The sequence below is a fragment of the Phyllostomus hastatus genome, unplaced genomic scaffold (genome assembly GCF_019186645.2).
Source record: "Phyllostomus hastatus isolate PE091 unplaced genomic scaffold, TTU_PhHast_1.1 phas_contig_86, whole genome shotgun sequence".
NCBI classification, from domain to species: Eukaryota; Metazoa; Chordata; class Mammalia; order Chiroptera; family Phyllostomidae; genus Phyllostomus; species Phyllostomus hastatus.
The window spans coordinates 10,432,078-10,504,166 of NW_025333977.1; positions in this window are offsets into that span (position 1 = coordinate 10,432,078).

A 72,089-nucleotide genomic window follows, 5' to 3' on the forward strand; every position below is an offset into this window, starting at 1 on the left:
AGAGGCAACCACACATTGATGTTTCTCTCCCTCTCTTTCTCTCTCCCTTCTCCTCTCTCTAAAAATAAATAAATAAAATCTTTTTTAAAAAGCATAGAGTACTAGGAGTACAGAATTGTGCATAGAACAGCATAATGGAAGCGACAGGCTTCCAGATGCAAATTCAATGTCCCGTGGAATGTGTTTTGGCCATGAGGGATGACAACTGGCTATGTTTGGGTTGCATCAACACAGCACGTCCTCAAGACCTTGGGTCTTTCCAGCTTGCATACTTTGCCAGTTTCCTAGAACAAGAGGGATGTGGACTTAGTTCTCATTTGTTAGTTTAGCTGTAGTCCCTGGTTTACCAGGCTATCTAATAAACAATTCTGATAATGAAGTGCAGTGTGCTCAAGGATGTTTATTTCCCAACATTCCTGCACTTGATACTGAAAAGAGTTTGACTAAGGACCAAGCTTTACTGGAGCTTCCCTGTGGCTAGGGGGGAGGGTTTACATCCCAGTGGTTAAAGCATTCCTTTCTGGGTATTATCCCCATGATATGGGCTTGCACCTTTTTGTCTCTCACAAAATTTCTTTCCCATTCTGTAATTCTAGTCACTTTACTTTGATTTTGGTCCATGCATTTACAAGGTTAAAGGCATCTCAAGTCCTAGAAGGTTGGAACTGTTTCTGTTTTCACCAGTTCTTCCAAGACTTGTATTCTGAGCTTCAGACTTACGTTTGGGGCTCCATGTCTACTGACCTTGCCGTTGTTTCTAGCTTACTACATGCTCACACTACATCTATGCACAGATCTTTGGCCAAAGTCTCCTTTCTGTGTATAAGTTCCCAGCATACCATATACCTGCTTGATGGGAGTAATTGCTGCTGTGGTCATTTTTTCTTCTTTGCTGGTAAAGTCCAGTTTTATGTGTGTTTCTACCTTTTCTCCCATGTCTGAAAGCTAAAGTTTAATAATTCTATATAATTTGATGGTGGTAGGGTTAGTTGTGAGCATGTGACCCCTTTCTGGGCAATGATAGAGAAACTGGGAAATGTTTTTTCCACTGACATCTAAATTAAGAATAAGCTAAAAGGTATGATTTAATTTAACCTCCACAATGCCACTAGTTAGATACTGTTAGCAGCATCTATTATAAATGAGGAGATTGATATTCAAGCAGGTAAATGATTCTATCACTCAAAACATATTTGTCCAAATGAATTGCACACATAATCTCTGTAAATATGAGGAAAATATAGTAAAAAGTCTGATATTGTTACATTAGAAAGCTTAGAGATATTTTATAAGTTTTTTTCTCAAGTTAGATGAAGCTACACATTAAGATATATCATAACTCTTGAATAATATCAGATAATGTCTCCACTTGTTCAATTATTGAACCTATGCATGACAAGTTCTATTTTGGGCAGGGACCATATTGTATCTCCAACTCCTAGCTTGCATAACTGAGTTCAATGCCCTCAATAAGGTTAACTTTTAAAATAATAAAAGAATGAATTTTAAAAATTTTGCTTTGCTTCTTCCTGAATGCATCAGACTGCTGTGAGGCTGAGTTCTTGAGCAATATGAAAGAGATATAGTGAAACAAAATATGGTCTGCATTAAGGAAATAAGACAAATCTTATTTAAGAGCAATTTCATGTAAAATTTTCGCACTATACTTGAAAAAGACCTATCAAATTTGCTAATGTCTTGTGATTCTTGTAAAGATTTTAGAATTGAGGTTATTCTATAAAATCCTTTTTAATAATTCTCTTCTTTCAACATTTTCAAAAATTAAATCTTAGTATAAATATCTGTTTTTATACATGACCAGTCAGACAACAAAACATTTTCTCTAACTTAAAATTCATTTTTTATAAAATTGGCTTCTCCCTTACAGCTTTGGGAATGCCAACTGGTGAACTTCAACTGAATGTACTTCCTTGCATTTTAAAAACGACAGACATGAATACTCTGTGAAATTACATGTGATCATCAAATTGAAGTTTGTTTTTTTTAAATAGCCATATTGTCCGGGGGAGGACTCTACAAATCAGATTTGAAAAGAAATTGCATTCTGGGAGATTTCCAGTGAATTTGTCAGTTGAAAAACTGCTTGCTATGTTACAGAATTGTTGTTTGTACTCATTACGAAAATTTTGAATTATATTAAAACATATTTAAAACAAACCAAAGAAAAACTCTAAACCCAATGCAAATAGGGAAGGTATTGTGCTTTCTGTTCCAGGCAATGGCCATCTGCCTGTGTGAACACAGCCAAGAATTAGATCCTGCTTTGCAGTTTCTATGTGACAGAGAGATAGCCACTGGTCATGCAGAAGGAGAAGCAGCCTTGAGAATATCAAGGGCCTAACTCTGATTTCTGCCTCGACCTATATTTCTCTCATCACATATCCTTCTGCAAACCATTATCTGTGTAATGGTAACCGAAATTTGTCATGTGTTTGGTCACCCTACCCTTCCAGGGAACTGAGACTTGTGTTCATGCAATTATATGCAGCACTCCCTATGCAAGGCTCTTGCATTAATTTAATAATACAACAACACTCAAGTTAATTGCTTTCTATTGAGCTGGCCTTGAATTATACAGAAGCATATAAAAGGTTGCCAGCAGATGTGATTTCAATAGCCTGGAGAAAACCACATTCTCAGGAGAACAGCACTACAATTCCAAATATGCAGCTACCTCTTCTTTGATACTTGTAATGGTTGGAAAGCATGTGCAGGTACAGATTCAACAGTAAGATAATTAGATATACCTGAGAGTAATAAAGTACTTTGCTTTACACTAAATACCAGAGGTAGGTAGATATTAAATTGCTTTAGGAGAGTTGGTATAGAGAAGGAGACAGCACTGAGCACCTGTCAGGAAAATAGGATCATATAGGAGGAAAAGAATCTCGACACCATCAAAATCCTAGAGAAGAATGTAGGCAGGAAAATCTCAGATATTCCATGAAGCAATATTTTCATCAGTATGTTTCCTAGAGCAAGGAACATAAAGGAAAGAATAAACAAGTGGGATCTCATAAAAATAAAATGCTTCTGTACAGCTAAAGAAAACATTAGCAAAATGAAAAGGGAATCAACCATCTGGGAACATATATTTGCCATGATACCTCGGACAAGGATTTGATATCCAACATATATAAAGAACTCATACAACTCCAATCCAAGAAGATAAACAATCCAATAAAAAATGGGCAAAGCACCTAAACAGACACTTCTCCAAGGAGGACATACAGAGGGCCCAGAGACATATGAAAGGATGTTCAGCACCACTAGTCATCAGAGAGATGCAAATTATAAGCACAAAGTGATACTATTTCACACTGGCCAGAATGGCCATTATTCCCTAATCAACAAACAACAAATGCTGGTGAGGTTGTGGAGTAAAGGGAACCCTAGTGCACTGTTGATGGGAATGCAGACTGGTGCAGCCACTGTGGAAAACAGTGTGGAATTTCCTCAGAAAACTCAAAATGGAACTGCCTTTTGACTCGGCAATGCCACTGCTGGAATTATACCCTAAGAATCCTGAAACACCAATTCGAAAGAACCTATGCACCCCAATGTTCATAGCAGCACAATTTACAATAGCCACATGTTGGAAACCACCTAAGTGCCCACCAGTAAATGAATGGATCAGAAAAACCTTGGTACATTTACACAATGAAATACTGTGCAGCAGAGAGAAAGAAGGAACTCCTACCCTTAATGACAGCATGGATGGAACTGGAGAGCATTAAGCTAAGTGAAATAAGCCAGGTAGCAAAAGACAAATACCATATGATCTCACCTACAAGTGGAACCTAATCAACAAAACAAACAAGAAGCAAAATATAACCACAGACATTGAAATAAAGAGCAAACTGACAGTAACCAGAAGGGAAGAGAGAGGGGATAAGGGGGGAAAGAAGGGGAAGGTGGTCAAGGAACATGTATAAAGGACCCATGGACAAAGCCAAAGGGGGATAGGATTGAGGGTAGGAGGTGGGGGTGGGTACAGCGAGGGACAGTGGTGGGGGAAAATGGAGACAACTGTATTTGAACAATAACTAAAAAGAAGAGGAAAGGGATTTGGGGGAGGTTATATAAATGGGAAAGTTTAAGAATCAGACAAAACTTTCCACATTTTCAAAATTCTAAACATGTTGACATTTTGCCATGTTGTTTCAGATTTTTTTTTAAATGATGAAAATTGAAGTCCCCTCCTGTCCGCTTCCAGTGTGCCTCATTCTTCCTCTCTCTGGGAGAAGTTCTGATGATGTTACTGAGTATCCAGTCCATGTTTTTATGCCTTTATTGTATACAGATGTGTGTGAAACCAATGTGCAGTTGTATTTTTTAATTTACAGAATTGGCTTCCTATAATGATGTATTTTTCTGCACATTTTTGAGCTGTATCCACTTTAATTGTTGCATGTGTTTGAATGTATCACAATTATTTATCTCTTCCCCACTCTTGGACATTATTTTCAAATGTTCATTATTATAGGTATTGCTGGGACAAAATTCATAACCATGGCTCCTTCTGCTCTGTAAGAAAGCCTCTCTGGGAAGCTAAGTAATCAGTTATGTTCACTGGACACTAGATACTTAGTGAGTTGTCCTTCCTGACGGTCGTAACTATTTTTTGAGGAATGCCAACTTAATACAAACATTAATGCTTTCTTCTAATTAATGCTTACAACTATGTTTGAATTCCCTCATGGAATTCCTTCTTTAATAATGCAAATTTCATCAGCTTTCCAATCCTTTGGTGTGATAAGTTTATTTCAATTTTCAACTTCTTTTTAGGTCAGATATAATAGTTTTCTCTTTTGCTAGTAAGTGATCTTTCTCTAGAGGTTTGCAATCTTTAAGTTATATCCACAAACAATGTCTTCTGATAATTATTTTCACTTTCTTTTGTGGTTCTGTCTCCATTTCTATTTCTAAACTCATATGTGTTTATCTCTTTTGTTTTTCTTGCTCTGATTAATCAATAATTTTCATATTTTCAAAGAGCCAGGTTTGGATTTATTTTTCCATTTAAAAATAATTTTTGGATTCTTCTTATTGATTTCATCTTCTTATTTTTTGAATTAATTGTTTTTATGGTGTACCTAACATTTTTAATGTTTTATGTATTTAATCTCTGAAAGAATAATTGTATCTTTTCAAGGTTTTTTTTTACATAAACTCTTGGATTGTTAACTTTTCAATACACTTAACTTGCATATTCTCACTCATCATCAATCGTCTTTCTGTAATGTTTTTACTATATTATTGTGAGCTCATTTTTAGTGGACTTAATTTTTTTTCCTGTGGTTGTCCTTTATAACCTGCATTGTGAAGATCTATTCCATAATTGGTTGTGCATTATTTCTATTTTCTATTCCAGTTAAAAAAACTGCTCTTGGACAAATTTTATGTTAATCTTTGGACTTAACGCTCCTTGAATCATTAGGGTAATGAGTGCCTGTCTCATAACGCAAAACGGGGGGTTTGACTTCTAGGAGTCACTTCTTTTTCCCTACTTACAGCTCCATCATAGGTGAGTTTTATTGTATTTTCTCTGCTCCAGTGAGTGGATTTTTATATACTTTGGTCTTTATTGAGCAGCCCAGGCTTTGTGGGGAATTCTCGGTTTCAAATCCATGCTTTTTAAGAGTCATGGTCCTTGCTGACCGCCTGGTGGGTGGTGGTGGGGGGGGGGGGCACGAAAAGGCAGTCCCTGGTGTGTGAGGCTGATTGAAAGGGCTGCAATAACAGCTCATGTTTTCGTGTCTCTGCTGTTCAGTTCTGGCTTTATTTTGTCATCTGTGGGTTTTAATTTCTTAAGTGTGGGCTGAAAAATGCGTTAAAAATCTTTTAACACCTTCTAAATTTTATCCTTGATTCTTGATGCTTTTAGCAGGACACTTTTCCAGTGATCTCAGCTTGTCATCCTGTTAGGACCAATGTCATTTTTGTTTGTTGATTCAAGTTTTTTTTCTTTTTAAGAGGTGAGTTTAGACTTTTTGCATTTTGATTATATTGGGATTTACTTCTAACCTCTTTGTGATTTTTTTTGTTTCATGTAATTTTTCTTTGCTTTTCTTTTTCTCCTTTTCAGCTTTTCATTGGTGTAGCATTTTTTTTACATACAATGTCAAAAATGTGCACTATTTTTATATCTGTTAACAGAAAGAACAATTTTAGCTACCCATGGAAAATTGCCCCTAAATATCTATCTTGTTCTCTTATCATTATCTAAAACAATAATCCAGTCTCTTTTTAAAGTGAAAACACCATTCTTTGGCTTTTTTTTTTTTTTGCTTTTACAGACAATATTTATTTACAGTAGTTTTATTCTTTCCCCAACCAGAGAATGTCCTGTTATGGACCAGATTTCTCACCAAAAACAATGAAAAAAGAGGAACTCATATATAAAATATTAGAAAGCTACCAAGACACGATGATTTAAGGACCAAGATTTTAGGGAGGTCAAAAACACAGAGAGGTGCACTCAATATTAAATGCCACATTTTCTCTCCAAGCATTCTCAACTCTAATGTGGCAGCTGAGTAGTTGAGCAAGGTGGGGAGTAGGTAGGACAGGAGAGAGTAATAGGGGGGCAAATGGAAACAACTGTAATTGAACAACAATAAAGAATTTAAATTAAAAAAAAAGAAATCAGCAGTTAAGAGTTTGAAAAACTAAAGAGCTCCTGGCATTCTCAGATAGTGTGATAAAAACAAAACAAAACAAAAGTGAACTGTAAGACTTACCACAAAGGTGAGGTCCTAATGATGCACAAGGCTTTTGTTTCTAAAGGACTAAGACTGAACAAAAGAAGACCAGCCCTTACAGCAACAGAAACCCAGCTTTGAAATAGCTCAATACCTTAGTGAATTAAGGTGATCTGCTCCTACTGCAACTGCATCCCAGAAGCAAAATAAGTCTCTCTAGCAGAAGACAGCATCATGCAGGACTTCAAATTGTCTCCTTTTTTAAAAGGCAATGTCAAGTAGTCAGTAAAAAAAATAACCAAGAATGTGGCAATGTCAAGAAGAAAAAAAATATATATATATATGTAAATTTTTATCTTGTATATCTTATATGTAACATATATATACACACACATAATACATATTTAAGTTCTTCTCTTAAAACACAAATCTAGAAATAGATTCATGGGAGAAGAAGATATTTGAATTAACAGAAACTGACTTTAAAATAAATGTTGCTAATGGGTCCACTGGGTTGTATTTTGCTGTCCCCTTATTAACATAGTCCTTCTCTTACTTTAGCAAAGTGATTAAAGTAAGGCCCCATACTTTCTGAAATCTGCCTCCTTTGTTGCCCTAGTGTTACATGACTCTTCTGTTTGTTTACATTTCCCCATCTTAATCAATTTATATCTTACTAGAAGCAATTTTTTTAAATGTAGGGCTTTGTCTTAAAAGGAAATTCAACTTCCAACCATTTATAAGACTCAAATCATATAGTGTCATCCATTATAATCTTCACTCACTTTGACTCTTAGATTGCCCATTTCACTTTTCAGATGATTCTTGTTCGTGATTTTAGGGCTCTCCTATTACAGGGCTGCCTCGTCTCTGTTTCTCATACAAATGCTGATGCCACATGAATTCCAGTGGCTTTCATCGATTCCTTTGTACCTTACAATCTGTGCAGATACCTGGTCACCTAGTTTTGTTAAAGATGTTATCTGTGGGGCTTTGTTTTTGCTCTCCAAGTTGCCTGCGCTGTTTTTATGAGGGGTCTTGGAAGATCCATAAACCAGTCTTCTGCTGGCAAAATATTCCACAACACCTCCTCTCTGCCTTGCTTTTTCAATAGAAAAATCTGGCTTCTGTGTGAAGACGAGAGAATAAGGAGAACAATAGGAAGTACTGCGATAAGACTGACCAGAGGAAAGGGTGGTGTGGAATATGGTAGCTGTGATGGAGGCAGAGAGAAGTGGTCAAATTTGGGAATCTCTTTTGGTGTCCTTATCACTTACTATATTTTTTAAATTCAGAATTCCATTCTGTTCTCCAGAAATCCTATTTCATTTGGAAATTTGTTCTGTGATTCTTTTGGCTAAAGACCTCTTTAGATGTGATTTTTCCTTGTTGGCTCGTTATATCTCACACCTGGCTATGGGGCAATGCAAACTGTGGGAGTTGCAGAGGTGCTGGGATGTGGATGAATGAGGGGGTTCCGTCTCTGTGTTCTTCAGTTCAGAGGCAGGCAGGCAGTCAGGCAGGCAGGCAGGCAGGCAGGCAGTTGCCTACTGAGGCCCCTGGCAAAACCTCTTAGGTTATTGTCTTTCTGTGACTTTCAAACCTCAACTGCAGGAAAAATTCAGTTCTGCCATTCACCTTTTATTGGTTTTCCTGGGGTCAGGAACACCCACCACATTTATAACAGGCTGATGACAACTTTACTCTGGAAACTCTAAGTAGCAAGATCTTCCCAGTTCCTATTGCTTTCCATTCTTTTTTCCTTGGACTGTCACTTGGCTCAAGTTCCATACTAGTGCCTCATGCTAGATTGAGCTCCAAGGCTCACTTTGACCTGTGGGTCCCAAGAGGCATGTGACCAGGTAAGACAACTTCTTAAAGTTGAGAGTTGAGGTGGAAGGAAATCTACTTAGGTCACCATGCTCCAAGAGTTTTCTTTTGATAATGTCCTTTCTTTCCACAATATCTTTAAACTCATCGGAATCTGATTAATCTTAATACGCATATGGATTCAGTAGATTTAGCTAATAGGCAGCCATTATTGTAAGTTTTCAAATTCAATGATAACACTATAAATGTTATAAAAGAATAAGTATATTTGGGGGAGAAAGTAGAACATTATGTTCCCATCTGGATTTATTTCTTGAATTTTGTGCTTTTTAAAGTTGTTTGGAAATACAAAGAAACATACAGCAGGGTGCTTGTTCTCCAGGTGTTTATGACCTGTTTAAAGAGATGCCATATATCTGAATTAAAAAGAAAGAAAAGAGTAGAAGAGAAATAAAAACATTTCAAAATAAGCAGTACAAAGTTCCATATGTGCCTTTTAGACAAGTGGTATCAAAATTCAGAGAAAGGACAGTTAGCAATAACTTTAACTTTAGATCTTGGGATATTCTTTGTATTTCATGTTGATATGGCTAACTAATGGTTAAGTTTTATTCCAGCAACATCTGCTTATAAAAAAAATATGCTAGGCACTGGAGATTGAACAATAAGGGCAACACTGTTTTTCCTTACAAGGAATTCATGGTTTTAGACAACCCTAGTCAGGAAAGCATCTATATTGAGGTGATTTTTTTTCAGGCTTTGCCATAGGTTTAGGTCATGACCAACAGTGTACACGAGGATATGATTGATCATGTTTAAGAATGAGAGTGGAAGTGAGGGAACAGAGCAAAAAAATTTTTAATGAAAACAAAGCTGATCACTATATAATAATAATGAAAGAAATGCAGAATAAAACCCCTGTTGTTGTAAGCAGATGCTTCAACCAATCTATGGAAAACAGTGTCCCTAATGGCAGATGGTTCCCAGGAAATCAGCAAAAGCAAAAACTCAGATTTGATAGTGTTTCTTCATTAAGATTTTGAAATTGCCTATGAACATGATGACACTGAAACATACACTTTTCAGTGTTTGGCAGTGTTAGGTATAGAGATGGGATGCCTACTCATTCATTTCCGGAGCGATCTTGTTGGAAACTGTGTGGGAAATGCAAAACCATACATTTTGACTTAAAAGTAATGATTGATGCTTCACTGCCACTTAGACATTTTGTTTAAATGCAGGCTCAATCATCTTTCAAATGAGTCATTTTCTAAAATTTTAAACAATTGAATACATTAACCTTTGTAAAGTCAAAATCATTACTAATAACGACATCTTTGTACATAGTGTTCCGAGCAATATCTCATTTCATTGTGGACCTAAATGACACATTTTGGCAGTTGATGATAAGAAAGCACAAAGACAGATAAGTGGTTTTCTTTGCTGTATTTAAAGATAAATGAATTCTGTCTTTTTTATTCTGTTTAATAATTCATTCTTATTCTCTTTCAGATGTGAATAGATATGACCAGAAAGGCCACTGAACCAATATTAAACAGTATGGTATCAATTCCTAGAGAAAAGTTGTACAAAAAGGAAATTTATTTCATTTTTTACTTTCAATCATGAAAGCATATGACTGATATTTCAAAGTAGATTAGTGAATCTTCAAAAATCATTTTTCAGTGACTCATGGAACTGTGTTCAGGCCATTCAAATAAAGGACTGAAAGATCCAGAAATTATTTCCAGTAACGTAAGTCTATTCATTAATGTAATGATTTGTCTTATTTATCTTATTCATACCTCGTATGAAATAAAAGCTGGAAAACCCATGACATTTCACAATATGAGTGGCTAATGCTTTTGTCTGTGTGTGTGTGTGTGTGTGTGTGTGTGAAGTATTATAAATACTTTCAATACGGCAAGGCATGTAAAAAAGATTCTATTCAACTTGCAATTGTTCAGTGAATTCCTGACAAAGGAGCCTTTGGCCACTTCAGATTCATAATACCTTAAGTATAATATTAATCATAATGTTGCCTTTTAGCATAATAACTCCTAAGAGTTCTTTGCAAATCCAGTACATTAGAAAATTTAAAAAATTACATCAAGAATTTAAACCTTGTATTCCTACAACTGTTTCATGGTTGCCATAGCTTTAAAAGAAATATTAATGTTTTCAATACCTCTTCTTCTCAGTGAACTGTGGCTTTTCTGAGAAGCCAGACTTGCTACTGTAATGGAACCTGGGGCTCCCAGTGGCCACAGGAGCTTCATTACCCCTGCCAGAGCACGGAGCAAATGAGGGACATGTCTGAATTTATTTACAGAATTCTATCTGCAACAGACCAACTGTTGAATATTTATACACAGGAAGTGTTGGGAACTCGGAAAAGATTTCTCCGGGACTTACTTTACAATTCATGTTTTCTCTTGTTTGCTCGATTTTAACATTCCAAAGCATAATGCGTAGATATTTGCATCGAGAAAACGTTTCAAACGCCCCTCTTTCTGGGGCCTTCCTGTATCACATAACCCCCGTGCCACTGCCACTTCGGTGCACGCCCCTGACGGACTCGCCAGAAGGCTCCTGCAGACGTGCAGCCACGTCCCGCTGATCTCCGTGCTTGCACGGTCTGGTCCGTGCCTGCATCAGAGTGAGGGGAAAGATATCGGTGGAATAAATCAGCGACTCTCACCCCTTTCTCCTCACGGCCCAAACAAACTAATTACTAAGATTCTGCGGCACACCAAAAAATACGCTTTTTGCCGATCCGACAGAAAAATAGGTATAATTTTTTTTTATTCACACTGGACGACTATTGCGTTGGCTGTTGTCATTTCTGACCATCTAAGAGAAGAGAGGTCAGTGCCCCTGACTAAATAGTCAGGTATTGCATGTTTTAGAAATTCTTGCAGCACACGGATTGAAAATCACTGGAATAATCAATCCCAGGTTTAAATTGTAGAGGGACGACAAACGGATGAAAAAAGGGAGTAAGGTAATCTTTTGTGGAATCGTATAATATATCAGCTTACTTACATGTTTCAGTTCCTTGTCATCCATTTGCTCGCACAACTGATTATTCTCATTTCCCTTATAGAGTGCAGCTTTTACACAATGTTCTCCAAAAAAATACAGAAGGATGAGCAGAGGTGCCTGGGGGCTGCAAACTTCATCTGAAGAAACAGTCATATTTGCAATATTTTCACGTTTTATATTTTAAAAGTGCAAGATTTTATTATAAATATTATATATAAAGATGTAATCTCTCCATATTTATTTGATTACAAACATGATTTTCTTTTCTAAATCTTTAATTAATTTAGATACCCTAGGTGTATTGATTATATGCATGCTGTGGATTGTTATCACCTCTGACTGGTCGGTGCGGCATGAAGAAGATCCAGCTTTTCAACACCAGGCCATTTCCATAAACAAATGCCACTTTTCCGCTTTGGCATTTGGATGTCTTGAGCCTGAATGTCCACATATAACACGTTTATAAATTTAGGCTTTTTCTGAGCTTGAATTTGTCCTGAAATCATATATTACATTAAAAGTAAAATGACAATAGGTGAATTTAGATTTCTTGATAGATCAGTCAAGATCAGGAATATTATCCTATTTGGAGCACACTAAAAGGATTAAATATATAACACATCAGAGAGAAAAACAGATGTATTCTTCCTGTTGCCATTTATTAAATGATCCCTTTGTTCTGTCCCTTATTCATCACATTATCAAGTGTGCAAGGAGCTAATGACTTACTAGGAAAGACAGGCAAGAAAACGGTTTATCGCAGATGTCCATGCTGTAACACAGGTAAAAATCTGGGTGTGGGAGTGCAGGGGGGCGGAAACAGAGAGAGGGAGCACGGGGAAGGCTCTGCGGAGGGAGGTGTGTACACATTCAACCACTTGGAGTGCCAGGATTGGAAGGGTGGGATAAGAAAATCGCCACCAACCCACTAGGGAAGGTCTACCAAACTGGTTTATTGCAGCAAATAAAGGATGTGCAATTAGAAAGAAGTGTCTACCATGTACAGGTCCTGACGTTATGAAAGGGAATATTGTGGAGCTTCAGCAGTCTTCGACAGACGCAGTCCAAGGTTTAGCTGTGTGAGCGCTTTTAAAGCAGCAGTTTTATTATACCGTAACTCAAATTTATGTGTTTAATCTTCAGAGGCCTTGACCGGAAGAGGTCATCCTGATTTTTTCCAAGAGATAGTTACTGGCACCATTTGTAATGTCCCATCAGGATTTTGAAATACGTTAACAGCTGGTTATCATCCAGATGACATTATTCCTTGCCGATGCTCTCTGGCTATGCCTGATCTTAACGACATGGCCATCCATCCATCTCTTTCTCATTCAGGGACAGTAATACCAGTGGACTGTCCTGTGTTGTTCAAGGTGGAGCTTGAGAGAAACACTTTTGGTCCTTTCTAAGGGAGGGAGGGAGACTTACAGTAACCAGAGATAAACAGAAGTAGAATACTGGTGAAATAACAAAGAATGAATTAGATTGTAATAGCACATTTTGCAGAATTTTTAAAGGTTATAAAGAGTCTTCTCATACAGTTCTATGTAAATAGGCAATGTTTTTAATTTTTTTTTGACAGATGAAGTGTGTGATTATTTCATAGTCATCCAGTGAGCAGGCAACATAGGCTGTACGTGAAGTAGATTTCATCTCCTCACTCCTCTTGTTGCTACTGTTTCTGCTTAGATGAGGTGCCTGTCAGTCAGGCATGCTCTTGTCTGGGTTCGTTTTGATGCCATTTCATGTCCTTGAAATTCTAAGAATCCTTGAGTCAGTGATAAAAGTTTTACTTAGCACAAGTGTGTGAGTTGTGCAGAAAAAACTGTTGGTTTTTGAAAAATGTTCTGTCTCCAGAAGCTGCTGAGCTTGGACAGGGGATGGCCATACAAAATAAAGGAGGAAAATAAGTAGAACACAACTCAGGAATTTATTCCTTGGTACATTAGGTTAGCAGTGGATTAAACATAAGTCACATTTTAAATCTCAGTTAATGAATAAAATGGGTCCCAGCCTCTTTTAGCAAGACATTAAATAATATAAATATTTTAATCTTTCAGCAGTATCCCACTGTAACTCATCTCTTAATTCTGAACTTCTGGAATAATATTTTTTTAATTTTCATATATATGTTCATTTGCATACATACTTTTATAACACTGTGCAAAATTCATATTCTATCTTTAACTTGTGATTCTTTTATTCACATAAAAAATGTTGTAGTATTATACTATAATCACTGAGATATTGTCTACTTCTATTAATTTTTCAGGGCTTGTTTTTGCAGGCTTCTCTAAAGCAGGCTTCTCTAAAGCAATCCCTAAGCAGGGCTTGCTTTTGCAGTAACTTCAAGGATAGTTGCCTTCCTCTATTTGAATGAGTTCAGCGTTATCTTTAATTGTATGACTAAATGCACAGTCACAGCCAATAAACATAGCAGAGCTCAAGGACTTCGGCCTTCTGAATCTCACAGTTTACATGGTAACCATTTGAAGGAGAGAGCATGGAAGAGAAAAAAATATATCTATCTAGATATTTGTACAGTAATTTAAACACCATAAATTGCAAACTGTTTTTTTCTTCTTTGTTTCTCATTCCTTCCTCTGTGTGCCTCTCGTGCCCTTTCTAATTTACTGTCATGGAACAACCAGTGTTATGGTCTGAATGTTTGTGTCCCTCCACCCCAAATTCATATATTGAAATTCTAACACCTGGAGGTCATACTGTCAGTAGATGGGGCCTTAGTGAGAGGGAAGTAGGTTGTGAAGAACCCTAATAAATGAGATTAGTACCCCTTTAAAAGCGATCCCCTAATCCCTCCTACCACATGAGGTTACGAAGAAAGGCAGGCAGTCTATAACGCAGAAGCAGGCCCTTGCCCCACCATGCTGGCACCTGATCTTGGACTACCCGCTGCAGATGAGAAACACATTTCTGTTGTTTATAAACCATCCAGTCTGTGATATTTTGTTTTAACAGCCTGAAAGAACTAAGCCTTAATTCTGGAAACAATTGGGATGGGAGAGTTGATGAAAAACACTACTTCTTCATAGTTTCTTTTTTATTAAAAATACAGATTTAAAACATCTATGAAGGTACTTTGTGAGAAAAATTAAATCTACACATGTAGTTACCCATTTCTGGAGTTCCAGGAGAAAAACTTTTATTGGTAAAACCAATTGTTTTTTTTTTTCTTTTATTTCTAAGTCTCTCTGGCAGTTCTCTTAACCCATGGCCAGAACACTAGCAGCCTCATCACTACCAAGAAAATTCTCATGCCTGGCTTGCTTTCAGCTGCCACCTCGCTACCGCTCTCCTGAATATCCCCTGAGGACTAAGCACAAGTTGGATCGTGGAGCATTATGCCTGAAAGCTTCTTCAGAAATTACTTGGAAAGACATTGTGCTGGCAAATGCATCTGTCTCCATCTATTTCTGAAGTGCTAAATTCAATTCTGAGGCCTTCAAATGAAAATGCTCTATTTCTGGCACTGACTGAGAATGTCTCTGGTGAAAGCTTACTCCACAGGGACATCGTATTGAATGTTAGATTACTGCATCCAGATAGGTACCAGACAGCATTAATTTTCCAAACCATTCATCCAAAGTTTCTTTTAAAAACTAGGTTTCTTAGGCCTTGGGCACAAAACTGTGCTATGACTTTAATGGGTTTTTCACATAAGGATATATTTTTGGGGAAAAAATTATTGTTGTTCAATGGAATTTCTTTTTTGTTGAGGTGGGAAAAGGGTAACATAGGTTGTCCTGAAAGAGGAACTAGATATGACATGTTTACTGGAGAAGGACTTTCACCTGTTTTAGGGTTTTCCAGTGTAGATTTTTCCCTAAAAATTTTGATTAAACTTTACAGGTTAATACAAAATATATAACATGCAAAAGAAAATATGCTCTCTCTATTCCCCTGACAAAAGTAAATATTATTTTATCTACAAAACATAGTTTTCCACTGAAAAGTGCTTTTCTTTACATTTCCCAAAGGAGATATCCAAAAGATATCTTCTTTTTATTAATTTACTAAGTTAAGGAAAAATTTATTTCTCCAAAACATTTTTTTTCTGAGATGAGTGGCTATTGAAGGAGAATTCAAATCAGTCAAGAAAAGTTTCTTAGAAGTTGTCTTGATGTAAAACCTCCATGTCAAGAAGCAAATACCTGACATTACATGTCTGGCAATATATTGTATTATCACCTTAGAGACTTGAAGAATTTTTATTTTTTAGGGTGTTATTTAAATATAACACACTACTTGGTTGGGTATCTCAGTTGGTTAGAACATCATCCAGAACACTAAGGTTGCATGTTGTATCCCCAGTCAGGGCATGTACATGACACATACAAGAAACACCCAATAAATGTATACATAAGTAGAACAAAAAAGCAATCTCTCTCTCTCTCTCTCTCTCTCTCTCTCTCTGTCTCTCTCTCTCAAGTTAATTTAAAAAATCAGCACCCTAAATATAACACACCACAATATCTCTAATATTTTAAATGAAGGAAATCTGTTATCCCAGAGAAAGATGTGTTGAGCATGTTGGAGATTGCATACTGAAAGTCTGGTTTTTGTGTCAAAATAAGATTGACTTGGAGAAAATAGAAATAGCCTACTCTTGAAGATAGAGTAAAATTCCCATGGCTAGGAAGGTCACCTGGTCTTCTCCCTCTTTGCTTTTCCCACTGTTCCTGAGTGCCCTGTCTTATTCCAGAAAAGATTGAGATATTTGATAATGATTATAGAGCATCTGCTCTCTAAGAAAACATAGCCCACATTAAACACACCATGTTGAGAGTTATAGCAGTCGTGGTCACTGCAGGAAAGAGATAGCACACTCCAAGTACAATTTTTAAAAAACTTTTATGCAGGGACCGCTTACAAAGTGTAGGTTGGGCTGAGAGAGGTGATCAAAATTAGTGGAATACACAGGAACTGGCTAGCAACAGTGGGAAACCATTATCATCCTTAGGCTTGAAAGGACAAGGAAAAGTAACTGTTTCTGGAATCCAGTGGGCAGCCATGAATACAATGTCTCAGCAGGAGCTGAGGCCTTAGATAAAGGAGAAAGTTTCTGCCAAACCTTGGACCAGAAGGTAGAACACAGATATAAATACCTTGGCCTCTCTGCTTCCTTCTACCCTCTCTTCTACTGTCATCTTCTGTCGACTAAACCCAACCAGAAACGGGAATCGAATAGAGCTAGGCTGAAGCCAGCACACAGTACAAGGCAGAGAAGGCTGCAGAACTGATATCAGAGGGCAAAGAATATTCAGTGCAACAACGTACCAGGAAATACATTAAATTTAGCATCCTTTTAAAAATTTATAATGCAACTAATTCATGTGCTAGATTAGGATGTCATAGAGATAATAGGTTTTAGTTTCAGGAAAGAATTTACATATTTTCCCAAATAGAAGTGTTTGCATTGTCTCTGCCTCCTCATCTCCATTGGTTGTTCCACCTGCCTTAAATGGATGTGAGCCTGCCTCCCTCCCTGACTCTATCCCAGTCCATTAGGACTCCTATCTTACCAGACCCAATGGCCACTTCTCTATTTTTTTATTGCTGTTAAACACAACTGATCGTGTTCACCTTCTTAAAACACTTCTCTTTTGTCTTTAGTGACACTTTGCATTTCTGGTTTTCTTCATACCTAAGTATCTATTTCTTCTCATGCCCTGTGGTTAATGCCTCCCCTCTAAATGATTTCTAGGGACTAAAGGAAACAGATCTTAGTCTTTGGTTTTCATCCCTTGCCTAGGTAATATTTTCTGGTTTGATGTTTTAAATACTCTAATTCATTTAAACATTTCCTTATTTAGGAATGTTTCCTGAGTTCTTTGATGGCTGGCATCCACACTCAGTGTCTTATAAGGCATCATAAAACAAAAGGCACATGCAATACCAAACTCTTGATTTTATCTCAACCCGCACTTCCTTCATTTCTTTTGCTCAGTAAAAGACACTATCAGTGCTCAAGTCAAATTCCTAAGAATCTTGATTTTTCACTTTCTTTTTCCCATCTATTGGCAAGTCCTGTCAATACTACCTCTAATACGGTTTTTGAATTTAGCTCTTTTTCTCAGACTCCATTCACCACCGTGCTAATCCAAGCTGTCATACTTATTTTAGCCAGATGGCTACATTATCCTGTAATTGATCTCCTTGCTTCCAGTCAGAAATGTTCATCAGACAACAGCCTTTTCCTACTCATACTCCTAATAGAATAAGATTCAAATTCCTTGTTCCATCCTGAAGACCCAATGATCTGGCTTTTTTCCACCTATCATTTCAACCTCGGCTTTAAATTTGGATTAGAAGAATAAACACTGGAGATATAGACGACATTGTGATCAATGTTTTGGTAGTGGTTGAAACCATAGTGAGGATGGAATGGCCGAGGAAATGATGACAGAGTAAGAAGAAAAGAATGTTGAGAAGGAATCCTGGATGAAGGTAGTATTTAGGAGTTGGATGAAAGAATGTAAGTTTGTAAAGCAGGCTCCTAAAGAAATGAGAGGGATATTCTGAGAAAGTGATTTCACAGAATTAAAAGCTCAGAACTGAAATGTATCCATTGAATTGGGTATACTGGAGGTCATGGCCAGCTCGGTGAGAATAATTTCAGTTGAGTAGTGGGGGCCTGTCAGACTTCAGAGGTGACAGAGAAGAAACACAGTGTTGAAGGTTCCATGGGGGCTGAAGATCATGAATTTGTAATGCTACCAAACTACAGATTTAAACAGATTTTATAAAAATAATCACTTGCCAAGGTTAGGAATAGAGATATGTGATTGGCTGGATTAATTCATTGCAGGGGATTTTTGACATACCATAACAATCAAAAAGATGACTTTGAGGAACTTGGAGACATTAATGTTTTACATACAAACAAAAGAAAACAGATGAAAATAACCTAACATTGGAATGAATGCCCCTTCCCTCAAGGGAGACTAGGCAGGATGAAATCACACCATTGTAGTTCAGACCTTTGTTTTAGACTGAAAAGCTGCTCCTTAATTCTATGTACATCCTTCAGTAAATGCACAAATTCCCTGAACAGAATGAGGACGTGCTCTTGGTATGTCAAGGGCACCAACACGATTGACAGCGTAAAAGATCCACTGTGTGCTTGCTGAATAATTAAAGCACGTTCCTCTCCTTCGCTCTTGTGTTTTAGCCAGAGAAGCAGACCGCTCAGTGTGACTTGGGGACTTTCTTCCCTATTATTAGATGGGAAGCCCCATCTGTGAAAACATAAATGTCGAGGAGAGCGTGTCAAATAGCTGTGGTACGTGGAAGAGGTGTCAGGTCACTATCTATGAATTATAATGCTCTGGGGCTTTTGTCAAAACCTAAGAGACTGAACAGCAGGCACAGCTTTCAACTTATTAGCATTTTATTGGGAAAGGAAGAACAAAACCTACGTGAGACACACCAGTAGTCAAACTGTGCATACAGATTGATGGAAATCACTTAAAAGAAGCTAGGCAAGCAGCCAATGAATAACTTAAGAATGGGGAGACGTCTGAGTGCCTGAAGGTAGCTAGCAAGTGAATGCAGAAACGCCATTTAAGCAGCACCAGGCTGACAAGATAGCAGAGATCTCTCTGCTACATAAAACTAATATGGCCAAACCTGGATTTCAGATAGATATCTTTTTCATTTTCTTTTCTATATTCTTTTTCAGCATGAATAAAAACTCTGATAGCTTCATTTACCTAGAATTCTGTTGTGGCCAGTTTTATTATAGCTTGTTAAGCAATTCCAGGACAAAGGAAAAAAGGAATATTCATTAGTGGTAAACAAAATTATATACATAATAAAACTAAGAGGAAATATACAGTAAATTAAGAGCCAAGTGAAAACTTATTATAAAACTTACTGTAACATAATATATGATATTCTCTTTTGGTTCATTGTAGAGGTAATCTGATTCCTATAATTTTGTTTTTTCAAAGTTCATTAATTATGGACAATTTCTCTGTTCATCCCTGTTGGCTAAAACTAGAGCAGAAGTAAATTTCCCAAAGTAACAACAGTAGTTGTTATCAGGAAGTCTTGAATGGCTCAGGAGAAGAGACATTTTATAGTACAGACTAAATTAGCAAGGAGTTATATGACCATAAAAAATACATAGAAATGGAGACTAACAAAACAGAATAAACTGTTTAGGTTGCTATAATTATGTATAGGATATGCATTTGACATATTTAGCCATCTAGAAAATAGCTAGAGATGAATAAGAAACTAAAAGAAAACCTCTTAAGGAGCCTAAGTAGAAAACTTAACAGTCAATATATTAAAGCTCAAATACTGATTCCAGTTAAGAGCAGTACTCTTATTTATACACAATTGTGTACCTTTTTTCCAAGAGAGCAGAAAAATTAGAAGTAGTGAATATGAAGTAAAAATGTATATTGAAAAAGCCTTAAGTTTTAGTAGAAAAGTAGAGCGGCAGGCATGGTTACGAGTCGGAGTTGAGATGGTGAGGAAGAATTCACACAAACCTGGTCAATAAGAGTTCTGACATTCAAAGCAGTTAAGCCCAGTGTTACATCTATGAGTTTACCAGGTGTGGGATCTGAAAAAAAAATATTTTTATGACACCTAGCTTTGAGCTCTGGCTTCATCACATACTGGCAATACGGTTTTATGGGCAATAAAAGATTTATTTATGCATCCAAATTTCCTAACCATAAAATGATTCTACTAATGCCACATTTCATTGATTCCAAGGAGCACATTTATTTGCATTTTATCACCTCTGAAATAGAGACGTGTGTTACAGTTGATGGCACCTTGCCATTGCAGCACTCAGAAGCCAGGAAGCTTCTGAGACACAATCGTTACTGCCTGCCTATGGCAGGGACCTGGTTCCTGTCGTCGTGATGAGGCAATGATTCAGTCAATAAATCACCTAAGGACCAGATCAGGAAGGACTGTGTCCTGGTTGTTGTCGGAAGCCTTTTGTTGGCATCTTCTTGTAAGATTGAAAAAAAAAAAGCACTAGCGTCAAAATTTGTAAACAGTGTGTCAGTGGCTGGGAAGAATGTTCCTCAGCCAGAATGCTGCACTGCCCATGCTCACGGTGACACCGAGGACGGATGCAGGAGGTGGAGAAACGGGGACATCCACGGTGCTGAGCAGAAAAGTGGCTCGGAAGGGCCAAGCCAATCATAAAAATAATTTTAAAAAAATACATTAGCCAATTTACCTCACTTCCATTGTCCTTCTTATTATATTTTTTTTAAATCACAAGGGTAATATATAGGATTGAAACTTTTGCCAAATAAGTATAAAGAAACACTTTGAATAAATATTATAAGTGATGAATCATTGCTAGTTTACTTGGAGGCTTGCTGTTTCTTAGTGGTACGAGGAACGGCGCTGTCCTACAGTCGGCCGCGTCTTACATTTAATGAAATACGGCATTTCAGAGAGTTGAGGAGATTACAAGAAAAGCAAAAGTGGTTTGTTTATAGGACTGGAGAACAATGAAAACATTTTGGGTAATTACAGTGAAAAGAGATAGTTATAAACTGGGTGAGGGAAAAGCATAAAGATGGGCTTTAAACGTAGGTACTAAAAGTCGCAAAATTGTTTTCTGGCCTTTATTTACATTGCCATGTGCCATGCCAGTTTCTGCTGATGTTAAAAAGAGTTAAATGTACGTGCATCTGCATATTCAATATTTATTTTCAGGATTTCCACAGGAAAGGCCATGCAATTCACTGTTTATGTTTTACCTTGTCTTTAAATACACATTTGAATATTAGTATTTACTTACTTTACAAGTATAATTGGTTTCAACATAAATATAGAAAGGTGAATTAAATTTTGTTAAAAGTAAATATCACTCATACTATAACATGTAATACATCATTTAGTGTTTACATTCTGGAAATAACATACAAAGACCTTTAATTTCTAGTATACTTTTCTTGGTGAAGCTTAGGCTACATTTATAATTATTACTATATATACTTACTATATATAGTGATAATAATGTATACATATATGATATTTTTTCCATTTGATTTTTGAACATAATGATGTATCTTGACTATTGTGCCATGTCAGTATGTACAGAACAACCTACTCCTTTAAATGACTACTCTGTATTCCACTGCATGGATGTGCCATAAGTGATTTAATGAAGGCTTTGTTATTGGATATAAAGGTGTCCACCTGCTTGCTCTTATAAACAATGTTACAATAAACAATCCTTACAGTTTCATTTTGCATGCACACAGTTCTTTAATTTTTACTTAGGGCACATTTATATGTATGAAATTAATACATCAAAAGGCATGTTGGCTCACTTTATATTGGGAATACAGATTTTTTTTTCTCCAGAAAGGTCATATAAATTTTGGCTTGCTCAACAGTATGTTGGAGAAGTAGACATGATTTCACAGACTGACCTTAGTTAAAAAAGTATAAGCTACAGCAGAATTAGTATTGAAGCCTTTTGGACTTAATATAGGAGATGGTTGGATGCTTCTCATGAGGATGCTGTTGGCATTTTGGGCAGAACACTTTCGTGTTGTGGGACTGCTCCATGCCCTTCAGAAATATATCCTTTTGGCCGTTGACTCACTCATTAAGTGCTCTGCATTGTCATTGTGACAAAGAAAAGCACTCAGTGATTTCCAAACATCTCCTAAGGCACAGGAACTGAGTGAAATGATAACACTGTCTCAGGACAAAACAGGTAGGGGAAAGACATTATCAAATTTAAGTAAATACAGGACCTGGTTTTCTTGCTGTGCTTAAGAAACAGATTCATTCTGGGTATCTCCTCCCAGGACAGTCAATGCTTAACTATAATTTTTTTAATTATCCAGAAATGCAGCTTTCCAACCACAAAGGATAAGAATCCCCAAAGCTTATGAAATATTATAATGCTCTCTATAAATATTTAGAATGTAAATTTGTTGTCGATAATGAATTTGTTTACTTTAAGAACATGGGGAACTATTGGGGATGTTTTCAGCTCATAGCCTGGTGGGGAGCATGGGATGTGCTGAATCTCATGGGAAAAAAAGGGCTCTGAGCTGAGGTGCTCTGAGCGCTCCCAAGGTTGGAATGAATTGTTGGGTAAACACCAAGGCACCACGTGAACAGGCATCACTCTGCTCAGTAGCAGGAGGTTTGGAAGCAATGAGACCTATAGGGAGCCACAGGTCTCTGCTTGTCCTCACAGATTCTAGCTTTTCCTCACCATCACCACCCTCTTCCTTTGGAATGCAGACCCAGGAACAGATTCAGGTAACTCACCTACGTCAAGTCCAATTCCTTCTAATAAATTCTGTTTGTAGAGGTTCTTCTTCTTTGACCAAATCTGATAACATTGTTTATGTAATTTTACTATCATGATGGGTAAAAACCCCAAACACAAGACTCCTTTTTGTCTGAGTTCATTTTTCTTTGTTATGTAAAACTCTGAAAATCTTTTGGACTCTTCATTGATCATTTGCATGCTCTATAACTTGCCTTTTTGCATTTACCCAATTTACTATTAGATTATTCCTTTTATATTGCTTTGTAGGAGTGGACTATAAATTAAGGATATAAAAATTTTGTTGTATGTATTGCATGTTTTGTTTTTCTTTTAACTTTATATATGTACAAGGGTAGGCATAAGTAGGTTAATAATAATAAATTATAAAGTAATTAATAAATAATAAACTGTGTTTTGTATGCTTACAACTATAAAACTACTTTGCCCACACCCGTAGTTTGCCATAAAAACAAGTCTTAAATTTTTATGTCATTAAATTTGTCACATTATTTGACTTTATAAGTTTTAACAATGATATTTTGCCTTCCTTAAAGAAGAAAGAAATATTTATATATTTTCCCCCAGTTTTATTGAGATATAATTGACCTATACCATTGTGTTAATTTTAGGTGTAGAATATAATGTTTTGGTATAGGTAAATACTGCAAAATGATGACCACAAAATGTTTAGATACTATCTATCACCACACATAGTTACACTTTTTGTGCGTAATGAGAACTTTTAAGATCTATTCTCTCAGCAACTTTCAAATACTATGCCATACAGTATTGTTAACTACAGTCACCATGCTGCACCTCATGTGCCCAGAAATTATTCACCTTATAAGTTCATACCTTCTGACCACTTTCACCCATTTTGCTCACCTCCTATCCCCAATTTCTGATTCCTCTGATAACTTCAGCTATTTAGGTTCTTTTGTGGCTTCATACAAATTTTAGGATTGTTTCTTCTGTTTCTGTGAAAAATGACATTGGAATCTGATAGGCACTGCATTGAATCTATAGTATATATTTTCCAATTTGGAGAAAATTTATCACCAAGCCCTTCATTTGTGATTTACATTATTGCAGGAACTCTTTTTGTTTGGATTAAGTGGGCAGATATTTTCATGACATATGTGTTATTGGATAGGCTTCTCTCTTATAGCCTTTGCATTAGAATAATTCACAAAGATAGAAGAGGGGCCCATTCTTTTTCCTGTTAAAAATTAAAGTGGTAATGATTGAGATATTATGAATGTGATTTATGTCTTCAGTGGCTTGGGTATGAATGCTTATCAATCAATAAATAATGGACAGTTTTAGTGGAAATGAAATTTCCCACTCCAGAGTCTTACTGGGTTTGCACAATTTTTCATACAGTTTTCTCTACTTATGATATTGGAAGTAAAATTTGAAAGTTATTAGTTTAGAATGAGTTAAAATGAGAGGGCCATTGGATAAGAATTTGGATGCCAGCTGAATGGAGAGGAGAACAGGGAGCAGTTAACCATAATTGGCAAGTCACTGGTTTAGGCAGTGGCCTTTTGTAGTATGAAACTTTCCTGGGAAATGAGTGAAAGCTCTCACAATATCTATATAGATTTATAAAATGTGCATGGAGTCTGCTCATATTTCTATAAACATACTGCATAAAAGAGCAGGCAGTGCTTAGTATTCCATTGAGAGGCTGCTTTTCATTTCTTGAACCAACAACTCCTTTAAATTTCTTATGAAGCAAGGAAAGAAAATGTCCTCTATAAAACTGAATAGGCAGTTGGTTCATTTGCTATGCAGTTATATAAATGCCCACACCACACATCTTATATTTTAGGTGCCAAAAAATAAGATATTCTGAAAACATTTAAGTTTGTTTTATAGGGAATAAAATAGCACATTGCTATATTTTAATTTTCAAGCCTATTTAAAAATATGACATTTGGATGATCATTTTAATGTTTATTTCCTTTTCATTGCTATTGGAAACTATATTATCTGATTATTGATTTTTAATATTTTAATTTAAATAGTTAATTTTCACAATGGTTTGCCTTGTTTATAAAGATAGGCATTTCATTCATTCATTTATTCTTCCTTTCATTCATTTAACAATTAATTATTGAATACTTATGTTCCTAGATCAGTGTTAGGCACCTTGGGTGCAATGGAAAGTTCCAACTAGAAGAAATAGGATAGAACAGAAAAAATATTCAAGAGTGTAGAATGCATCAGTACTAGATGGATTGGTTAAAAACTGGAAGTGGAGAATTTAACAGGGCCAGATTATGAAGGTGACAACTAAGAGTTTATACTTCATCTTTAAGGCAGTGGGGAAGTCTTAAGGGCCTAACTAGAGGAACATGATTCAGTTTATATTTTAGAAAGATCACTTTTGGCTGCCATGCAGAGAATGGGTTGCAAAGAACGTGAAAGTACATTAACTAGTCAGGAAGCTGTTCTAATAATTTCAGCAAAGACAATGGTGTCCACAATAAGTAGAGGCAGCTTATACACAGGTCTACTCATCAGAGACTATGTATAGGGTTAATTGGAAAGAGAATAGAAAATTCTTAGTAAAATAACAGTTAAGACTTGCATTGAGGAGAGAGAAACCATGACAAGAATTGGAGTGGCAAGAGAGATGGGATTAAATCCTGGAGATTGTTCTGTGGGAACCCAAAGCTAAATGGTCCATTCCATTACTTATGTGCCTGGGGAGAAAAGTGTTTTGATGTCTGTGTCGGGTGAAAATAAAGTAGTGGTTCCCTTTTTAAAACAAAGCAGAGTCACAGCGTCTAGTAAGTTATCACAATTACTTGGTCAATTGTCAGCAGGTTGATAGTTCTTTTGGGAAAGGGAACTGGAGCAAACCTCTTTGATGGAAGACTCTCTAAGCAATTTCTTGGAGTTTGTATGGGTAATGAGGCTAATCTATCAGCATCGTCATGCTATTTCAGGGACACAAATGTGAACGCAGGATAGTTCCAGAGACTCTCTGTAATTAATTACCACCTTATAATTATCTTCAGACCTTTATTAACAACACTTGGGTTGGGTTTTAATAATCTATCATAGTCCTTTTAAGTAGGAGGCTTCTAAACCCCAGCAGTTGTTTTCATTAGCTGCCAAACACAGAGAAATATGACCATGTGCTCCGTGCAAGTCAGAAAAGCTAGCAGAACTTGTGCCTTCCCAAATGTTCACTGAACTGCAGGGAAAAACAACCACAGCGATAACACAGTTAAAAATGACTACTTTTCATTCCAATCTCTATTTCAGCTGATATTTTAAATATTACCATTATATTTTTATGAATAACATCTAGTTGGTAGGAATAGAATGTGCTTTTCATAGTAAATATACAATGAAATTCCACAAAAACCCTATGAAATCCGAGTTTACAGTATCTCTAATTAAGCAATAAGGGACCACAGAGTCCTCAGGTGGTTCAGTTTACTCACCTGCGAGAGGAGGATCTGGTATTCAAAGGTAGGCCTTTGAATGCTCTCTTTGGTCATCTAACTATTCTAGTGGTTATGAAATGTACTGGTTTGTCTGTTGAGTCCAGATCCCCGTCTATAAAGAGGCCTAATCTGTAGCAGTGCCTCCCCATTTCCAGGAGCTCTGATGGGCCTCCTCAGAATTCTGGCACCTCTGCAGAGATGATTCAAGCCACAGGCCAGCCTTGGGCTGCCTCCAGTGCACAGGAAGATGGACAGAAGGAACACCCTAATCAATGTGTTGATAAATATTTTTTAAAAAACTGCTTATGTTTATTGGATACAGTTCAATGGTATATGTAAATCTTTTTGAAAAATATATTTCTGCCATCACTTTTTCAACTGTTAATTGTGAAATAATTTCAGGCTGAAAAGTTGGAAAAATGGGTAAGAAAGCTCCTGTGTTCTCTCACCGATGTTAATACCTCACATGACCATAGTACATTGATTAAAACCAGGAAGTTAATGTTCCATCAGCTTTTCCCACCCACGTTCTTTTTCTGTTTCATGATCAGGTCCTGATCTCACATTGCATTTAGCTGTTGGGTTTCCTCCAGTCTGTGACAATTCCTCAGTCTTTGTCTGTTCATCCTCTTGACATAAAAGAATACCATTGTATTCTTATTCTCATTGTCAGTTATTTTGTATTCTCATTGTCAGTTATTTTGTAGCGCATTCCTCAATTTGGGCTTACGTAATGTTTTTTCATGATTACATGGATGCAATGTATTTTTGACAAGAACACCACCGAAATTATGTTGTGCCATTTTCTATGTGTTATCATTGGTCATGCTGACTGATCACTTAGTGAAGGTCATACTTGCCAAGTTTCTACACTTTAAAGTTACTATTTTTTCCTTTATAATGAACATATATCTTGAAGGGGGGAAGACCTTGACACTATGCTAGCACCCTTTTTCTACTGGAACTTTTACCCACTCATTTTAGCACTCACTGGTAGATGTTGCTTGAAGCAATTGTTAACTGTGGTGTTAGCATCGTGGTGATTTTGTATTTCCCCTATTTCTTATACATTTATTAATTAGAATTCTTAGGTGTGGAAGGGGTGGACCTTTCCGAGATTTATTTATTTGTTAAATTACTTATATTTACCAGTATGGACTCATAGACATTTACTTATTCTATGAGTTACACTGTCCAATATCACCGCTATTTTTTTATGATTCACATTATTCCAGCTTTCATCATTAGGAGCTCCTTTCGGTGGGCTCCTGTGTTCTTTTGATTATTCCTTTTTGAGTACTTTTTTACTTCCTGGAATCACAAGTTGCTCCAGGACTTATTTTGTATTTCTTCTGCCTCAGGCCTGGAATGAACTTTTTAAAAGAGCCCTGGTTCATTTTTTTTAAGAATAGTATTAGAGCCCTGGCTGGCGTAGCTCAGTGGATTGAGCATGGGCTGGGAACCAAAGTGTCCCAGGTTCGATTCCCAGCCAGGGTACATTCCTGGGTTGCAGGCCATAACCCCCAGCAACCGCACACTGATGTTTCTGTTTCTCTCTCTCTCTCTCTCTCTCTCTCTCTCCCTCCCTTCCCTCTCTAAAAATAAATAAATAAAATCTTTAAAAAAAAGAATAGTATTAGAAAGCAAGGTCTGGGTGATAGGTACATGTCATTGGTCTTAGGGCCTCACCATGGACAGAGCTTGGAAATATACAATTGTGTGTATATGTATACTGGCCCATAAATCTATATTTCTTACTTTCTGTGTTTTATCTATTAAACAAACAAATGAACCACCAAACACAAGTTTATGCTAGTACCTCAGCTACCTGGTGGGCTGAACTGACAGTGTTCAGTGTTCTAAATGAAGTCCTTGAAGAATGAGATTTTCAAGTTTTCCATTTCCAAGCATATTGGGCTCTAAGTCAAGAATTTGTATTATGTTTTCAAATTTGCCAGAAACCAGTTTTATCACCTTGATTTCTCTCTGTTTCTGCCTCCTGACCTGTAAAACTGGAATGACAATACCTGCATTATCTAGGACACCAGGTGGTTGCAGGGATTGGGTAAAAGTCTGGATCCTCTCTCACCTCTACAAATGTCTCTCTGTTTTCCTTCACAGCCAGCCTTCTTCGCTGCCTCCAGTCCTGCGTCTCTGGAAGCTCCCCACCCTGCTGTCAGAATGCTCAATCAGAAATGAAAGCCGGGTCCCATTTCTCATCCTGTTTGAACTTTGAATGGTTTTTTATAAATACAGTCTAAGGACATGCCATGGCAAACAAGACCCTCTGCGGTCAGATTCTTTCCTATCAACAAGTCTCATCTCATTGTTTTTAACTTCCTATTTAAGGCTTTAATATTACAAGATTGCTTGAAATGATCCTCCCTAGGCAAAAGATACTTGCTTTCATGATACCGTTTGGTCAAATTTAGATTGGGACGTTCTTGACCGTTTATTTTTGCTAACCCTTCTAGCTAACTCTGAATTTCAAACATCAGTTCAGTGTTGTACAACTGTCCATTGTGTCGTGTGCTTGGTACCTGGTGCCTAGTCAATTCCATCAATACTTAATTAAAGAGCTTGATCATTTGTCTTTCTGCTACCACTTCTTCATTACTTCTGCAACATGATACCTGAGGCCACTATGTTTTTCTTCTGCCTCCATTAATCGCTTTGGGTTAGGTACTAATGGCCAAAATTATAGACACATTTTAGTTCCTACCTAGCTGAACACATAAAGCATATTGAAATTTCATTGTGTTTGCCAGGCATAAGGTCATAATGTCGAGGTGGCTTCATCGGGAGAGGGGCAGTGCTAAGAGGCAGGTACAGCAGGGCCACCTTGTACAACAATCAGTAGGCCATGTTAAGGAGACCAGATTTGTTCTGAAAGCACTGGAGAGCCATATAAAAGGCTTTGATAATGAAAGTCATATTTTAGGAACATAATTCTAAATGAATATGGCAAAACTCGAGTGCCTACAAAAATGAAATAGAGCAATACTGGAAGCAAGGGAAGTTAGGCTGTTGAATAATCCTGGAGTAAGATCATTGTTTTTATAAACTAAAGTAGCAAAAGAATGGAAATATTAAAAAGATATAGTAAGGAGAATAAATATGATTTGATGATGAATTGGAAGCGGGGATGAGTAAGAAGAAAACATAACAGGCTCATAATTTCTTACTAGAAGATAATGGAACTGCCTGAGCTAGGGATGCAAGAAGAGGAACGGCTTTGGGAGAAGAAGATGGTGAGTTTATTTGGAAGTGCTGAGTTTGAGAGGCCTGTGTCTAAAGCCTAAAATACATATATAGGCAAGAGATGCAGATGTTGAAATTAATAGCGTGGTGATGGTGAACTAATCCATGATTACAGATAAGCTATCCCAGAACGTCTATAAAATGAGAAGGGATAGAACACTTTCCACGGCCCTCCCCTTTTCATCTTCGTGAACAGGACCACCCATCACTCACCCATTCACTGAGCTGCAAACCCTGGAGTCATACCCAACTACATCCTTTCCATCACCGACTAACCTGTGCTGAAGTCACTCTCCTGCTTGCGTTTTCATCCTGACTGTTTCCGCCTTAGATCAGTCTCTTAGAATTTCTCTCATGGAGTAATTGTTATTTTTCTCATTAGTCCTCAAGTTGTAAGCTTAACCTCTTTAAAACCATGCATTTTTTATACCCCTAGGATCTACACATTATTCATAAAAAATATCTATGGAATTAGAGTAAATGAAGACATTTCTGAAAAGTAAAAACTGCTAGAGAAATAGGAATTAATATTTTTTAATTGAAGTTGAAATGTCAATTCTCTTTGAAACTGTTCAATAACAATTTATGGATATTAATATTTATTCTCTTAGTGGGTACTTAGTAGCATCTATCATGGATAGGAAGAGAACAATTTCTCCAAGGAATCTTGGAGGAATGCGTAACTATTATGTGAAGGTGTCATATGGAAGGTGATGTGGATAAAGGGAGAAGAAAAAAGGGACAAAGTCAGAAAAGACCTAACAGTAATTGTGTATCTCATCTCAAATTTCTCACATGATGTTAGAGTTTCTAAACCAAGGTCTTGAGATGGCCAGCAGCCAAACTGTGTCCCTTTTAGCTCGTAGCCACGGCAAGATAGTGGGGAGATTCTAGTACATACCACTTTGTCACAAACCAGTACCTGTGATGGCACAAACAATAGTCTTTCTTTTCTTCCTATTTTAAAAAGAGTTTATTTTTTATCGCATTTTTTTCTATTACCATTTATCCCCCTTATACACTCTTCCACCTCCAACTGCTCTCCTCCCCATTGCAATCACCACACTATTGTCCATGTCCATGAATCCTTTTTTTCTTTATGGCTGGATCCTTCCACCCCTCAACCCCATCCCCCACCCCAAAGCCATCAGCCTGCTCTCTATCTATGAATCTGTCTCTGTTTTTCTTGTTAGTTCTGTTTGTTCATTACATTCCACATATGAATAAAATCATGGTATTTATTTTTCTCTGACTGGCTTATTTCACTTAGCATAATGTTCTCCAGTTCCATCCATGGTATCACAGGGTAAAATGGTAAGAATGGTGCAGCATCTCTGGGCATGGTTCAAGTTTCAGTCTTGGGGTTTTTTCAGGTTTCAGGTTTCAGGTTTCAAACTCTTTGGGGTTTTTTTCCTTTGTTTTGCAGAAGAGAGAAGCCTGGATTGAGCAGGGGAACCCCCTATACCCCTAAATGGTAAAACATTTTAAAACCTTTTTCCTTCCTCACCAACCTTTGCTTTATGCCTGTGTTGAATGACAGGCAGCTGAACCCCACTTTTGTTGGGTAACACTAATGGCTAATAGTTTTAAGAGAATAGACTAAGCAATAAATGTAGATATTTTTAGATTCTTAACATTATAGCTAGAGGAAAGCAATGAAGAGAAGATAAACTCTAAAATGGTATACCTGAGTTCTTTTGATTGTTGAAAAGCAGGACCAAGACAAAAGTAAGGGCAAGCAAAATATTAAAATTGATTTTTATTTTTAAAAAATTTTTGTGAATAAAATTTTTTAACCAATTGAGATTTTTTCCTGCTGTTTTAAATACTTCTTTTCTTTGTGTAAAATTCCCAGAGACAGTTTGTATCTTTATACTGAGAGTTTTGTTTTAATATCCTTAGACAGAGAACACTCTAAAAAACAACAGAAGACAGATATTTAATTCAATTTCTAAACGGCAACTTTACTTATAAATATGGAGGTTTTAGAATGCTGAGACCAGTAAACCATCATTGCAAAATAGTGAATTTTGAGTAAAGAAACACAATGGCTCTTATAAAAGTGGAATTTGTCCATTCATTGACTAAAATACACTTATTGAGAAATAAATGTGTGACAGACACTATTAGTGATAAAGGGATACAGCAGTGAACAGAGTAAAGTCTCTGCTCTCTGTACGCTTAGATTCCAGAGAAAGTAAACCACATAAGTTTACTTCCTCAGCAAGAGGGAAATAAGTGTGTATTAAAATGTCAGGTAGTGATGGGTGCCATGATGAAAAATGAAGTGAGGTTATGAGATAAAGAATGAAAGGGATGTTATTTTGGAATGGAGTCAACATAATTCCCAATGTTACATCTAAGACCATCTAAAAGTATCTTAAATATTTTATCTACACATGTGGAAGGGATATCATTTGCTTGGTGGCACTGTATACTGGAGTCTATGTAAAAATGAGACACCGTGTGAGTGCGTTCTCCAATACTTCCTGATTTTTCAGAGCCATCATAGTTACACTTTTGGGGCCTAAAAAGATAAATCTATTCTTTGTATTTTGGAAAAGGCTCAAGGAGCTCATGACAACTGTATCAATTACCTATGGAGTTAAGCCATTTTTATTTTTAGTAGCAGGAAAGACTTTAGCCCTAGTATTAAGATGCTAAATGCACCCTCAGGGTGCTTCAGGATTAGGGGAGGCCAAGGAAACAGTTCCAAATACAGTCTGCACATTCAGCCTGGCTACATTTTGCAGCACTTTAAACTTGTGATCATGTAATAGTTATACTGAGGAGGTCTTAGGGCTCGGCTAAAGATATCCATCTCCCTTTAAAAATAGAATTATATTCTTCTGCAGTCTAGAAGCAATGCTGTCCAACAGAAAGATAAGATGAGCTTTATATGAAATTTAAAAATTTTTGATAACCACATTAAATTTTTAAAAAAGTAAAATTAATTTTAATAACATTTTATTATAACCCAACATGTCTAAAATATTATCATTTTAGTATGCTATCAATATAAAATTATTGGGATTTTGTTTTGATATTAAGTTATTGAAACCTAGTGTGTATTTTACTAACAGCATATTCCACTTTGAATTAGCCACATTTCAAGTATTCAATAGCAACATGGAGTTAATAGCAACCATATTGGACAGTACTGTGTTTTGAAGCAAGCTTTATTTTATTTTATTTTATTTTATTTACTTCATTTTTTTTCTGAACTGTTCAGGTCCTATAAGTTTTGCACATCTTGTCACACATGTCCTTACAACAGTTACATGCTGACTGTGAAGTACATGAAGAATATACTACCTGTGTCATCTCTTCCTCACCTGTTCAGTTTTCATCTGACAGAGACTTACCAGGCTTGTGCACAATGGAACAATAACAATAATATAGATCAAATGAGCATACTTTGCATATCTAATTCATTCAGGGGTCTCAAATACATGAGATCCAAATTTGTAGTGACACTTTAATTGTAAAAGTCAATCTGATAGAATTTTTGCAAAATTGAGCAACACAAAGGATTCTCACTATCTGAAATTAGAAAGTGAAAGTTTTAAAAAAGTAACTGGCTATATCTCATGGAACCAAAAAAGAGATGGACAATGGAGAATCAGGAGGTAAATTGCCCCACACCTTGGTATAAGTGCCCTTAGACACTATCCAGATAATCGTCATATAACAAGACTCACTTCTAACATTATTCTGCTTCTGGGTCCCTTGCTTTATTCTAAATATCATAGAAACAAAACAAGAGAACCTGATTGGCTTAGCTCATGTCAGGTCTCCACTGCTGGACCATTCAGCTAAGGTAAGGTGTAGAGTGATGTAGGAAAGGCAGAGCCACTGGAAGTCTAGCCTTATATACCCAGGACAATTCTCAGAAAAGGAAGAATCACTGTGGGCTGAAATGTTTCTCCCCAAAGAACAATAGCCATAGCAAATGCCAGCTTAGAAGAAGTGTTTATGTTGCTAGATAGATGCTTTAAATTTTATGTACTATGCCACTAACTTTGCCTTTTCATCTGTATTTCCAATAGTGCTAAAAAATGGTGAAATTTCTTGGACTGAAGCCTCTTAGTGTTGACTTCTTATACTCTTGGTTCCTCTGAAGGTGACGGGCTAGTTTATACTTCAGAATAATTCAAGTGCCATCTCCATTTAAAAATAGACTCAAGAAGCCAAAGAACTGGTATAACTGTGGAGAATAAATAAAAATCTCAGGATATAACAAGTGAAAAATTTGAAAAACTATAGAAACAATACAAATTAAGAATAATTAATTCTAAAAAAGAAACTTGAGATGTATCAGAGTAAATTCTTGCTTCCTCCTTATTAGTTATTTTTAGCAGCAATTATGCAACTTGACATTCTAGCTCTACTAATTTGTGTGTTAGTTTATTGTCTTCCTGCCTACTAGCATTTAAACTCCCTGACAAGAAAGCCTGCTGGTCATTGTCATATTCTCTGTGCCTAGAACTAAGTGTGTTAAATAAGCTTACTGTTGAATGAAATTAAATCCTCTGACTAGTTTTCGTTGCTAGGACCAAATAAAATGATGGGTGGAGATTCAGAGTTGAAAATGACCTTGGGAGTTTTTCCAGGTTCCTTAACTTTACAACTCAAATTCAGGCCTTTGTAAATGTGCCTTTGACCTAGGAGACTACAGGAAAAGATAGGGGGTCAAACACAGAGAGTCACCTATAACAAGATTACCTTTAAGAATATGCATGCAGACTTCTGGCCAAGATGGAGGCGTAGGTAGACATACTGTGCCTCCTCGCATAACCAAAATAAGGACAGCAAAAATTTAGAAACAAAAAAAAAACCGGTACTGACAGAAAATAGAACTGTATGGAAGTCTGACAACCAAGGAGTTAAAGAAGAAGCATTCATCCAGACTGGTGGGAGGGACGAAGTCAGGCGGTTGGGTGAAGAGGACTCATTGCAAAGCAGTGGCTGGTGGACCCCAGGCACGCAAGGCGGTGGATTGTGGAGGGGTGTACTGCACAAGACGGCTGGTGGACCAGGGGTCCCACATTCTCGTGCAGATAAGCCAGGCGAAACTGGGGAACGAGACAAACTGCTCAACCCAGGGCTCCAGTGAGAGGAAATAAAGCCTCAAAACACTGACTGAAAACACCTGTAGGGGATGAGGTGCCAGGAGAAACTCCCAGCCTCACGGGAGAGTTCGTTGGAGAGATCCACAGTTTTCTAGAAGGTACACAAGCCCACCCACCAGGGATCAGCACCAGAAGGGACCAGTTTGCTTGTGGGAAGTGGGGGAAGTGATGGAAATCTGGCAGAGAGCTGAGCAAGCGCTATTGTTCCCTCTTGGACCCCTCCCCCACATACAGTTTCACAACACAGTGATGTGGGCTGCCCCGCCCTGGGAAACACCTAAGGCTCCACCCCTTACTACATAACAAGAGTGTGAAGACAAAAAAAAAAAAAAAGGCCCAAACAAAGAATAAATCAAAGCTACAGAACAAATACAACTAAGTGATAAAGAGATAACCAACCTATCAGATGCACAATTCAAAGCACTGTTGATCAGGATGGTCACAGAATTTGGTCTCAAATTAGATGAACAAATGAAGGCTACCATAAGTGAAATAAAGAAAAATGTACAGGGAACCAATAATGATGCGAAGGAAACTGAGACTCAAATTAATGGAGTGGACCAGAAGGAAGAAAGAAACAACCAAACAGAAAATGAAGAAACAAGAATTCAAAAAAATGAGGAGAGGCTTAGGAACCTCCAGGACATCTTTAAACATTCCAACATCTGAATTACAGGGGTACTAGTAGGGGAAGAGTAAGAGCAACAAGTAGAAAAGTTATTTGAACAAATAATAAAGGAGAACTTCCCCAATCTGGCAAAGGAAATAGACTTGCAGGAAGTCCAGGAAGCTCAGAGAGTCCCAAAGAAGTTGGACCCAAGGAGGAACTCACCAAGACACATCATAATTATATTACCCAAGATTAAAATAAAGGAGAGGATCCTAGAAGCAGCAAAAGAAAAGGAGACAGTTACCTACAAAGGAGTTCCCATCAGACTGTCAGCTGATTTCTCAAAAGAGACCTTGCAAGCAAGAAGGGGCTGGGAAGAAGTATTCCAAATCATGAAAGGCAAGGACCTACATCCAAGATTGCTCTATCCAGCAAAGCTTTCATTTAGAATGAAAGGGCAGATAAAGTGCTTCTCAGATAAGGTCAAGTTAAAGGAGTTTATCATCACCAAGCCCTTATTATATGAAATGTTAAAGGGACTTACCTAAGAAAAAGAAGATAAAAAATATGAACAGTAAAATGACAGCAAACTCACAATTATTAACAACCACACCTAAAACAAAAACAAAAACAAACTAAGCAAACAACTAGAACAGGAACAGATCCACAGAAATGGAGATCACATGGAGGGTTAGCAACAGGGGAGTCGGGGAGAGGAGAGAGAGTGCAGGAGAGAGGGGGAAAAGGTACAGAGAATAAGTAGCATAGACAGTAGGTAGAAAATAGACAGGGGGAGGGTAAGAATAGTATGGAAAATGTAGACGCTAAAGAACTTATAAGTATGACACATGGACATGAACTAAATGGGGGGAATGTGGGTGGGAGGGGGTGGGCAGGGTGGAGGGGAGTGATGGGGGAAAATGGGACAACTGTAATAGCATAAACAATAAAATACATTTAAAAAGAAAAAAGAATATGAATGCACTATGCTAATGTCACGTGAATCATAAATTATGTATTCATGGACAAGAAAACCATACAGTCACTACTTCTCTGGCTTTCAACCTCCTCCAAGCACAGCCTTGTTCCCCAAGCCTCTGAAGTACTGAATACAAATATAAAATGTTTATTAAAACTTGGAGCATCTGAAACGCATTCTACAGAGACTTCAAAGAGATGTTATAATACTAAATATACACGAGTATTTTATATGCCTATGTGTTGTCCAAACCAACAAAAGAGAAATACTGTGAAGGCAAAGCTTACTCAAAACCATAGAAAAGAGATGCATTTTTGGAGGGTAAGACTGTAACTTTGAAGAAGAACTCCGGCTTTGATGCACTAAACAGTTTTGTTTAAAAGGTCTTGTAATGCTGCTGTGGAGGTTTGTAGCTACCTTTGTTCTAATCCAGCCTCAAAGGCTACAGTGAATGAGCAGAAAGAGTGGGCAGGGCCTATACAGCCACTTGTTCCACACTGTCTGAGAAATTATCAGCACATCGCAGACAATGCTCATAATATTGGCTCAAAGTTATAAAAAGAGTAAATCATAGCATGTATTTAAAGAAGGTTTTCTGTTTTTAAAAGTCTTCTTTGAAAAAGGTTAAAAGTTAAGCAATTGTGATCTATAGCTCCACTATCAGAGGTTTCATTAATACTCAGTACAGGGGAGAATTAGGCAATTATTTTGGAAAATTAGTGTTAAGTTTCCAGGATATGTGAATTTATTTGTAGCCTGGCCTAGAGTGTTGGCCTTGATTTATAATATTGTTTACCGATTAATTTTTAAAACATGAGCCGTGTGTTAGCTGGAAACTATTCTGTACTTGTGTACATAAATATGTTAAAATTGAAACTAAGTGGTTATGAAAAACAGGCACTGTATTGTGAAGTTTTACAGATGATAGCAATAAACCCCACAAGGCAGCAACGTATCCTGTTACTTTTTACGTACGTTGTTGGTTTACTGCGTTCAGTGTTAAAGACAGTCTTGTGCATCTTGCTATATGTTGCATTAGCTTATTTATTAATAATTTTTAGTTGATGTTTGTTCTAGTGGTCCCAGTTTTGAGCGTTGCTGCTTCCTCTGATTCTGCTGGGAGTGAGAGGTAGGCACAAAGTGGATCAAGGATAGCACAAGTCAGCTGCAATAATCTTTTTCTTTTTGTGATCTCCCACAATCCAAAATGCAGAATCTGGTGCCCAGCTTTTATGTCTGCGGCTAGAGCTCTCATTAATGGTTGATGAATATGACACTTCAAATCCCACCAACATGCATACAATAAGGAGCTAGTTAGCAATGTAAATGTTCTGGGAGCCATGAACTAAGTACACAGGGCACTGGATTTGCAAGCATCTCTTGGCTTCAGCTGATGAATATTTAATCTTACTGAGCACTTGGGAAACATTTTAAAAGCTTTGCAAAAAATCCAATTTTAACAATTAAGGCTTCTCGTACGTTCTTGTTCTGAAAATCTTTGAACTGATGATATTGAATGGCTAAGGAGGGAATATAGATTTTAAATTTGTTACTGGAAATTACTTGAGATTTTCTTGGAGGGTGCTGAACAGTAAGTGGAATTGTCCTAATCCCTCTGTGGGCACTAGAGCCTCTTGGGGCTGCTACTGGCAACTGGCGGAAAGCACTCAAATGTTCCCCCTGCATTCCCAAGACTCTGGTGGTGACAGTAATGGACCTGGTTATAAACAGACTGAATGACATCTCTTTTCATCTTCCCAAGTCTTTTTCTTACTCACAAGAATCTTGCTAGTCTATTGGTCAGAGTTACGAAAATAGGGGACGTATAAGTGGGAAGGTATTTTAGGGTGGTGGCGTGGGAGGGGTGTGCTTTCACTGTCTGCCCTCCACAATGTCCCTGGACATTTATCCCGATCAGACTCAGGCATGTGGGTGCGGTAGCTTTTCCCTTCCTTGTTCCCGGTTTCACTCTGACTCTCTAGTCAAGTGGCCGTTATTTCCAAATTGTCTGCCTTTTTCAATGATGCTTGGAATAATTTTACCCATTTAGTCATTTAATACTCTGTTCTTCTTTAAAGAAGAAGGGACATTAAGACAGAAATGTCTTCCCATAATTTTAAGAAACTGGAAAATTTTAAAAGAAAGTAAATTTATGGAAATGACGGCTTAACCCATCTAATACTTACCTGCCCCATAAAAATTCGATCTGCAGTGTTGGGATGTGTATTTCCCTTCCTTTATCAAAATGCCTGAAGATTAGGGAATAGATGAGAAAGCACAGGGAACTGTGGAGATCCCGAAATTACTGACTGGACAGAACTGAGCTCTTTCTTGATCTGGTTCTTAATTTGTATACTCGGAGTCTACAACCTCTAAATCTTTTTTTTTCACCCAAATGCCCAAAAATGGTGGAAAGAGCTCAGGGTTCCATATGAGAAAGCAGAAGGGGCATAAAGCCTCTCTGGTTATAGTCTTCATAGATCACTATTATTTTATTATGCATTAAACATTTCATCTTCCCACTCAATTGATCTCCATGCGCCCCCCCCCCCACCGCCCCAAATTAATTACTGTGGAACACATGGCCTCAGGCTCTGGACAAGGTTTGCCAGAAACCAATAGGGACCTCAAGGGAGAATTCACCGAAAGCAAAGATTGTTTCTTAAAGTCATTTCTCAGGGATAAAAAGAGTAAATTATGCCAAGAAGATAACTAGGAAAAAACCACAAATAAGTTGTTTTTCTCATTGTTTGAGGCCATAACCTTTCATAGCTTGATATAAACCAAGATTTATATAACAGTGACATTAAAGCCAGTAAAATCAGGACTTTCTTTCCAAACCAATTATCTATTATTCATTTGAATAAAACTTGCTACTTCACCAATCTCTGTTGAAAGAGAGCAAGAACAAAGATAAAAGCAAGAAAAATACGGAAGATGCTTACAATTGTCAGTGGAAGAAAACCTCATTCAAACCAGGTGATCTTAGAAGAAGGATTATCTCAATGGACACAGAAAAAGCATTTAAAAAATCCAACACTGTGTTATTATACAAACACTAAAAAAAGTTGGAATAGAAGGGAACTTCCTCCATATGATAAGTAGCATTTATGAAACCCCACAGCTAACCAGCAAATTATCAATTTTTTATGTATTGTGTTTTTGGTGTTGTGAGACAGTTTTCAATGTTAAGTGTATGACTTCATTATAATAATTTTAAAATGGAAAATTTATGTAAGACATAGATGGACACCGAATAAATAGCAAATTAACCAGAACACCCAATTCCCTATCTTGAATAGATAGAAACATATTGAAGCAATATATCAAATTATAGAAGTTTAGTGTGGCATTGTGCTCAGACTTAACTACATCTTTCAGGAGCACAAAACAAAAATTTGATATTTTTAAATAATACCTATAAAATAACTACAGAAATTCACTGCAAAATGGCAGAAAACTATTTTTCAAAAGTGTGATTTTTTTTCTATTGAAGAATTGTAATAAACTCATTGAAACTCTAGTTAGTTAAGGTTCCTGATAAAATATAAGACTCTCAGTTAAATTTGAATTTTAGGTAAATAGTGAATTCTTTTTTTACTGTAAACATGTCCCAAACTTTGCATGGGACATACTGTGTTGGGAACCACCCTGACTGGTATCAGAAGCTGAAACCCCCGCCTAGGCTAAGGCTAAGGGAACGCCCTTGGAACCGTAAGCCAGCAAGGAGACAATAGCTTATCTCCCTGGCAGGAATGCTGCTTCTGCTGCTTTATTCATGACTGAACCCCCAAAAAGCTTGGTCGGTTAGCCAAAGATGGGTAAGATTCCCCACGGGGGAACGACCTAAGACAGGCACGATCACTTTGGGAGGCCCCCCAAAGAAGGACTTGGGGGGCTGCAGCAAAAGGGGGTGATGGACCCTCGCTCCTCAGCTTTGACATAGCCTGAGTTCTCATCGTCTGGGAAAAAACCTCCTTGTCTCCCAGTTGCCTTAGTTCCCTTGCTCCACCTAAGCCTGAAACAATGACAGGGTGGTGCAGCTCGGTACTGAGAAGTGCGGATTCCCCAGGGGTGATCAGGCCTAAGAAAGAACATGTAAATTACTGTGAAACCTTCTTTGTTTAGAATGCTCTCAGTTGAATGAGAAGGGTCTTAGGAGGAAGTTATTTTGTTCCTCAGTCTTACAGCTCTTTGACCCCCCAACTCAATAGACTGTCAGAGTTCTTTGTTTTCTATGGTTCCTTACTTCCCCCTAATGAGTACTGTACTTTACCTGAATTATTATGCAAAATGAGCCCAATAAAAGCAGATATGGACGGTAAATCAGCACGCTCCCCACTAGAGGGGGTGGCCATTTCGTCCCTACTTCCCCACAGAAACTAGTCTGTCTCTGTGCATGTGTGTTTTTTCTCGCGTGTTTTTTGTCAAGCCATCTACAGCGTTCCGTGGTCACTGCTGGCCGGTGACCCACGCAACAATACTGAACTAATAAGTTTTTCATTGTTTATCCGGTATTTATATTCAACTGATTGAGTGTCCTGTATTTTTATTTCCTAAATTTGGAAAACTTAAATGTAGTACAATATTTTTTTAATAAAAGAGGTACTGCTAATGGACTACTTAATGAAATTCACAAATTAGATGTTAAACAGATATCTTTTCTATGAATTTAAATTTTCTTTTTATTACTATACCTTATGTTTTCTCAATTTAAATGGTATCTAAAAAGCATCTACACACTAATAAAAATAATGAAAACAGCATGAATCATAGAGATCACCTAGTGTAGTAGTCTTCTCAGTTTACAGATGAGGAAACTGAGGCCTATACTGCCACTGTAATTCTAGGGATAGAAATGGGAATAGATCTCTCCTTCCTAACTCTCATTAGGGTTTTAAAAATTACCCACGATTTCAGAATATATGAGAAGCATAAGCATTTTACAGCCCATGACACTTAGGCAACTAATAATTTGGAGGCAAAGGAAATTTTCCAAGAGTTGACACAACTAATTATATCTTTACAGGTGTCTACATTAATAAATTAAGTAGAAAAATACAAAGATTAGACTGTATGAAGTTAATAAACTGGTATCTTGGTACTTGTCATTAATTTGTTCCGAGTGGCAAGCAAGCAATGATTGATGAAGCATTTTCTCTTGCTGAGTGGTATGTATGTGATTCATACAAGTTCTAGCAAGTGTGATGAGTGGCAAGCGAACACCAAGTTCCGAAACACTTTTCCTCGTTAAAATGTGTGGAGTACCAGGTGGATGAGTTCTGAAGCTGATGAACACCAAGGTATAACTGTCGTATTTGCTTTGAGAATGGCAAAAAACTCTGGTGTTTAATTGAAAAAGTTGAAGAGATCACTAGAGTATACCAAATGTTGTTACTGTAGGTAGTTATCCAATTATTAATAATTAATGGGAGCAAAGGGGGTTTGACATTGAGCTTAAAAAACTGGGGAGCATGAGCCCTTTTGCTTCACCGGGAAGTTACAGCTTCACACCCCAGGGGATCATAGAATTGTTCTACCAAGGGGATTAACACTCTTCACTTCCAACCTCCACTACGGATTGTTGGGAGGTGCAAGGGGAGGTGTTCAACAATAGAGGCCTGTCAGTCTAACTAGGAAGTGGACCTATCAAAAAGTTCATAAAAGTTTCAGAAGTTCATTGGTTATTTTGAAAAAGTATCTTGTCCATCCCAAACCTAAGCTAATATAACCCCAGAGAAACAAGGAAGTGTGTGTGCTCTCTCTCTCTCTCTCTCCCTCTCTCTCTAACCAGATAAAGCACTCATACTGTGCGTTTGTGCACTGTCTTGCCTGGAACCATGCAACCATGTGGGTCTAGTAGCTACAAGGCTCCCGGCAGGTGGTGCAGGCTCCAAATGACTAAGCTTTAATATGAAACAGAAACTGTGGACACTGGCTTTTGCTTTGGCCTTGCTGAAGATATGGTTGGACTTTTTTCATGGTGGGATTGAGGGAGATGGGACTTTGGAAACCAGGGCAGCTCTCCACCTGAATAAACCATCTTGCCACACCACAATCTCTTGTGTGTGAGTCCTTGGAATGCTTTCTTTGCAAACCGTAGAAGAGCCTGATTTGCACTGAAAACATTATGAGGGCAGAAAACTAAAGCCTCACTAGTTAACTTTCACCTACTACTGTCACTAAATGAGAGCTAGCCATTTCCTTCACTTGCAAAGAGGACCTGAATGGGAACTGCACTTATACTTTCTGTCTTTAGAAACTTTTTCTTTCTTTGTTCCCTTTGGTGTACAATTTAGGTTGCTACTGAACTTGTGATTCATGTAATTTATTCTTTCTCTAATAAATTCTTCTATTCTGTATTACAAACTAAACCTTTTTTGTTGTTGTTTAACAATAACAACTAAGAATGTTTGGAAATTCTTCTATTATAAAAACTTTAACAAGTGTCACCTAGGGAATTATTTATCTGTATCAATTTTGTATTGATTGCTCTCTTTTAACAGCTAAAATATTTTGGTCCTTTATGAACATGGGCAGTGAAGGGCAAGCAACCTTCCAGTATATTATATTAGGATTCTATATGTTTGAATTGAACTCATATGTGTCTTGATTATTGACAGAATAAATTTGATTGAATTGTGTAAAAACTGTTTACTTCTACTCCAGTTTATAGAATATGATATAGAGCAGTGGCTCTTAACCAGAAGTGATACTTGTCCCCCAGGGAGCACCAGAATTGGGCAATGTCTGGAGCTATGTTTGGTTGTCACAACTTTGGGAAGTGTAGGGTGGGGGATTTTCTACTGGCACCTAGTAGGTGGAGCCAGGAATTCTGTTAAACATCTTGCAATGCACAGGACGGTCCCTACAAAAGAAATTATCCAGCCAAAATGTCAATAGTGCCAAGGTTAAGAAACCCCAATGCAGAGGATAAAAAAAGGTCTGAATATGAGGTCCCCTATTTAGGGGTGCGCTGATGTTTGAGGATGAAAGCTTAACCTCAATGAATGAATAACTAATGAACAAGTCTTGAATAGTGCTGTATATGGGACATAGAGACAGAGCTGTGGAGGGCATCCAGGTACTCTACTACAGTCAGAGCATTTGTGGGAGAGGCAGCTCTGGGAGAAAGATGGACAGAATTTAATAGAACAAGTGGAATAAAATATTTATACTTTTCTTCTTTCTAAGAAAGTAAAGATGCTTTTTGTCGTCAAAATTGAAATCATTAGCTTACTCGTTAGAAGTTTGGAGAATGAGATTTTATAGGATGTTTTACTGGAGGGTAGCTGAAGCCCCAGTTTAACAGGTATACAGCTACTGACTGCCAGTGCACTATGAGCACGTTCAGAGTCCTACCCATCTCATATCTAATGACACTGCAAACTTCTAGAGTGCTATTCTTCACAGAACCACTGAACAAAGCAAACTATTTATTAGAAGACTGAAGTTTTTGTACATCGTATTGATTAATTCTTCATTTTATTTTTAATACTTCCTTGGAATTATAAAGGCTCCAGAAGGAAAAAAGAAAAAAACTGACCATGGTGAGTGTGAGTGAGTAGGGTGATAAAGTTATATTTTCTTTTTATGTGGTAGCTTGACTCTTATTCCTGAGAGATACAATATTATTTATATTTATAAATATTATAACTATACAATGAATATTACTCACAAGTGTATATAAATAAAAAATCCATTTAAAATAGTAGAATTATGCCTTTATTCTGGAAGTTATTTCCAAAACATAGCATGCACTAAGAAATACATTTAAAGAAGATAGTTGGTCCTAATAATCACAAACTATACACTTGCTAATTCACTTATGAGGGAGGGTAATGGGATGCAGGGCATGGGTCCCCTGAGGGGAGGGGAGCCCCACTATCCTCCCGAATCCTGCAGGGAGGCAGGAGGGGGGCAGGGCAGAGAATGCCCAGAGTGAAGGGTACAGCTTTAAGATATGTGACATAACAAAGGCAGCCTGTGCCTCCCTGAAAAGCTCTCAGAAGCTACACTACAGAATTGTGTATGAGAATTAGCAGTGACTCATGACATAGCTGGGGCAAAGCTCACACAGCACCTGCGTGAGCTACAGGGGGGATGCCCTCTCTGGATGTCCCCATGTCCCTGGGAGCTCTTGCCCTGGCTGAAGATGGCAGCTGAAAGAGAGTCAAAGACACTGAAGACCTGACAAAAATGGTAGACACTAATGCACCATAGGAAGAGCTGGATGTTAGATCATGCAGGAAGTTCTGAGCCAAGCATTTAAAATTGGAGTGGGAGGTCAGAAGGTAAGTGTGCCTGGGGGTCTGCCTGCCTGTGAATCTGCCTGGAGAGGATGCTGACAGAGCTGATGGAGTTCTGACGACCCACCCAGACAGTGAGAGGGGCTTGGAACTGAACTGTGACTCGGAATGCTGCACTGCAGAGTTCTGCTTTCCTGAAGGATGTACAGAGAAGTCACTCTCTTGCCTCTGGGACAGTGTAACACAGCACATGGTTTCCTGAACCACTACATGGAGACTGAGAGCAGCACACCCCAGATCCTGAAGGAGAGAGCTGCTCGGAGAGGATGGCGACTCTGAAACTCCCAAGTGCACTCCCCAGAGAGCATGGAGCTCAGTTTGTCTGATTGGCTAATGGACAGATAAGAATATGGGAACTTCTGGGCATGGTTTTGGCTTGTAGTCTAAAGACCTAAAGGAAGCAGGGGAAATTCTGGGTCTAGTGGGAAAGGAAGGCTCTGAGCAGGAGTGCTCTCAGCTCCTTCAAGGTCAGAACACTGTTAATAAAAACCTGTTTCTTTCAATACTAATTGTTGAGTCATGCAAGTGGCTAAGTCCCAGTTTGCACAGTTGGAGGAGGTCTCGAAAAGCCCCAGAATTATCTTCTGGAGGGGGTGCCTCTTGTAATACAGACTTCCTCTGCTAGGTGAGCATTCTAGAAACCCATCTGTATCAGTGTACCAGCTGGTGTTGTTGTGAGAGGCTGTGTTCAGCTTCAGTGAATTTTTTCTGGAAGACTCTTTCAACCTGTTTGCCCATTTCATGATGGGTGATTTACTAGCTCCCCTGCCCACACCCTGAGCTGAGTGTTCAGCAGTTTTTGACCAAAAACAGCATGACCCCCATGTCCCATACTTCTTGGTCATCCAATCCCGTCTGAATGACTTTTTCTTTCTCTTTCTTTCCCTCCCTCTCTCCTTCCTTCCTTCCTTCCTTCCTTCCTTCCCTTCCTCTCTCTCTCTCTCTCTCTCTCTCTCTCTCTCTCTCTCTCTCTCTCTCTCTCTCTCTCTCTCTTTGCTTTCCTGGATGAAAAAAGTCCTCATAGGGAAATGTTTTACTGATGTGGAAGAGGTGAAACAAAAGATGGCAGAAACACTAAAAAATATCATAATCAACGAGTTCAAAACCCTCTTTAAGCAGTGGAAAAAAAACGTCTTGATAGGTGTATTGCATCAAATGGAAAGTACTTTTAAGGGTACTGAAATTTAAACATGTAAGAATAAATAGATAATTTTTAATGAATTGTGGTATTTTGGGCATACTCCCTCATACTTGCTAAAGTTTACATGTATTCCAGAGTTAATAGTCACAGCTGTAATGATATGTGGGTATGTGCAGAACAGCAAAAGAGTTGAGTCATCCACAAAACATGTTCCCAGCTGAGGTTAAACAAGGCAATCATGCTCTGTCTTCTCACTGTAGTGCGCATACCAGAAACATGTTCTTCTCACAGTCTATTTAGTGCCATGTTTTTAAAAATTATTTGCCTATTGTTGGTGATTTAGCTGTTTAAAATAGTTCCCAAGCATAGTGCTGAAGTGCTGCGTAAGTTCCTAAGCACAGGAAGGCTTTGATTTGTCTCCCACATGAAATATATGTGTTAAATAAGCTACGTTCAGGCATGAGTTATAAGTGCTGTTGGCTGTGAGTTCAATGTGAATGAATCAACAACTTATATTAAATCAAGTGTCCATAAACAGAAGTACACATAAAACAAGATTATGTATTGATTAGTGAATAAAAACGTGGTGACCAGAGACTTACAAAAACCTTACCACGTCTCCCCAAGGAGCAATGCTTTCAGTTCAGCATCTTCTTTTGTTCACGGTTGACACGTTCCAAGACCCCCAGTGGATGCCTGAAACCAAGGATGGTACTTAACGGAAGCACTTTACAGCTACTGTTTGGCACATCTGAATTGCCAGAATCATGACTCTTGTATTCGGGGGCCATTATTTAGTAAAATAAGAGTTCATCGAACACCAGCACTGCAATGCTGCAAAAACAGATCTGACAGCCTCACTAGCTACTAAGTCGCTTCCCTAAACCCTCTAGTCTTCCCTCTTGCCACAACAAATTTCTTCCAACCCCTTGAATGAGACATGATTTTGGTTGACTATAGACCTTTATATACACATTTTCCTTTGCCTGGATACAATTCAGAAATTGCATTTTTTACTCTCTAACTATCCTGTGGGTCTCAGCTTGAAGGTCGCCTGGTTCCCCTTGACTAGGTTAGGTGGTGCACTGCATTTCCTTTAGCACCCCATAGCACTCCTGCACGCACCCGCCCTGCTTGTTGAGCATAAGCTGTCTGTAAGAACAAGAGCTCCATGAGTCTGTATTAAACACTCTAGTGTTTAATATAATACCTAGCATATAGTGGGTTCTCAGTATATGTTTAAGTGATGGAAAACAATAGAAAATGGTAACACAGATACAGTAAAACATATCCCTAGAAATATTAAATGACATGGTAAATGGCCAGACACAATGAAAACTAAAAAGTACATGCTCTGAGATTATATATAGGATGACTTCAATTTTATAAAATAAAAATTTTATAAAGTAACAATATGCAGATTTTTACACTGCAAACAGATTAGAAATACACCAAAATGTTAACAGAAAAAACATTTTGTGGCAACAAAATTATTTGATTTTTTAATTAAAATATACAGGGTCCAGCACAACTAATGCCCCCCCTCCTTTTTTTCTTTTTACAAAATCTTTTATTCCAAAATTATAAGCATGTGATTCTGTAACACAGCAATATCATACTCAAGCACACCATATGACATGTTAGTTGAAATGTTAACATTAAAACTATAAATCATTACACCCATGTTGTTACCTACCAACCACACTCACGCAGGCGTCACTTCTGCCGGACCCTGCATCTCTTTCCCATTATTATAAGGAATGCATATTAGTTTTATGACCAGAAAAGTCAAATTATTCTAAAAGAGAAATTAATATTATTTTCTATATTCCTGTTAAGGACATAAATAAGGAGTAAGACACGTTATTTTACAATTTATCCTTTTAATCATTTTTGATGGAAAGTTTGGTATTTTTATTATCTTTGTGACCCATGAAACATTGATTTTTCAATCGAGATCCAGCAATCCTATACTAATGTAGCTTCTCTTTGGCTTGGAGACACCTGAAATCACTAATGTAATTCTATAATTCTATATTATATTTATATCAGCTGTAATGTAACTCCATTCTATAGAATCTGTGGTTTTTTTAAAAATAATTATTTCTCTCCTAAATAAGTACTTCTAAAAGCACTATCATCTTTCTCACTGATCAGGATTTTGAAGGGTTTGGCATTCTTTCTTCAATAACCAAATTTAAAGAGTGCAAAACTCTTTACACTTTTATAGAAAAGATATGGTATTATTAAAGAGCCAAAAAATACCTTTAAATGACAAGTTACTTCACAGTGGAACAATGCACAAAATACATTCTTTTTTTTTACTAACTCATAGTTCATCAATTCTGGCTGCCTTAGTAATATTTAACCCTTTCTTATCTTTTTAATGTCTCAAATACATATTTAAATTATTCTGAACTGAAAAATATAAGCATTGTTGAGATGAATTTTAACTGGTTTATTCAACAAGTATTTATGGTGTACCTTAAAATGCTTGGCAGAATGCTAAGCTCTGAGGATACAAAACGAATGAGGTCCCTTTCAGAGGCTTACAATCTGTTGAGAGAGAGAAATATTACAAAAAACATGCACAACGATACAGCACACGAGATCTTGTTATAGAGGGAGAACAAAATGCTCGGGGCTGAAGGAGGTCAAAGCGGGTGTCATGGAAGTCTGCACCTTTTACCTCTTCTCTGGGTCAGACCCCTTGACTGACAGGAACACCACCCCCACCCCCAACCCCAACCCCACCCCCGTCACTGTGCTTCTGGCCCCCCTCACTGTAATGTATTCTCAACACAGCAGCTAAAAGATACTTTCAAAAGTATGTTGGAATATGTCTCTTATTTATTGAACACCTGCCATTGGCTCCCAGTTTCACTAAGAGTGAAAACCAGAGTCTTTCCGCGTCCTTTCCCACCGTCTCCCCCTTCCCCCACGGACATTGCCTCTGTCCTCATCTCTTCCCCAGCTCCGCTTTGCTGAATCTGCTGTAAGCACAGTAATCCTTTGCTATTTTTCAGAACCACCAGCATTTACACTGTGGGGACTTTACAATTGCCTTCCCTCTGCAGGAAAGCTCTCAACCCGGCGCGGTTCCCTCCTGACTTCCTCTAAGGCTAGATCACGTGTCACCTTCTCCAAGGCCTATCCTGAGCAGATCTTCTAAAATTAGAACTTGTATATTCAAACACTCCCAATTCCCATATCCTCTTCTTGTTTTTCTTATTTGCATTACACTTAAGACCATCTAATATTCTTACTGTTTATCTTTCTCCTTCAGCCACAGATTATTTTGTATACTAATGTACTGAACATATTTACAGAAGGGTTTTACATATATTAAATGATGAAAGGGTAACTGCACCTTGTTTTTATTACAGTAAAATCTTAGTTTTTACTATTTCAAAACTTGTGATACTTCTTCTTGGATTCATCTATGATTTATCTTTACATTTTTTATCATGCCACTGTGGTTCTTTTGTTCACTAAATAACTTTTAATTTAGAATGGGAGAAATGAAAGAGTAGCCTCCTGAAAACAAACTGTTTTCAATCAATTTTTATTGAATTCATATAGACAATACATGAAAAGCTGATTTTTAGTTGAAAACCCCAGTCTAAAGTTTTCCACAGTTATCTATTGGTGTAATTATGTTACTGAAGTTATAACATTACGTTTCCTTGAGATCCGTGAATCCTTCACACTTGAGCTGATTCGGACCAGCTAATTGCTCTACATTAAAGAACAATGACAGGGAGCCTAGAAGAAACCACGTTGGTATGGACATAAAATGGAGTGGTGCAAGGATGTAGCCTTCAGCTTTACAAACCTCTGACATTCTAGGAATCTTTGCTTCCCGGCGGAAGGCACCAGTGAGAGCCTTTTGTCTCACCGATGGCTGAAGCACATTCTGACAGAAAGGCACACTAGAGACATTAATAATTTGAGGCAACAGGAGTGTAATTATTTTACGGCCACCTTTCCGTGGCCTTAATAAAAGGGGGATGGAAACAATAGACTAATCATAAAACCTTGTGACAATGAATGATTTCTTCAAAGCTTGGAAGATGTGAGTGCCCAGGTATTCAGAATTGTAGTGTTGTTTCTGACTAAGGGTCTACGATCCTGAACTCACTATCGTGAAACCAGCATCCATTTTCAAGAGGACTCTAGTTCTTTCTCAGTGGCACTTCAAGAAGTTAACTTTTTGTTGAGAAAAAAAAAAGACATGATGATAATAATAAAGATCTATTTGGAATTTTAAAAGACCCAGGGCTCCTCCCACTCCTCCCTGGAGAAATTTCCTAACTGCAAATGTGCTATGCAGAGAAGCCTTCCAAGCTGCCTGCTGCCTAATTAGCTGTATTAAAAATACACATCAAACTTGTTGTGAGTTTATTATTGGAAAATAAAGCAAACACAAGATTACTGAATGAAAACAAGTAAACAGATGCTCACTTATCATCCAAGATGTTAGAATTAACCAAAAAGCAAATTAGTAAGTTATCTTTCTCCTCAAATTGCCAAGCAGGTGGGAGGTTTGAATTGCTGTCTTTTGTGAGCTCTCAGTTTAATATGAAGAGTGTGCGAGCTTTCCTCCACCCCCAATTATCTTATGTTCGTTTTAATTTTCAGTTCTCAAAGCTATTTCAAAGTGAGATACTGTTCTTTCCTTTCCTCTTTCAAAGTTTCGTCAATTAGTGTTTGACATGTGTATGAAATGATAAGCATTAGCTAGCATAATAAGGAAGCAAGAAATTAATTTGCCTTTTACAGTCTTATATTTGAAAAATTAATCAGTGCATATAAGTTCCTCTCAACTTCTTTTCCCCCTACCATATGAGTTTGAGTTCAGAAATTTTGATATTGAAGAATAATTACAGTATGAACTGAAAACAGTGAGTGTGGGAAGGGTAGGCCGAGTTGAGGCTACTGCATGTGGTCTCCTGTTTCCATCATTACTACTTAAATGAATTCAATCTAGGTTGAAGATGAGCTCATGTACACAAACTATTAAAAAAAGTACACTTATCTTCATTTGACCAATAAAGAGGCCCAGCTCCAGAGAGTTTTAATTATATGCTCAAGGATTAAATTTGATAAGCTGTAGGACCAGGTTTTAAACATTGATTTCAAAACCTGTGTTCATTTTCTTCCACCATGGATTTCTCCCAATAATAACTACCTTGCATATAGGACTACTGTAAACATCAACTAAAATAATGTGCTTGAAATCATTTTACGAAGCCGTACAATTCTGTGCATATAGGTTGAATATATATGTGCTTTCTCCTTTTCAGGGAAATTTGATGAGAAACTGTCAAATGTAAATAATATGGTGTGATGGAAAGAACTCGCCTTTTAGGATCAAAGGTAAGGTTCTCCTGGGATGTTATTTTATATTTTTTCCCACAGTGAAAAGATCCATGGCGTGGCCTTGGGCGTTTTCCTCCCTCACAACATTGTCGCTGCTGATCCCCTTCATGACTCCACTCCCAGCACGAGATTCTCAGAGATACTTTCCCTAAATGCCCTGTTTAATTTCCTCATCTCCACTAGGCTGTTCTCTACTATTTCCCCCATTTTAACATTTTAAAAACATTTGTTCTTTAAATTACTGATTTTTGTTATTTCTGTTTGCATGCGTACTGTCTTCTGGGGATCCTGTCTTTCTTAGCTATATTTGTACCTCCTGGGATAGAATTGCTGTTTAATACATTTTTCAGATAGAATTGCATCAGACTATTAGGAAAACTCAGTTTCATTTTGAGGATGACCACTAACAAGCTGTGTGATGTAGCAAATTAGAATTTTCAACGTTTAAAATAATAGCAAAACTATATGAGTCCACAGAGAGTTTTCACATAGAGTATTGTCTTAAAATAAGGAAATGAGGGGGTTAAGCTAAAAGAACACACAAATTCTTTTAAACTCTACTATTTGATGTTTCTAAGTCTTTGATGTGTGGCTTACATTTACCTGGTCTATAAGTAATCACACAGACGAATGTGCAGGTATGCACACAACATTGGGATTTGGAATCCTTATACATTGTATCTTTTCTTCTACCGACTAGCCATGCTATTTATGATCTAGGCATTCTCTAACTATTACATCTGTATATTTGCTAAACAATGTGGGCTTTTCAAGTTAACACAATGTATTTTTAGAGTATTTTTCCTTAGAATTTTAGTCAAGGCCTTGATTGGAATTATGATGAATGCTCAACAGTGTTAGCCTCTGAAGAAATCTGTCTTTTTGTTGCCTTTGACATTTTATTTCATATTTTTCATGACTTGGAGATATTCAGATAATAATCATGTGACAGGGCATATTGGGATACCCAAAATGGAGAAGTTCCCCCCACTAATATGGCTGGGGAAGGGGAAAGGAGCTGGGCCATTGAGAGTTACTGTGCATATCTAAAGAAATTAGCCAGTGTATGAGTAATGCCCAATAGTTTGCCGGCCACGCTCAGAGCCAGGGAGATGGGCCAGGAGGCGGTTTCCCGGCTACTGTGCCTGAGAAAGCAGCTTGGAGGCGGCTTCTGCATCACGGGGCCATGCTTGCCTGGAATAACTGAGATGGCAGCTGAGAAGGGCAGCTGATGGCAGCTGAGAAGGGCAGAAGAAACCAGAGTGCTGGCAGGCATAACCCTTTGTAGGAGGAGTGGAAAATGAGGTTACTGAGGAAGATCCGCACCAGGATTTAAACCCAAGCACAGCAGCCATGCTGGAGGTCTGGACCACATGAGAAGCAGAGTAGAAGGGCCATGAGAGGCTGTCTCTCTCGCTCTCTTGACCACACAACTTAGAGAGGAGCAGAAATGCAGGATGTAGCCATCCCTGCTGGGTCTTGCCCATGCAATTTGAAAGGATGCAGGAGGACCTCCACCGGCCGACCATGAGGATGCAGTTTTAGATTAACAGCAGGAGCCAGGCAAGCACGGATGACTGAAAAAAGCCAGAATACAGAGGGGAATCTGCCCAGCCACAGACTTCTGTTTCTTTTCCTGAGACACGTTACCTCCAACTGTCCTGGTTTGGCAAGAGGTGGTGGGACTGTGCGTTTTTTGGGTGCTTTTTCGTTTCTAAAGGGAGTGAGATTTAATGGCAGAATTGCACCATGACTCTAAATCTGTATAACTTTTGAATACATAGTTCCTTTTCCATAAGACTCTGGCCTTGGGAGTCACAGTTCTTTTTGGCAGCAGCCAATAGAACCCAGAGCAATAGAACCCAATGGTTCTGTTATAGTCATTCACTCCTCACCATTTCTTTCTATCAAAATCACTGTTTGCATATCACAGTTCTTTCTAAAATAGCAAGTCAAGCTTATGTAGGGATAACACTATGTTTAAGACTATTTATGCAAAGTGAAGAACCTGAGATTTTTGGCAGTGACCCTTTGAAATGATTGCAAAATGCATTTTATTTTTAAATTAAAGATCATGACCTAGAAGAAAAAAAAGATCACAAAGTAAACTCAATGAATCTAATTTAATTCAATATTTATTTTCAAGTTTCCACTGCTAAGTTACTGTGATTTAAAATGTTATCAAATGCCCTTTGGAGTAAATTCCTTTTAAGTTTTTCTCCTTTAGGTGCTTGCAATTACAATATTTGTCTTACAAAGTCCTTGGAGGGGTTAGTTGAACAGCAAGTTATGTTTCTGTTTTCAGTGGTCTCCTAATTTAAAATTTACTTAACATGTTAACCATTTCAAACAACATTTTTCAAACTGAAGTGCACAAAATTAGGATAATCACAATTCTTATTTCATGACACATTTGCATCATCAGCCTAGAGAAGGTCTTTATTTTTCTCTCGATTATAAACACCCAACAACCCGTCACCAACACAAAAGCTAGAACATCGATAATGGCATCCACCTATCAATTCTTCCACTAGCCTGTTCCAAATGATCAAAATCTTGCTTATATCCTAAGTTTACCTGTTACCTCTTCTTACCCCGATTTTCATCCTACCGCAACCTTCAGTCTTGGTAAGTAGCATAGTCCACAAGCTCTGTCTTACTAAAATGAATGATCTGTTAAGATTTTTTGATTGCATGCAACAGAAATTGATTTTAGTTTATCAGAATTAACTGGGACTCAACGGCGTTAACAGCACTTAATGGAATTAGCCAGAATTAAACTCATTCTAATTAACCATAAAAATAACATTGTTCTGATTATGGGGGAGTTCAAGTAATGGAAAGGTTGTTAACAACTAAGCTTCAAACCGTCAGAAACTAGAGTAACTTCAGCAGAAACACATTTTCTTCTATTTTTGGAGTGACAGCAACACATCAACTTCAGTGCTTTCAAATGTGTAACTGGTCTGCCTCAAATCATGTACCTTGTTTGCCCTGGGAATACGGCAAAGCATCTTCCTGGTCTGTCCCACCAGACTGTATCCAAGGAAGAACAGATCTCCCAAAACAAATTTCCTTTGCTGTTTCATACAGAAGGGGAATGAATGTTGAGGCCAAAGGCAGCAAAATTCCCTAAAAGAAAGGCTTTTTTCACTCTAGACTCTAGCCATTTTAATGTGAGTTTATGGTCCCCAGCTGAATTTAAAACAATGCCATCTTTGACTTAGAGGTCAGATCCTCTTATTCCGCTCTGATCAATGTTTTACAATATATAGTTAACAGTATTTATTTGTGACCTGAAAAAATGGCCATGTCACATGGCTTCACTAAATATAGCTGGATAAGGAGTGACTCACCTTATATTCATACTTTCCTCTCTTTAGTTACTACAAGAGCTCACTTTCCTTAATTTTTTTTGAATTTATAACTTCTATAGTTATTGTTCCACTTTGTTGTACAGCAAATAACCTCAGATACTTTTAAAATAGGTAATAGGATAGCATGGCCTATTAGGCAGGGAGATTTGGATCCTAGTGCCCATAATCCATACTAAGAGTGTGACCTCAGGGAAATTAACTTCTCTAAGACTTGGTTTCTTTATCTGTTAAATGAGGACAGCTAATGTTTCTCATCTCCCATTGTCCTGAGGATTGAATGAGCTTATGCATTTAAAGTTTAAAGCTTAGCACAGATCCCAGCAAAGAAGAAGCATGGACTCAGTGTTAGTTATTATTGAATAACAACAGTTACAACTGTTGGAATTTGAAGATTCTCATATGAAAGCTTCAATAAGTTCGGCAAATCTGAGATAGAAAGTTGAATTTATTTGGGGGCAGACATTTCCTTTTTTCAGTGACGCCATTTTGGTTGAAAGTATAAATTATATACAGTACTTCAGGGAATCCTCTTTCAGACAGAGAATAACCATATTTTTGTTTAACAGGAGAATGATTCTATTCATAGGACAATGTCCTTGCAAAATTAGAGAAATGTGTACATCTGTGCGAGACATTTATTAGAAGATTGTTTTCCAGCCCAGGTATTCATAGTGCACTTGGGAAATTATTAATTGTGGTAGGAGCTCTGCCCAAGTGATGCCTTTAGGAGATTAGGGACAGAGACCCCCCTACTTTATTCATTCTCCACACCCTTTATTTTTCCTTTGCATGTGGAATATTTTTTTCTTGCCTTTGCTTACCTGAAAAGCAAAGTCTTTAAAAATTCTTATCTGTAATATAGGAATTATATGGTCATGTATAACTCAGAGAGTAGCTGTAAGCCTGCAACAAGTTAATGAATGTAGAGTGGCATCTTGTGCATCACAGATTACTTTTCACAAGTAAGGTACGGTCACTATTTTGGTGATTTTTTTCAGGTCAAATGCACTGTAGAGTGGCAGTAGTCAAGAGCAAGAACTCTAGAGCAGACTGCCTGAATTCAAATATTAACTCCACTACCGTGGGCAAGAGACTTGAACTTTAAGTGGCTCATTTTCCTCATCTTTAAGTTGAGGATAATACTAGTGCCTTTCTCATGTAATTGCCTTTAGCATTAAATGAGTTCACATATAAAAAGCACTTAGAGCAAAGCCTGGTACAAAATAAATTATATAAAATTATGTCTATTATTGTTATTATCTTCCTTGTTAAAGTGAATATTTTGAGCTCTGCTCTTTGCATTTATTTCAGGATTTGTAAATACAACTTCAAGCATACTGATATATCTTATTTATAAGTTGTCCTGGAATTATATTTTTGGGTGTGAATTATTTATATCTTTATGTCTTGTTTTTGCACCTGGATTTCCTGGTCCTTTGGGGTTAGGTCATGCTCTCTGCATGTTGTTTCCCAAAGGAACTAAGACTTCTCTCTCATATGAATTAAAACTCTTTTCCATTCTTTTGCACTTACATACTGGTTTCTGTAAATTACTCTATAGTGTTTATTTTAGCAGAAGAGCATAAAAAAGTTGCTGTATTATATTGAAGGTACTTTTGATACCAGTTTCTAGTTTACTTTCCTTACACAGTGAATTAAAGTTAAGGCTGTTGGCCAACATTAAAAGGCACCTAGAATTTGATTCTGTTGGGACCAAGTTTGCTACCTCTTTTATGGATGACCTTAGCATACCATCTTCAAAAAGTCCACACCTCAAACTTTCCCCTTTCATTTCTTAGCAAAACAAACTAATCCCCCCTTTCTCTCTCTCTCTCTCTCTCTCTCTCTCTCTATATATATATATATATATATATATATATATATATATATATCACACATGTACACATCAAAAAAATCTAAAGGACATAGAAATGAATTTGCAAATAATTATTAAAAAGTAATTTTCTAAACTCTAGCCTGAAGATTTTACCATTAGGAGGCATGTTTATTAAGGTAGAAAAGCATATTGTATGTTAACACTTTTAGCTTGCTTAATGACTCTTAAATATTTAGACATGTAACAGGTTGGCCTCCAGTTGTACTCTTTCATTGTATTAGAATGGTTAAATCTTTAATGACAGATAACTGGGTTATACTTAATGGAGATAGATTTTGTAGGGAACTGATTTCAGAGAGAAATGTCATGCTACATCTGCATGTTTCATAAGTATTTATAAGTGTTTCTATGTATAACAATGAATTTACTCACCCAACAAACATTTATTGAGTTCCAACCATGTCCAGGGACTCTTACAGATACTGAAGGCATAGTAGTAAACATGAAAGACCAAAGGTCCTTGCTTTGGGGGAGCTTATGTTTTAGTGGAGGAGGAAGATAATAAACAATAGACAAGTCAATGATATATCACAGAGTCCCTTAGTAATAAGTACTACAGAGAAAAGTAAAGGAAGGAAGGGGAACTAGCGTGTTGGCAGGGGGCATTGCGGGTTTCTATGGTGACCAGGATAAGTTGTCATTTGAGCAGAGCCTGACGAAAACGAAGGAGAGTATTTGCAGATATCTGGGCAAAGAGCGTTCCAGGCAGAGGCCGTGGGGAGTGCAAAGGCCCTGAGATGAGAATGGGACAGATGTGTCCGAGGAGCAGTGTGCCGGAGGGAGTAGGGACGGAGGACAGCAGTAGGAGATGAGGACAGAAAGGAATAGTGTGCAAAAAGACTCCATGGTTTTGGGAGTGAATTATAAAGACTCTGGCCTTTATTCTGAGTGAGATATGAAGCTACTGGCTTTGATCAGAGGAGGGATGTGATCTGAATATGAGTTAAATAATACCTGGCTAACACTGGATGCATTAAAGAATGGGAAATATATAGACCGCAAAATCTGAATGGAAGAGTTGGACAGGGTTTCAGTCTGGGCAGCATTAGTCCAAGCAAGAATCTTCATTTAAGACGCCACCTAAAGATAAGCAAAATCTTTCTTAAAGGGCCAACAGTTGGGTATTAGTGTCAGTGACCTGCCTTCTCAAATTACTTCGTGGGATACCAACACCCTCATGAAAAATATATTTCCCCTGAAAAAGAAAGGATGCTGAGTATAAAAGTTTTGAAATAAAGACTTTCTATCATTCTAAAACATACTACTAACTTACCGTGTCAAATAAATTATTACATTTTCTTTAATTCTGATGGAAGAATAAATTGTATATACTCATACCTTTAGAGAATGGATTAAGTGCTATCAGAGAAGGCAAAATATAAAATATTAATAAAAACACATTAAGTGTGTATTTTTAAGAACATGATTAATAGATTGGAACATTTAAATATGAAGTGTAAATGCCTATAGAGACATTGATTCATCTTCTGTGGCTCCTATAATGTCAATTTCATAGTATAGAAAAGATTCTAGTTGAGTCAGTAAAGAGTGAATTGCTAGTAGCTATAAATACACTCTTCCTTGTTTTGTTGGTAAAACTGATTCAATATGAAAGACTTCCAACAAAATCAGAGTTCCCTTTTCCTGCTTAATCTCACCCCTATTCTTTCGTTTTGCATTTTGAGAATCAATACTACTAACAGTCGGTGCTGACATACTCACACACCTTGCTTCCTGAAAACCCACCTCTTGAGCAGATTTCAGTTTCTCTCATCTGATCCTAGAGCCTGTGGCTCATTGGTTCTTTATGTCATTGTGCACAATGGACATTAACATGTCCATTTACATGTCAATATTGTGATGATGCTTAAGACAGATAAGGCACTAAAGAGACAGAATTTGTAATTACTCCTGTATAGTGGCTGCTGACCACCACAAGGTGTACAAGGAGTCTTAAAGTATAGGTTTACTTATCGGAGCAAACTGAGACTACCCTTTGCCTTGAAAATATCAAATACTTCTACATACATACTCATTCACACATCTTTAACAGCATTTTATTCTGTTACTTATTGTATATCTATGAGCCAACAAATAAGCTTTATTAAATTTCTACAGTTTGGCACCATGCTTGGTGCTTAGAAGAAAAAAAAATGAATCAAGGTCCTTGCTCTTAGGGTCATTATATAACCTGGAAAAATTATTTTCTGATAAGATTTAAGAGTTTTCTCTTAACTAGGTATAATTTAGAAACTCTGTTGAAGAATTAAGTTCAACTAGCATTAGTGAGAATCCATTTTTTTCTCAGGGCTGTTTTAGGTGCAGAGGAGTCATGAAGATATGAGCCCTGTTCTCACAGTGGTGAGCATGGCTCCTGGAGAACCACGTGGGGCGACTGGACTGAAGTTTGAGAATGGATGATCGGACAGATTGTGCAGGCGCTCAGAGTAGGACCGTTATGGGTTTGGCTTGGTCAAGAGTCATGAGGACAGAGTTCTGGAACTATGACCCGAGGTATGGGAAGTCTGCGGAATGCAGGGAAAGCATTTCAAAGATTTCACCTAATGAGCATAAAAAACTATAGCTACACTTGGAGGTAATAAAATAGATGGGGTTATGTAAGTGCCATAATGAGTAATAAGCGACTTGATACTATTCTTCCAACCTCCCAGCCTAAAGAGAATTGTCTGATATATATTTATACCCGTATTTCTTGGTACAAAATCAAATAGCTATTTTGGCATCAGGGAGTCATTGCAGAAGTTTTCACTTGCCATTTGTCACTTTCCTATGACTTAAAAATAGAAAACACAAATTACCCTGGCCACTTCTTATTTAATAACAACACTTTGTAAAACCAATTTTTGCTTCAAGCTACTGCTAAGATACAGGACATAAAGCATGACTATTCTTCCAAGCAATGCACTTCTTGCAGAAAATGGAGAGGAGCCAAGAGAAAAACCAATCACCATTATTCTGAAGCAAAAGTTCATAACGTTCTTTTTCTGTTACCATCTGTGAGTTCCCCGAGAGCATTAACAATGCCTTACTCACCTTTGATTCTCTCGGTGCCCAGCACTGGGTCCGATAAATATTATGATGTAACTGTTTGCATACATAATAAGTTAACTTTTGACATCTACATCAGGAAATCCAGACATTTGTTCTTTTACTCACCAACTATGTCTGATATTTTTCTCTTGTGTCAATTGAAGTATAGAATTCTCTGTCATGCTTATTACTGTCAGAAGTCTTTTTTTCCAGTGTCCTAGAAGTAAAAGCTGAAATTAAAAAATCTGTTCACAGAATTGATTTTAAATTTTGAATTCTATCCCACATACCTCTGGAATATACTAAGGTGACTGGCTGTTCTGTAAACAGATTCATTATCTCCAGCGAAAGTGCTAAAGGAGAGAGAACTTTCTGTCTTGCCTTTTGGAATATTCTGGAATGTCTTTGGGTGACCTTTGGAATCATGAGGTAAAGAACACCACCCATAAGGCAAAGAAGGGCCTTCACTACAATGAGCCCTCTGTGCTCTCACAGTTAGTTACCTGTTTTTCTTGCTTCAGGCAACATCCAGGGCTATTGTTTTCAGGCAGTTATATTTGTTATTCATAAGGGCAGATGAGCACACAGAGGTTTTGAATATACCTTCATTAAGAAAAATTTCAGTCAGTAACATTATCTTGGGACAAGAATACCAATTTGTCAGTCAGGAAATTATTTGTTTTGGTACAAAGAATTCCATATGGGGATTTCTGAAGATGGAGGAAATTGAATACATAAAATACACTTTGAACTTAAATTATGTGGGAAGCAATTTACCCTTCCAATTACTGAGGAAAAGCAATTTCGGATTTCTACAGTCCTTCGGGTTCCTAAGACATGCAACTCATTACCATTTTACCTATATTTGCATAAAGAAAGTATAGCAAGTACACCGAATCTGTAAAAATTCTGTGATATAACTACAAAAAAGGGTCTTTAAAAAGTTGCCAAAAGCTATTTATAAATTGTTTTTCCTCTAGAATTATGTAACTGCTTAACCTTGATCCTATTAGTTAAAATGCATTCCTAGTGGGTAAATTATTAAATAAGTCTGGATTTTAAAAGACTATGTATCTATGTCCTTCCATAGTCCTGTCTTCTACGTCACACCCATGTTAAGACTTGAGGGTATGGTAACATAGAAAAAAGACATATGGAAATATTATCTCCGAACAGCTAGAAGAATGAACAGTGAGTGTAACTGAGGGTTGAAACTGACATGGACGAAAACAGCTTCCTCACTTGAGGTGGCCATAGAGGAAACAGCAGGTGAAAGAACTTACTCAGGGTAGCACATTGTTTCCAAGTATAATACTTCCTTTGGGCTTCTGTTGATGGTGGTAGAGGATGAGGATGTGCTCATTTTAAGTAGAACTTTCCAAGTAGCAACACTTTTTCACCTGGTTTAAGGGCCTATCTCTCCTGAAAACGTTTGTGTTTGTGTCTGGAGCTCTAAAAATAGCATTGGTTCTAAAATGCATTTTGTGTTAGACCCTCTGTCAGTAAATTTTACTGCCAAGATCAATGCTTTGCATTTGAACCCAGGCTAATGATGGCTAATTTCCCAGGGAATTGTTTTCTGTTGATCCCTTGGGATCTTCCTGACTTTTTGTGAGTTCACCTATGCATTTAACGGATGTTTATTATGTTCTATCCAAGATAGTTACTGTTTCTATAATTTTTCTGGAAATGGACATTGATGTTTTTATTCCATAAACAAATGCTTTAGTATGCTCTGCTATTTTATTTTTGGGCCCTCTCTTTCCATTTATAATTTTAGATCCTCAGATGTCCAAAACAACTTTCTGAACACTACCAAGATCTCAGTTTGGAGATAAATCACTCCTTGTGAACCTCCCGAGTTACAAGTCTATTTATGTTTAACTTGCTGGAGAATTTGCATTTTTGGGATTTCAGTAAACATCTTAATAAATAATTAACATCTTCTGTGGACACATAGTACCCTATTCACTTTGGTTTGATCATGTGATGGTATTTCTGCATAAACCCCATGGGTAAAAATGTTCAGATCACCCCCAACAGTTGCATCTCCAAATCTACGGAAAAGTAAGGAAAGTCATTTGAGAGTCTGCATCACGGATGACCCCTGCACAACCGGATTCAGTCGCCGCTGGCACACCTGAAGAGTGTTCTGTTCTCCTCCCCCCATACCTTGCCCTAGGTTCCACTTGACTGCTCCTAAGTTGTATTCTTGATAATAAACAGTAAACCTAAGTTAAGTGTTTTCCTGAGCTCTAGAAGTCATTGACTAAATTATCGAATCTGAGATGGAGTTGGGAGAGGCCATGAATTTGTTGTCAGCTGGGCAGAAAGAAGATGAGCCTGGGAAACTCATGGCTGGCACTCGAAGTGCGGACAGTGCTGTGGGACCAAACCCTCTATCAGAGGGGTCTGAGGTGACTGCAGATGGTTACCGTCACAGCCCAGGGAGTTAGTGGGTATCAGCTGGTGTTGGAAAATCAGGAATTGGTTAGTGTCAGGAGGAAACACCCACTAGCGGGTGTTTCTGTGAGATTGTCTAGATGTTTACTGAATTCTCTGACTCTTCAATGCAGTTTCTCTGCCCGGTTTCTCAGCCTCTCGTCCTATGCCTAAAATTGGCAAATGATTTAGGGGAAAAAGTAGCTCAGATAATGTCAGTTCACCTTTCTTGAGATTCCCTTCGGTCTCTAGTCTTGGCCTCCCACCAGCGGGTTCTCTTCAAAGCTTCTCTTTTTTAACCAGACTGCTGTTGGTGTTTGTTTTCTTTAATATCTAGCTGTACAGTAGAAGAGTTAGTTTACTCTATAATTGCCACCAATGGACATCTGAGATTAAAAAAGATTATAGCAATGGTGTCATCTTTATATTATTAAATAAAAACATTTGCTAAGCCGGTTATTTTTATTCAGTTACTCTACAAGTATATGTTCATTGGCTGCTGTGTATAAGGACTCTGCCCAGCATCAGCAGTACAGCCATTTCTTAAATGAACCCGAACCTGCCTTTATGAAACTTTACTCAGGAGAACCGGAGGTTAAATAATGGCAGATATATACATATATGATCAAAGTCTAAGGAACGGCTGTGGGATATAAAGACTGAGAAGCTTAGGTGCAAGCCTTGGAGAGTTACAAGCCTCTGTGGTAAGGGGGAGATCACTAAGGAGATGGAAAAGAAGTGACCAGAGGATAAAGCAAAACTGGTAGATTTTCACATAAACTGAAAGAATAGACTCGTGATAATGATAACAGTGTTAACTATGTAAACGTTGCTGAGAATTATAGAAAGATGAGGACTAAATTCTGGTATTCGGATTTGGGGCATGGGCCTTAGAAGAAAGAATGGAACGAGTTGTGTGGGCAGAAACCAGGTTGTCCAACCAGCGTCCTCACCTTTTAGTCCGTGATTTTGTTCTCTCACCGCCCCTAATGTCCCATGTGACTCGGGAGATGCGCACTCCATTCTCCGCTCCAGGCAAAAATATTCAAAGCAAATTGTGATAATCCACATTCTTTACTTATCTCTAATGGTTTAGGAACCCAGACTTAAGCCAATCCATGTATAATAATTCTCTGATGACTATTAATGGTCCAAGATTGGGTATATAATCTTCTTTTTCCAATCAAGCAGAAGAGAACTTTTATCATTTGGCTGTAAGAGAGGCCCTGCATCTTTCCTGATGGAAATAGTAGGGAAGTGTGTTTTTCTAGCTGATGCTGGAAGCTATCTGATGACCAAGAAGGAAATCTGTCAAGGCCAAAGACCTTACGCAGAGGAAGGAAACGCTCAGTGCATTTCAGAGTTACCAAGCTGCAGCCTATGTCATGCACAGAACAACCATCTTCCCTACCTTTGGACTTCCTGAGAGAGAGAAGAGTGAGGTAGGAGAATGGAGTCCACCGGCAGGTGAGATGAATGAGCTCCAAAGCCCATGGGAGTAGAAAGAATGATTCCTACATTTTAGCAGAGGAGTAAAAGAATAGATGAATGGAGAGGCAGAGGGTGCTACATATTAGGAAAATCAAGAAAGACTTTGCTATTAAATAGTTTTTATTTTCTCAGTGAAGTGGAGGTTAGGAAACTACAGAGAATGTTTATAGTAGATTGAGTTACTGTCCCAGAATTCCCACTGCTTCCTGTATTCACACTTTGTCATATAACTTTGCAGTTATTCCCACAGAAGAGGTAGATAAAATACCTGCCTTCTGACTTTGGGTATGACTGCATGACTTGCTTTCTCCAATAGAATGAGGTCTCTGTGATTATAAACCACTTCTGAGCTTAGATCCTCAAAGGCCTTGCATATTGATGCTTGATTTCCTGTTTTTCTACTAATTCCATAAGAACATGCTGAGGATGGCTCACTGGTTCCAGAAGGAAGATGAGATAAGTGGAGTAGGTTTGTCCCAGCTGAGCTGTCCCAGCTGGGTCTGGCCTAGATGAGACAGCTCCCGACTAATTCTCAGATTTTGTGCTTCTTTTTAGGTAGTGTAATAGGTAACTGATACACTGAGAAATGAAGCTCATTGGGGAACCTTACTATTACAGCTATTTGAACACCCAGTTTAGGCTGGAGATTATAAATTAATAGTGCTATTAATCTGTCCAGTTGGAAAATTTTCACCTGCAAAGCAGAGCTTCAGGTTACAAGCATATAGAAGGCAGACGAAGTGGTTGGAAAGTGACAAGAGGAGAGTGACTAATGGATACTGAGAAACTGGAAATGTTAAAGGGTCAGATAATGTATTGACACTTAAAACAATGTAGTGGTAAGTATCCTTAAGCAAGTAAGTTAGAACAACTGTTGTAATTAGAAAAGGGAACATTTGAAAATGTAATGAATAAACACAGTTTAAAAAACATGACTATAGAGGTACTAAGTTAAGGTATAAAAGAAACTCCAATGGATAATGAAGTGTAGGCACTGAATAGTTAGAAACACTAATCTATGGGATGGCCAAGTCACTCAGCAGCTGCAGCATTGAAAATGTGTTTGAACCTTTGTTAGTGCTCTGTGTTGTGTCTGTAGCTCCTACTGTTACTAAAATCCAGTTGTGAGTTATTTTGAGCAGTAGGAATCTGTGCTAACCAGAATCATTCAGGCTACCCTTCAGCGAGTGAGCCAATGTTGTATCCACATGGAACTTCAGTAGGGTTGCATATTCGTATATTTAACAATAACTTACTGAGTTCTCGGTGGGGGAAGTAAAGTTAAGAGGTTACTTTTGATGGTAAAAGTTCACCTTTTCCCAGCAATGGAAGGTTATGTGGTTGCATAAAATCTATCACCTTCACTTAGTAATTCAACATATGCGGGAACAATACCCAACTCAACATTCTACTGAATTATATGACAGTCTTTGGCTTTTAAAATTCTCAAGGGGTGAATTTTTAAAGGCTTAGTTATATATAGAAATATATATATTTCTAGGTAAATGCCTCCTTGGAGGATTAGATTCCACAATAGGAATTTCTGAAGTAATGGAAAGTTAAGCTTTTCAAGCAAAACTTCTTTTATTTCAACCATATAATGTTTAATTATAACATTTATAAAAGGAAATATACACATCACTCACATGACTTATATAATATAGTCACACGTGTCTATCCATCATAATTATGAACATCAGCTAGGTAGCTGTGCTGTAGTATAGTGACTTCGAGGATAATTGAATAGATTGTGTTTAGTTTCCTCATTTCCTGTCAAAATATCTGATGTCACTGCTCATTGTACACATCTACCCCTCACTGTCCTCTTATTACATCTAATTTTTTTCTTCTAATTTACTTCAGGACTGGGGAATCAAATAGCCAAACGTATTTAATTTCATGTAAAATAGATATAAATAGGCTCTGAATAGTACCTGAAATAACTTAACTCTTATGATATTTACAAGGAGTAGGTCACCTTCTAAAAGGTCTTTAGTAGGCTCTGAACACTCAAGGTTTCCATTACATGACTTCAATATCAGCAATATATTACCATGTCTTTTATAAATTATTTAATTTAAACTTTTTTCCTGATGTAGACTTAGGATGAATAGAATTGCTGTAAGTATTAATCAGCTGAAATCTTTATAGCTTAGTTACATAAGCATAGCCTCATAAAGTTTTCCAGTTGAGAAAGGACTTAGAGAAACATTGTTTCAAGGTTAGGTATAATATCTTAATGTCAAAGCATATTTTGAAAGTGTTATCTATAAATGATATTGAATATCTTGCTCCATAGTTGAGGGATATTAAAAAGTATGATATGAATCTGTCACTCAATCTGATTGTCATAATTCTTGTTCACCAGAAATTGAATTGGAGTTTCCTAATATTGAAACTAATATAGTTTTTATACTACATTTACTTAAAACATAGTTTCATAATCTCCAATAAAACTCTCTTGAAACATTATTACCATGAATAAGTAAAGAAAATATTCCCTCAACTTACACATGAATTTATTCCATATTAATTTAAAGTATAGTTATGAACATACAAATGAGTCAAGTATTTCATGTCAATGATGGAAATATGACTCTAAAATTTAGAAGGCAGAAACTTGTTAACAACAAAACTGCTTTATATTTGAATTTAGAAAATAATCTTAACACCGTAATAATATTCAAGAGGAGCCACTGAACTTGAAAAGAAGAAATGACCTCAGTGATGATCCAGTTACAGACTTACTGAGATTTGGGATTATCTACTCTTCTTTGGAGAAACTGAATCTTAGAAGGTTTAAGTGAACTTCCCATGATTACACAGGGAGTATATTCATTCACTCACTCACTCACTCATTCATTCACTCCTCACACATTTATTGTGAGCCTACTGTGTGCCAGGAACCATGTAAAACCTTTGGACTACACAGTTCAAAAGATATTTCCAGGAAGTTCATGATCTAATAGCAAAAATGGGACTGGATCCCAACATCAGAATTAGACTGTAGCATGGCGTGGGTCTGGGCTGCTTTCTGTCAAGTACCCCCTCACTCCTTCTGCTTGTACCAACAGTTCAGAAGACCCCAATTCTATTCTGAGCACCCTACCTTTAGACAAATTACTTTCAGGTTTTTAGGACCTATTTTCTCTATTTTAATCTAAAAATACAACCTTCCTGGTCTACCTCTCTTTCTGCTTTAATAACAACTAATATAATATGTATGAACATACCTTTAATACTTTATATATATTTAAAGATTTATCTTATGGAATTGACACATGTGATTGTGGAGGCTTGGTGAGTCAAATCTGAGGGGTTGGCAGGCTGGATACTGAGGAAAGAGTGCCAGTGTGAATTTAAAAACAGCTTGTCACAGAACCATGAAGAGCCAATGTTGCAGATAAATTCTGAAGGGAGTCTTTTTCAATAATTCCATCCTTCTTCAGTATGTCAGCGTTTTGTTCTACTCATGCCATTGACTGGTTAGATGAGGCCCACCCCATTATAAAGGGCAATCAGCTTTACTCAAAGTTCACCAAATTAAATGTGAATCTCTTCCAAAATCACCCTTACAGAAACATCCACTATTATGTTTGACCATATATCTGGGCACTGCTGTCCAGGCAAGCTGACATGTAAAATTAACCATTGTACTTATCGCTGATTAAACAATGTTTATAGCCTGGGTTGTAGTCTAATTTAGCTTGAAATAAATATAGGAGAAATTACTTTACTTTTCCAAGACAGGTTTCTTTTTTACCTGAAAATTAAATTTTGTGAACAATTTGTAATGCTTTGTATGTATTATATATTCTGTTCATCTTGGAGCCTGAATGAAAACAAATCAGAATTAATAAGAATTTCATTTAAAACAGTTGTAGCAAAGAAATAATCTTATAGTTTCCATTCAACAAATATTAATTTAAAGGATAATTTAGTGCTTCTTCTCTTTGTTGCCACCTCAAGCATTATTCCACATTATGAATTCAAATTAAAGTTTTAAAACAGTTTTGGCTTCTAAAAGTGAATGTTTCAAAACTTAAGATTTCATGGCTGCTCATTTCCAGTTTATATTTGTTTGTCAACCATGGTTTTTTTATTAATCTTAGCTAGAGTTGTAGATGTATTCAACTTATAGTTTAATTAACAAATCTAATAAACCAGCCAATCAAATATCCACCATGCACACACTATTGACCAAGCAATTTAAAAAATGAGACTGCAAACCTCAAGGGGATACTTTTCATTACCTTAGATCAAATAACCTTTTACTGAAAAGAAAGGGCAGAAAATGCCATCTGCCTTAAGTAAGTAACTTTAAGGGAGGTTTTAAAAATTTCCAAAAGAACAAAGCTATGAAGTGCTATGCATAATAAATGCTCATTTGTGTGATACAATATTCATAAAGTAAAAATGTGTTCATATCTGAAATCAGGCCAGCTTTGATTCCTGAGCAGCTTTGAAGGATGATAATTAAGTATTTATTTATTTTTTGTTTATTCTAATTTTATTTAAGAAGAATATATATGCATGACCTGAGGACATAAACAGCCATGTAGGGATTGCTTAGGGGGTGTTGGGTAGAGGCAGGCAAAGGGGAAAAAGTGGAGACAATTATAATCCCATAAACAATAAAATGCAATTAAAATGATAATGTTATGCATAATGATAACGATAATGGCAGTGCTCGTAAAACTAAAGGCTTTTTGTTCTGGTTTCCTCACTCACTACCTGGATGCCTGTACTATATTTGTACTTTTCCTGAGTTTTAGAACAGGATGGACTTTCTGGCTATACATTGGAGATAAAGGTGAGTACCTTAATGAAAGCAAAATACCTGTTTGACACACCAAAGAGCGTAAGCCCAGCCAAACTCAAAGAATGTAGCTTCAGCTTGGGATCGGTTGCCTTATAGATCATGAGGACAGGCGTTGATGCCACAGAGGGTTGTGGTCAGTCGTACCTTTTAGTAAGGGAGCTTGGATTATAACGAGAAGCTTGGATTCAATAGAATTTTAGGGATCTGACTGTATATGAAATTCAGTAGTCTCAGCCATTACATCAAAAATTTCACAAATAAAATTTAAAGGAAAGTTACCATGCAAACTAAATTTCGTCTATATAGTTTCAAGCTTTTGAATATCTTCTTGTGTAGGGTCCCAGGACTTCTCCCAAACTGTACTTTGTTTTATGGCTTTAAAAAGGGGAGGAGGGCTCTTTTAGGTGGTTTACATTGCATTTATGGCCATTTAAAACATTTTTGTCTCTTTCGTTTAAGATATCTAAATTGTTCACTTTCATCCATACGACAGTCAGCAATTTCATCTTTTTTCTTCTAATTATGTAATCTCTTTGAAGGAAGTTATGTCATTAATTAATTGATGCACTGGTTTTTTGATTGATTTCCTCCTTAATTCATCCTTTTAACAAATATTTGTTCAAGTCATTAAAAGGGATACCCAATGTTCTGGATCCTAGATCTTACAACCACTGTTTATCTCAATAGACCTTCTCAGCTGTGGCCCTGCTGTCAGTCATGTCCCCTTTAAATCTGGTCTCCTCATTACGTCCTGATCATCCATCTAAGACCCTTCGACAACATATGTCTGCCTCAGCTCTGGGTCCTGCTGCCTGGCACATCACTATAAGTCACCATGTTCACGCACACACTCCTTTCATCCTCCTAACCCCTTGCTTTTGCTCACAGTCTTTGTTCTGCTGCACCACCCCTTACACCCCCCTTTCCTCAGCCACATTCACCTGTCCTACACACCCCAGGGATGTGCCTCTCCCTGGGTTGCCCCAGATTTCTTTATTCTTTTATTTGTTGTATTAGACTGAAAGTATCCTTTCTATGTTTTTGTTCATCATGTCTCACTCTATCCTTTCTTCCTAGGCAATTCTCTTCAATCCCAATGTTCAAAATGCGATCCTTAATGCAGGATCCTATTTGATGGCCAAGGTCTAGATTTCTCCTCTGAGCTCCAGGTCTCTCTCTGACCTTTCTCTTCCACAGTTATTCTTCCTTCACTGTTTCCCATCAGAAGAAATGACATCATTTGTTCATCAACAAAAATAAAATTGGTTTCAGTGATTTTTTCCATGCAAGGTCTTCTGCTAGGCCTAGAGTGATAAATAAGAAAGACGTGGTTTCTCTTTTAGAGGAATTTGTGTTCCAGCAATGCAGACATCGGCCCACAGTGTCTGCATCACTATGGATGAAATGAGACATTCACATGGACTACCAAGTCCGGTGGAGGGAAGGGGACAGCATGGCTTTTCTCTTAAGGGGAGCAAAAGCTGTGGCCTCCACCATGACAGGCCTTTATTTCTCTCTCTCAGCACATTACATAATGGTTCTCATTTTCTATGCACAGATTCACTTTAGGTGGTTACCTTTTACAGAAAACAAAGGAGCCAATGCTGCTAATCACATCACAGAAGAGGGATATTTGCAAATGAGAAGGCAAAAGTAGTTGAACCGGTTACACTCATCCTTGGAAGGTTTAGCATGGTTTTTAGGAAGTTACTTTGCAGTAAATGTTTGCCACTGAAGACTGGGCCCACGCCACGCAGGATGGTCTACTACATTCCAGCAGGTAGGAGAGATATTAGATAACTAATTACCCGGTAATTTATTTAATTAGAATTATATGTGGCATGTATTCCTGACATTGTCCACTCAGTTATGGCCAAAGAGAAGGGTCAGTTTACCCACATATCTGCACAGACATCGCAGGAGCTGACTCCAGGAGCTAGTGTTCTTATAGCTCTGGGCTCTGATGCTGGTGGTGTGGACATCCATGGGGCTGACTTGCCACTGCAGCCCCGTGGGGCATTGGTAGGTGGTCCATCTGAACTCAGAAAAGCTGGGCGTGTGGATTGCTCCACTTACGCTGTCCTGCTGGCGAACCCAGTGTGTGTGTGTGCGTGTGTGTGCATGTGCATGTCTGGTGTGTCAGGGACAGTTGGTGATTCGGGGCATGCTTCAATTCTGGTTTCCATGAGAAACTTAAAACTTGCTGCTCCTCAAACTCGAGTCTGGGAAAAGGATGTAAGTTTGGGGACGATGGTCCTCGCTGTGCCATTCACCCCTAATAAAGAGGCTGCCCACACTCCAGCTGGATAGGGGCGTGTTTGCAGAACTCACTCAACGAACTCTGGCCTATGAACTGTATAAATGTCTCCTTTGCTACAGATAACTTCAACTTGAGAGTCACAGGAAGGAAAAGATGGGCAAGCAGCAAATACGCCACAGTCTTAGATACCCCAGATCTTCCAGATGCCTTTTTCCTTGTCCTTGGCTACACCGGACTCCCCCCAGTTCCTGGGAGATGCTGCTCTGCTTCACCACAGGACCTGGCGGGTGCTGGGCCCTCTGCCCAGGTCTTCTTCTTAAGCTCACCACACTTTCCCTTCTTAACCCTACTGACACTTCAGCAACTCAAGTGTGACTCCTTGTAGAACTTACTCTTATATAATTTACGAAAGTCTGTCTCCTGTACTTATTTTTGATGTTAGCAGATGAGAGCCCTCAGCAGTAGAAAGGACACCAGTAGCCAGAGGACATCAGTAGCTATGTATATATGCACATATATAGATATAGATTATATAGATATATTTATAAATATATAGGATATCTATCTATATCCATAAGAATAAACTAACCTTCCTTTTCACTCCTGAGTCAAGAATTTCAAAAATGAATGCTACATATAGTTTAGAGGGCACATTTACACTAATAACTGAATGCCAGTGGTACTGCATATAGCACATGCTCAATAAATACTTGCTGAGTAAATACATAAATGAATGTTAGCCTTAAGGATTTTAGACTTAAGGGACAGACGGTAGCTTTATTATCAAAAGACATGAATTGATATGCAAAGACACTGTAGATCACGTCCATCTCAGCCACAGTGGGCTGCTTCTTCCCCTGCAGGAGGAAATGCAACTGCAGTGAAGTCCGTCCTTGAAGTTCTGATGGATTATGGCTTGAAAAGCAGAATGAAAAATAACATTAGATGCTTTTTTAAAATATGCACTACATTCATTTTTTTACATGAAAAAGTAGCTTTGGTCACAATGTCCATGGTGGCTTTTACTTTCACTTTAAGGCAGCCCAGGTGTTTGAAACAATGCCAAGTTGGTAATAATCATGAAGTCAGAAACTGCGACCATGGAGACATTTGAGTGATGAACCTGAGCTTATAAAGAATCTATTGCGAGACTTTGCAAAAACATATACCCGTATCTTTCAATGGACTAGCCACACTAAATTTAAAAGAGAATACTTTAGCTCTTAATCACTAAATTGATGCATTCAGGGAAACTCTCAATCTTGTAACAAACACATTTGTCTTCCTATTCTCTTTCCTACGCCTACTGCAAACAGTGCCGATGTGAATTACCCATAAATCTGTGTTCATTCTGAACTCATTAAATTTGGGAACATTGCCATTTCATCCTAATTCTGTCCTGAGTACACTGAACTGCAAGAGAGCAGGGACCTGGACTTTGAAATAGTAAAATTAACACTCTCTTCCTATCCTGTCTGTTTCTCAGCCTGGCTTCAGACAGGTCTGCACCCGACCGATCGCATCAACAGAAGACCTTGTTCCCTTAAAGACAGTCGTATTGGGTTGGCCAAA